Raw genomic sequence first — 72,089 nt, forward strand, 5'->3', positions numbered from 1 at the left:
ATGGTTGAAAATGTATCCAATTGTAATGTGGGCACCCTCCGTTCTGATCGAGGGGGGGAGTACATGTCTAAAGAGTTTGATGCATTTATGGCTAGTCGTGGGATAAAACACCAATGTACAGTGCCGTATACCCCTCAGCAAAATGGTGTTGCTGAGAGAAAAAATAGGTCACTTATGGAGATGGCATGATGTATGGTCAAGAGCCAAGCTTTGCCACATGCGTTTTGGCTTGAGGCTGTCATGTGTGCTACATATGTACTCAACAGGTGTCCCACTAAGGCCTTGCAGTCTACTACTCCATACGAAGCTTGGCATGACAGAAAGCCTTCTATTGGTCACTTGCGTGTCTTTGGTTGCTTGGCCTATGCTTTAGTGCCTGTGCAACAATGCAAAAAATTGGATGATAAGGTTGTCAAATGCATTTTTGTTGGTTATAGTGCTAAGAGCAAGGGTTACAGATTGTATCATCCGCAGTCAAAGCGTATCTTGATTAGTCGAGATGTTGTTTTTGTGGAAGATGCTGTGCAGCCTTTGTTATCATGTACCAAAGAGACAGGTGTGAGCTCACGGGATGTATTTGATACGTTGTTGCCTCTCTTTACAGGTGGGAATTCAAATGTAAGTCCTAATGAGGCAAATATTCAGCCTATGCAAATTTCAAACGACATCATAGATCAGCCTATTTCTGATGTAGATTTACAGGATGTAATTCATGAGGATAGGACTGAAAATGAGCAGGCTAGAGGTATGCCTAAATGGCTCGTGCAAACCCTGCGTGATAGTAAAATTGATGCACCTATATCTAGTCGTACTCGTTCAGGTTTTCAACATGCCTCTTATGCATCAGATTGTTATGCTTTGGCTGTGTCTAGTATGTGTGAAGAGGAAGAACCTCTTTCATTTGATGAGGCACAAAAATTAGAAAATTGGTTGGCTGCAATGCAAAGTGAATATGATGCTATCATGAAGAATGGTACATGGTCTTTGTGTGATTTGCCTATTGGTAAAAAGGCCATTGGATGTAAGTGGGTTTTTAAGTTGAAACGAAAGCCAGATGGGAGTGTTGATCGCTATAAGGCTAGACTTGTTGCAAAGGGTTATGCTCAAGAAAAGGGCATTGATTTTGATGAGACCTTTGCTCCCACTTGTCGTATGACTACCATTCGTAGCATTTGTGCATTGGCAGCTCATAATGGTTGGAATGTACATCAGTTGGACATAAAGACTGCGTTCTTGAATGGAGATTTGCATGAGGAGGTGTATGCATCGCAGCCTCGTGGTTTTATTCAAAGAGGGTAGGAAAACAAAGTGTGCAGGTTGAAAAAGGCTTTATATGGTTTAAAGCAAGCTCCACGAGCTTGGTATGAAAAGATACATGCATATTTGACTGCACATGGTTTTCAGAATAGTCCAGCAGAAAGCACTTTGTATGTTAAACATGTGGATGATGTACATCTAATCATTGCTCTCTATGTCGATGACATGCTGCTCACAGGACCAAATGAGAGTCATATTGCTAATTTTAAGGCTGATTTGAATGCCTCTTTTGAAATGTCAGATTTGGGGAATTTGCATCATTATTTGGGGATACAATTTAAGCAGTGTGATGGAGGTATTGCTTTGTGTTAGACAAAGTATATTGAGAAATTGTTGCGGAGATTTGGCCTTGAAGACAGCAAGCCTATTGCTACTCCAATGTAGATAGGTTTGAAGTTGAGTCTTCATGATGCTGGAGATCACTTTGATGTCACACTCTATCAGACAGCTGTTGGCTGCCTCATTTATGTATGCATTACGAGGTCGGACATTCAGTTTGCAGTCTCACAGGTGAGTAGGTTTATGCATAGCCCAGGGTCTCAGCATTGGAAGGCAGTTAGACGCATCTTTCGCTACTTGAGTGGCACCATACATTTTGGGTTGTTTTATCCCAAGGGGGGATCGTTGCCGCCAGATTTGCATGCTTTTTCAGACTCAGATTGGGCTGGTTGCTATGACACAAGAGTGTCCACAAGTGGTTTTTGTTTCATGCTCGGTAGCTCATGCATATCTTGATTGAGCAAGAAGCAACCTACTGTGGCCACTTCGAGTTGTGAAGCTGAGTACAGGGCAGCTTTCACAGCTACGGTTGAGTGTGTGTGGCTCAGACGGCTTATGGCTTGACTTGGGTGTTGGACAGGAGTCTGCCACCTCTATCTTCAGTGACAGTCGCATTGGCAGCTGCGAGAAACCCAATTTTTCATGCTCGCACAAAGCACATTGAAGTGCATTATCACTATGTCAGGGAGAGACTCTCAGCAAGAGAGATCAGATTGGCCTATGTGCCAACACAGGACAACCTCGCTGATCTTTTCACAAAGGTGCTTCCTCGTGAGAAGTTCAAAGCTTTCCGCAAAGCTTTGGGCTTGCTCCCCTTTGTGGATTGATCTACTTCGGGCATGGCACTCCCCTATACATGAGTGCCAGCTCTCATTCACACCATCACTCCCAGGGGGGATTTGTTGCCATATATATATATAGGCAGTGATGTGTGTGAACACACTTAGGACCGTCGGGGCACTTTTTCCCTCTTTAGGAGGTTTTTTTCCCCGGCTTGTATATGCGCCCATTCTTCTAGGGCTAACTTATCTTTTGTACATTGACACAATCTAATACACTTTGTGTTGTGTGCATTCTTGCTTCTTCTTCTCCAAGCTTTGTGTGCTTTCCTGCAACCCTAATTCCAATAGTTAAAAGAAAGGAGAGAAGATAGGGAGAGAAAGTGGGAAATAAGGAGAAGGAAAAGAGGAAAGAGGTAAGGGAGAGTTATAAATGAAGAGAAAGAGAGGAAGGAAGGAGACAAGAGCGACAAAGACAGTGGAGGGAAAGAGGGGAGAGAGCTCTTAGTAAAAAGAAGGGAGAAAGAGACAAATGTTGTTTAGCTAAAGAGAGAGGGGAGGCAAGGCAAGCGTTGGCTAAAGAGAGAGGGGAAAGAGGGGGAAGGCAAGTGGGGAGAGAGCACTTAGTAAGAGGGGGGAGAAAGAGACAAACGTGGTTTGGCTAAAGAGACGGGACAGAGAGAGGGGATGCAAGGCAAGTGTTGGCTAAAGAGAGAGATGAAAGAGGGAAGGCAAGGATTGCTTCTAGAAAAGAGAGGGGAGAGAGAGAGGAAGGTGAGGCAAGTGTTGCCTAAAGAGAGGGGAGGCAAGACTTGCTTCTAGAAAAGAGAGAGAGAGAGAGAGAGAGAGAGAGAGAGGCAAGGTAAGGGTTGCCTAAAGAGAGAGGGGAGAGAGGGGAGTTATAATTAAAATAATATATACGTGAGAGTGAGTTATGTATGCATTTAATACCAAATATTTTTATTAAAAATAAATTTAAGATTTTTATATTGATGACATCATTTATAATGATTAAAAAATATTTTTTCATTTTTAGTAATAATATAATATTTTATATATTAAAATATATTTTTACTTTTTTATTTATATATTTGATCTATTTGATAAAACCTAAATCCATTTTTTATTTTTCACTATGCATTTGTAAGTCGTGACCTTATAAACAAAGATCTCTTTACAAACACATTTTCTTTTCTTTGTATCTTGATTTGTATTTTTGTTTATTTACGACATGTAGTTCTTTACAAACACATATCTCTTTCTCTTCTTTCTTTTTTTGATTTGTGTTCTTGTTTATTAAGATGGAGAACACAACATTTCACATTTTTGTAGGGATTTAGAGTGTGATTCTATTGTTAGGACTGTGCAAGGGCATTTTTATATTTCTAAACCTGACGATTATGTTAAAATGTTATCTACTCAATAAGGGCTAAAGGTTTTTGCAATTAAACCAAAAGAGGATGGTATAGATCATCTTATACCAATCCAATTAGCGAGACTCATTGGACAAGCACCATATTATATCTTTGGTAAAGATATAACAATAGAATACCTTGTGGTTCTATTAATAGGGGAGTCAAGCAACAATATAATAAGTGTACCAAAGTAACTGATTATTGATCTCACAATAGAAGAATCTCCTACATTCTCTAAAGCACGTATAGACACACCCTATCAGAAGAGTGTGGTTAAATACTTACTATTCGCAAAATGATATTAGCATGCATGCTTATTAAAAAAAGTGGAAGAGATTCCACAAATTTACAATGGCAATGTGGCTTTTGAGTTACCTAAGGTACTTGATCCTTCATCCTCACAAATGGAAGGAATGGAGCAAGCACACGATGGGCATTGTTGTGGATAAAACCTAGAGAGTCATGTATAGTTTCCTGGAATAGTTTGAAAGAGTTGTTATGGAGGTTTGCTTAAGTGCACTTATGCCTTGTGTGTGGAAGCAGGCCTATGAATGGCACACCAAATAGAACATCATGGATTGGTAAGCTTTACCTTAGTTCAATTTCAATAAACATTGCCATGATAAGAGTATCTATTGGGACTTTATATTTTTATAAATAATAGGAAAGCTCACATAAAAGCTTTCCTTGTTTAGCTTAACATCGGATGGATATGGCTCTCTAGCTTGTTTCTACTATAAGTCCAAACTTGTATACAGCAGCATGTACGATGCTACAGTGTACTATTGTATGCCTAATGACTTGCATATGAGTAGACTGATGATACGTCAGGGGGAACATTTGCATGAGATGTAAAGAGGCACATCAAGGTGAGCATTGCAAAAGATAAGAACACTTGTGCAAGAGGAAGTGTCAAAGGTTGCTATAGTGGTCCAAGGAAGATTCAAATGGATATCATAAAACAACTTGTGTTGGATGTAGTTGTTAGAAATCATACTAAGGATGTATCAAATATTAGCAACATGGAGTTTTCATAATTATTGGAAGAACACATGTATCCCCCCTGGATTTAATATCAAAGATAAGTTTAACTCCATATACATTTTAATTGCATGATTGTGCTTCTCCAAATGATTTTAAATAAATTGTTAAGTTGTAAAATTCTATTGTAGATTTAGAAGGATGGTACATGCTCCAAGCCCATGAACCACTAGCAGCTTGGTGGGAGAAGCAATGTGACTGGCACACCAATGCATGTGCAGTCAAACTATATTGGTGAAAACATTATAGTTAATCGGTGCCAAAAACCAACAATTATAAAGCCTGAGGATGACAACTCATCACATCATCCCGAGTATGTCACACAAAACTAGCCACGTAAGAAAAAGGGTAGGAGGTTTCCACCCCCTATTCCTAAGCTACACAAGGTGGTCAGCATAATGAAGGAGGATTTGCAACTGAAAATGAAGTGCAAGAAATTGGAGAGAATGATATACATGACTCAACGTGGGCTATACGTTAAGCACCTCTAAATAACAAGGATGGTTAGGTGGCCAAGATGGCAAGTGTGAGAAGAGCATCAAAAACTATGGGTGAGGTGTTCTAGCTTCATCTTTCTATGGTATGAGAGAGTGGTCAGGAGGGTAGAGGCATTAGTTCATATGGTTTTGCAACAATAGCGTGGATCACAATTGGGGAGTATGTAATACTATCTTTCAATCACTTGCAAGACCCCCAATTATATGGCCATTTGGAAGAGGTATAAACCTTATTGTGGATGAGATCCAAGCATTGGAGGCCAGAGGATTTATGTTGCAAAAGGAATTACACCAAGAAGCAAATGATACACAAAGTATAGAAGTGGCATATCGAATATAACAACTAAGAGAATAGATTCGGCAATTTTAAATACAACTACTTTCTTCGAGCATTTGGTCATTAAGGTCAAACAAATGGAAATGTTTGTAATGGAGACCAAGGACTCACTACTATGTAGTGAAAAAAACATGGTGATTATGGGAAAGAATCTATTATGCACATGTCCAGATTTTCAAATTATGGTTAGGACTAGTGATCATATTGCGCATGATGCAAGCACTTATATTTACGCATTTTGGGTTAGATGTGAACCATAATATGTTTATACATCAACCCACTCTAAAAAAGGACCAAATCAGAATGTCCAATAGTAGGCAAACGATTTGAAAAGGAGCTCTAAGCTAATGACAATATTAATAAGAAGGCTATTTTTTTAGAATGTCCATTTTCTCACAAATTTACATGAGAAAGACCTACATAGCATTAAACTCACATAAAAGAATACAATGTCCTTGATATTGCTAGTATATAATGTCCTTGATATCATGTCACTATCAACTCTCTATGAAGGTATATACACTTTTTGTTTTTTAATATCTTTGTAGGACAATCAATATGGTTATATTACAATGCTTCAAATAGAAATGACAAATACATTTTTTTGGTTAATGTCAATGGTTGGAATATATTCATTTTATATATCAACTTTTTTAAAATATTGATGTCAAAATCTCCATTTCATACATTATCAATGATTAGAAGAGCTTTTCTTGAATATAGCATTTATCCATGCAATTACTTTTCCTAAATATAGCATTTATCCATGCAATTACTTTTCTAACTTTAGGAATTACCATGTAAATCACTTTTTGCTTTTAGCATGTTCTATCTATATATATGAACCCCTAGCTCTTACACTAACCCTCATCACTTCCATATCTTATTATCTCCCTCTCTCTCACTATTCTTCTCTCCCTCCCTATTTATCCTTCTTTTATTCTCTCCGTCTTCCTCTCTCACCATCATTCTCTACCCCACCCACTCTCATTCTCACCCTCTCCCTCATTCTTTATCTTTCTCTAACTCATCATGTCTTCATCCAAACACCCCAAACTCTACTCTCAAGGATACCTTGGAAGCTATTTGCAAGGTTTGTGCAAGAAGTCAGGTAGAGATGTGCAAGAGCATCTAAAAATTATAATAGAGGCCCGTAATCTTTGGGATAAGCTTCTAGCAGATGAGCCAGTTGACTCAAGATATCTATATATGTGGAACATGAAGATTGGCATTGTCATCAATACTTGGTGGAGTTACTGGCTACAAGGGTGAAGAAAAGGAGGAGTCCCTTTGAGAGGAGTCCCTCCCTTTGAGAGGAGTTAAAGAATAGAGTAATCCTTAAAAGCACTTAGGTCTAGGAACCCTTATGTTATGTATTTTTGTCTTGCTATCTTTAGAAAACAGTATGTAGTAAGGCTGATGTAACAACATTTTTGGAATAAAATCATCTTTTAACTATAATTATGATTATTATTCACCTTGTCAATTTTACATTATTAATTATTTTTAGGAAACAGTATGTAATTTCCATGTAATATCTTTTCTAGATTAAAAGTATCTACCCACAATTGTTTATATTATTAATCTTAACAATTTTACATTATTCGTTATTTTTTATGAAATATTATGCAAAGCTGATGTAATGCCTTTCCTAGAATGAAATTATCTTTTATGTATAATTGTGTATATTATACACCTTGTCAACTTTACTGGCATAAAATTAGATGAAGTCACATGCAAAGGCATGAAGTGACATGTAATCACATGTAATCACATGTAAAGGCATGGAAGTGACATGTAATCACATGTAAAGGCATGGAATAACATACAACACTATTCAAGTGCATGAAAAGGCATGCAACGACATGTCACATGCAAAGGCATGAAGTGACATGTAATCACATGTAAAGGCATGGAATAACATACAACACTATTCAAGTGCATGAAAAGGAATGCAACGACATGTCACATGCAACCCTATGCAAATGACATGCAACACTATTCAAGTACATGAAAAGGCATGCAACGACATGTCACATGCAACCCTATGCAAATGACATGCAACCCTATGCAAATGACATGCAACACTATGCAAAGGGCAAGTAGTACCATGCAATGTAATGCGATAACATGCTCATATAATAACATCCAAATGCAATGACATGCCATGCAGTGCAATGTAATGTAATGGCACATACATGCATTAACATGCAAAAGGATAATAAAGAGTAGGCAGTGTCATGAAAATGTAAAAAATGCAAGCACGTGCAAATCATAGGAATAGGATCAAGGACTCTTACACTAGGTACGAAACTAAAATTTATGCATATTTGGCTTCTCCTCTCCCTCTCTTGAAGTAGGTATGATAAATAAGCTCTCCCTCTCTTCTATTTCTATTTAAAAAGTGACGGCTTGAGAGTCCATAATAGCTTTTGGTCATAATAATCCACTTCCACCCCTTTCCTCCTTAATTTTTAGCTAATGTTTCTACATATACATGCAAAACACTCCTTTGACCATGCTTTTATTCTTTTCTTATATAAATAGCTAACGTGCATGACTCACATATCTTTATTTCTTTTTATATAAACGACTCCTCTTTTTAATTGAAGACCACATTTACCCTTCGAACCCTTAGTCTAAAGCTATGACGCCATTTAACCTCACAAATTCAAATGTGTAACCCTTAGATGTATGGTTTCACAATTTAATTGATTTGTGCACTTACACACATATGTGATACCCCCTATTATTTTTTACTCCAAATTTATTATTTTATTTGTTGTTGATATTCTTTATTTTTTCAAAGGCCATAATTTAACTTTATCTCACTAACCTATTTTTATAAAGGTAAGGATGTGCTAGGTGTACATGTGCACTTGTGCATATCCTAAAGGCTATCATGAAGGTTCTAATAAATTCAAATCGAAGGTTCTAATAAATTCAAATCGAAGGTTCTAAATTGCACATTCTCTTTGTATTTTTTGTTCTCCATAATATTTTACACATTTCTCAATATTCCTTGACCTTAGAATATTTTCTCTCCCCAAGTACACATCTTTTACACACGTTATCTCTCTACACACACATTCTCAAAAAATGATCCTTTTGTTGATAATTTGAGTCTTACTAAACACCGAGCAACCTTTTCTGAGCTATTTGAAAATCAGAGTGAAACTTGGCAACAAACCCCATAAAATTGGAAGTTACTCGATAAACTTTTACAATAGATCACATCAACCACCATTCAAAATTGATACGCCACTCCAACTATAATTTTTTGATTGCACGGAACAATACCCAACAATATTTGCAGAAGTAAACAAGACTAACCGAAACAAAATCGCCAATCATGGCTCATAAGCAAACGTAAAAACCATGTGTTACATTATCCACTACATACACTAAAACAAATCAAGTTGAGTCACACTGATCGTCTATAAAAACATGACGAGTGTGCGTCGATCTGCATGGTCCTTCTCAAAACGTGCATCTCCAGCCATGGTTCTTGCCATTACTTTGGCATACTCTGGTACACTTTAGATAGAAAATAAAGAATAAAAATTGTTTAATTTTTGCAAATTCACATGTTTAAGTATATGTGTGTATTGTAGATCAAACTTGAATATTCCTATCTTTAAACGTCCAAAAAAACAAACTAGGATCCTCAAGCATTGACCTAATGTAAAACACCGCTAAACTCACAACAAAATAGAGTGACAGTAGTCCCAAGTGCATCAAAAAACAAAGCCAAATAAATATTCATCAATGTAGCACTAAATAAGGTCTAGATGCTCACTAATCATATGGATTCTGTCCCACACGCTCATCAATATCATCATCCCAATCATGTGAACTACTAGCCTCCCCTTGGCCTCCTTGCCTCCTAGGTAGAAGCAATGGTTGTACGTATGAAGATAGAAGACCCTCGTTAGAGTCCATCAAAGCGCATAAACGACTTGACCTCAAACATGCCTAAAGAAGCAAAGCTGTGCCACAGAGACCAACTCAAGGCAAACACCACCAGGATGATAGAATAACTCCAAATACCCTGCAATGAAAGTAATGTTGTGCTCTAAAACACCACAGATCTCCACACCCCCGAGATCCCTAGCACGAGATCCATCTAGCAAATAATGGTATGCCACCAAATTCATAGGATGCATATGAAGCGCCTTGAAAAGAGGTGCACTCTTCAAGCAGTAACTCGTAGGAATCATACCTCGTCTGCGAATTGCAAAGAGCATAGAAGAGGTATACTACAATAGGATGACAATAGCCAAATGAGGCAAAAAAAACCATTTGTATCGAACAAATTTTCCTGGAACCACCACTAAACACATTACCTCTGTCCAGAAACCACCAGTCTCATAGTATCCATAGGGTGAGTGATGCATGACAATAACATGGCGCCAAATCTCCAAATCTGATACACGGCAATAGCACTCAACCCAACCCACTATCTCTCATATAAAACATAACATAACTTTTATCAACCAAATCGCAAGACAAAAGTAAATGCCTACAAGCTTCCAACACATGGAATATTACCTCCCATCAATGCCATAATCAACAACTAGCCAAAGTCACCAAGAGTCAATGCATCCAAACCAACTCCATATCGCACATGGTCCTCAGATATTGTATCCCACAAGGGCCTAGAGTCGGTGGCACCATGTATAACTCCACCAAAAGGGAGGTCCAAAAATATTAAATCAGTTTGCCCAAGAAAATGATCTCCCTTTCCTTGCATATTGTCTACCCTTGGGTGAGGTTTTTTGCATGTGCTCATGAACTATGGTGTAAGATGCATTCTTTGTGCCATTTATAAAACACTTGCCAATAGCAATATAATCCCCAACAATGGCCAAACAATTTTGACCATCCCCATATGACACATCCAAAACAAGCACATGTGGCTGGTAGACATATGTTATCATTCTTTTAGAAATTATCGAGGTTGTTTTGAAGGCCCTCATCTTGAAAACAATCCAAAGAAAGATTTAATGTCAAACAACTTTCCTTATTCATGCCATTGTCATTAGGATAGTCAAAAAGTCAAAATCCCAAGCTCAATCTTAGAGAGGCTGGAAAAGACTTACCATCATCATGAGCATCCTCAATATTCATGTCTATCTCTGCATCCAATAAGTCCACACTTGGCTGCTCTTCCACAACTTTGTCTTTGTCTTACACATGCAAAATAAAGCAACGAGAAACTCAAGGCAATGACCAATAGTTAGTAGATGCCTACATTGATAAAGAACCTGACTAACCTCTCCTTTGTGTAGGTCTCTTTTTCTCCACCACCGTCTCCATAATGAGAGGATGCCCAAGCTTGAAATGTTGATGGAGGTCTTTCTCCCGCTCCAAAACATGACCTTTCTCAAGGTCAATCCACCAAGGGCACATCTCCAGCTCCCAATTGGACAACTTATGCATACTTTGGGGGTACATACACAAAGCCTCATTATCCAGAGCCAACCATTTATTTGCTCTTAAGGCATGATAGCCAAATGACCCCTTTCTTTCAAATATGCAAAATATCTAAAAACATTGAAAAGCAACATATGGTTGAGAATGGTTTTTTGAGTTCAAAAAGAATGTAGCATTCTCTCAAGAATATTTTCAACATCGCTTGCAAAAAAAATCAACCTATAAATCAACCTCTGGGCAACCATCTAGACCATGTCAGACTTCTTTGTCCCCTTTTCAGCAGTCTTTTTTTCCCTTGTCTCTTGGCATGTCTCAAGAGGGAACAATTGCTTCCTCTTCTCAATCTTTATCTCCTTGTAATAATCATAGAGCAATCAATCATTGGGGACCACCATGCCATTAGGCTCATCCACAAAATCTTTAGGGATAGCATTTACTCCTTCTAAAATCATTTCAAAAGTGACCTCTTTACGAAGCCAGCTTCAAAGCAAAAAGAAATCACATCACAAAGGAAAGTATGCATATGACATATTTGCATATTTTGAAAATTGCAAACAACTAAACACAAATAGCTATAGAAAACCATGGCTTACTTTCTATAGACATGATCTCCGTGCACAAGGCCAAACATATTTTTGGTTGTATTACTTGCCTCCAATAAACCCAACCAAAAGATTTTGGACTCTATTGGTACATCACACAAAAGGCTAATAAATTCAGCTTCTCCAGTGTTGTTTGCGAAGCTATCCACATCCCACTTTAAGGACCACACTTTAGCCCACCATGCATCCCCATGCTTTGGATCAATATTATTGAGGATCTACACAAATGGATATCATTCTCAACACACCATGTCCAAAATAAAAATTTTCTTGAAATGCAAATAGAATCACACTATATTAATCTCAATAGAAATGCAATTCATCATTGCAAAACACACTACAAAATACCTTCCCTACACGATCACCATATCTCGTGGCCAATTCCTCTATCTCCTTGGCTTCAAATTTTTTGACCTCTTCTTCTCCCATGGTCAAGCGCACTTGCTCAAGCTTTTTATTCAAGGCTTGAGTAATTTGAACCTTCACATAACATTGAATCTCATCACATGACAATTTAAAGTGAAGCATAAGTATCATAACAAAGCTTAAGCTACCAAATACTCACATTATAAACAAGCTTGCCCAAGTATCTATGAGTAAGAGGGTACCAAGTCTCGGCTCCTTTTGTATTCTTCTTTCTAATCAAAGTAATCAACTTTATATCTCTCTCCGGCAAATCTTTCATGTAATCATCATGATTGGCAGCACTAATGTTGGCACAATTCACAATCTTGTCCCGCAAGGTTGTGATTACCAAAGCATGAGTATTCAAGTTTTAAACAACGGACACAAAAAATTTAAAATTTGCCCGAGCAAAACACCACATGATGAAGATTTCAAACATAAATTTATAAGAAACTTACTAATTCATCATTTGAAGGCTTGCCAAGAGAGTGATCTCTCTCACACATGTAGGATCAATGATCGTACACAATACACGATGGTGCTTTGCTCTTATTTAAGAAAGTTTTTCTTTGATAGACTATGTCCAAGTCATCGTACGATGGTTGCCCTCCCACACATAAAACATCCTACCCACAAGGATGTGCAACTCCGGTCTACTTCTTACCTCCTCCTCAAACTCCCTGTTAATGTCATGCCAAATAGCATCCCATCCACTAGTAACCCCATCATTCACATAGGTAGTCTCTTTTTCACATGTCCAAAGAGAAACTATAAATGCTCCCTTTTCTGACACATATCCCTCTTTGCCAAATGAAATCTTTAGAAAAGAAACATCTTCCCTTAAACCCCTAACACAGGCATATGGAATAAGTCTGCACAAAGGGATCATAGGACATTAAAAACAAAACTAAACAATCCAATTTTCTACATGATATCCTCACCTTTGTCAATGTAAATCTTATTCTCATCTTTATTTTCCTCCAATGGAAGCACCTCTGATCTCATTACATAAGGCACAATCTATAAGAAAGCTTCTTTGCCATTAGACTCATCCATAAGAGAGCTACCTGACAAAGAGATCTTCTTTGCCATTAGACTCATCCATAAGAGAGCTACCTGACAAAGAGTCAGTCTCACTGTCTGTCTGTCAACCTCCTCCTCCCTAACATCCTAAACACCCTCAATATTAGTCTCCACTACACGACTAATTTGATCCAAGCTAACTGTTGTCTGAGACTCCCCTTCCTTTTCAATTGCCTATGCCTTTTCTCTCTTGGTACGCTTTCCCTTGCCACTAGTGGTGGATCGCTTACACATAAAAAAAATACAGACACAACCATTAATCTTTCCAACCACAACCATTTATCCTTCAAAAAAATCACATGATCATTCATTTCACCAAAACACATAACCCCCAAGTTATTATGAGTTTGAACTGAAGCACAACATGATCTTATGTAAGAGAACAACCGAGAAAAGTATAGATACATGTCATATGTATTATCTTTGAGATATATGATTTTAATAACTGTTTCTGGGCATGTTTTAATCTTTGAGATGTCCTCTTTCAATTGATCAAAGCATAGATACATGTCATATGTATTATCTTTGAGATACATGCATACACGACATATACATGTCTTTGAGATACATGCATATTCTCAACAGTTCCCAAAAAACATAAAACCTTGAGAGAAGTGCTTTGAAAGATAGCGTAGAAGTTGGCATAGATACAAACAATGCTTTGTTTGGTCTGTACAAGCTCATATGCCAATTGGCTTATAATATCTGGAAATCAATTACTTTAGCTCTCAAACTATTAATCTCACGAATTTAAAGCATGCAAAAAGATTCAACTACACAAGAAAAAAATTCCAAAAATAGGCTGGTCACGTAGCCTATTTTTGGGCACATTTTTTATATGTGAGAAAATCTTCAACACATAAGGGCTTATATGTGTGAAGATCTTCCATTTGAAACTGCCACTAAGGTCTTTGAAGGGCTAATTACAAGATTTATATGTGAGAAGATCTTCAACACATAAGGGCTTATATGTGTGAAGATCTTCCATTTGTAATTGTATGATTTAATAAGTGCTAAAATCAAGCATGTTGGCATTTGATGCCTTCAACACATGAAAAAAATATCCCCAAAAACAGGTCGCGCCTTCGATAAAAGTTTTTTGCTTCTAAATATTGCTACGTGTCCTCCTTTGTTAATTTACCATTTGTAATTTTAATGATTTAATGTTCTATTCATTTATCATTTGTAATGTTCTAAATATTGCTACGTGTCCTCCATTGTTAATTGGTGTGTTGTTAAAGAATTGGTGTTTTTACTCAAAAATTATTTACTTGAAAAGCATACTATTAAAGGATTTTTTAGATATACAAGCCTAGATATACTTAAACACAAGCCTAGATATACTTAAATACAAGCCTAGATATACTTAAATACAAGCCTTGATATATTAAAATACAAGCCTAGATATACTTAAATACAAGCCTTCTAGTTCTCCTTTTTTGTCATGGGGTTTACCTTGGTGAGACCATTAGAATGGATCGATTGGCATTTTAATTTGTATTACTATGAGAAAGAAGTTGAAGACAACAATGAAAGTAGGCATTCAAATATCCATTAAAAGTTATAAGTTTTAAAAATGTATATAGTTAAAAATTCAGTTCAAGGGGAGAGGGGGGATCTTTAATATGTTGGCCACATTATGATATAAGTCACGTCTCCCAAGACATGACCCAATGCAAATACTGGGGCCTTGAAGAGCAAGAAAATGTACTAGCTAGCTAACTAGTACCTACTGACTCTACTCCCTTAGTGTTAAATGAGAAATAAATGGTCCCGATAAGCAAATATAAAGTGTCTTCAGAGCCATCATAATCATTACTAGTAACTACTTTGAAGGCACCACTATGTGTTCATAAATCAAAGAATATTTAAAGAGTACACTCTGGCAGCACAGGCCCAAAAATGTAGGACATGGATGACAGATTCATGACTACAAGTGAAAAATCAACTTTTGGCAAAAGACTCATTGATTTGGCTCACACAACTATGCAAGAGATGGCTATTAACTCTCCTGAGATGCAGCGTTGGCAAGAGAGTTCAGCAAAATGTGCACCAGAAGCGTCCACTTTGTGCACCAGAAGCGTCCACTTTATGCAGATCCAAGCGAGATCTTGGATGAAGTTAGTCATCGACTAGAATATGTGACTGTGATAGAAGATCGTCCCCAGGGTAGCACGCGGAATGCAGAGAGTGTGGAGACAAGTGCATGTGTGGAGACTAAAATGCCCAAAACACTGTGGTCAATTCACACAACTACTCTTGGTAGCAAAGTAACATGTTTTGGGTGATTTCTAGGACAAAATAGAAAATGTGGCTCTTAAATTATAGATGTGGGGTTGTATAGAAATAATGGAGTTCTGGCTCCATGTTTTTGGGGTCGCAGACAGCAGAAAGTATCCCAATGGAGTTGTTGGAGGATATGTGTGGTTCTGCAATTCGTCTTCGACAAACTCTTGGGATGTTGACAAGGACCATGTGATAGGCGCACCAAGACGGGTGCCCGGTGTTTGGCCTTTGGAAGAAGGTACCAATTTGGATTGTCATGAGGTGCAAATGCTTGAAAAAAATGTATTCGTTCTGCAAAAAAGGATTACTGTTCCGCAAAGCAAACAGAATGATACGGTGCGGAATGGTGCGGTGTCTAGTGCTTTTTGTCCACGGTTTCATGACGATAATAAAGTCACAATTGTCACACCTGTGGTGATAATCACCTCTAATCCTACACCATGTAAAAATGTATTCTTTATGTCTATTTGATGTAAAGACCATCTCTTAGCTGCCACAATAATGACTGTTCATCCTGATTTCCATGCTAGTAAAATCAGGCTAAAAGTCTCCTGATAGTCAATGCCATATGTTAACTCTTTTTCGTATACCCAAAATCTCCACCTCTAGCCTAAAATGTATTCACATTATATATAGGTCATGGGCCATTGATATATCAACAAAAGCTAGTGAGCCGCAAGCCTTGTAAATATAGGTAGAGATAAAAATTGGGCATCCACTTAAGTTGGGCAATTGGACAAAGCCCTTTTGTATATATATAACTTTTGATAATGTGGATGGGAAAACTCTATCATTTCTCAAGTGCAAAGCTTTCTTCTTCTCTTAATCTCTTACCTTCGTAATTATTTATTGCATATTACATGCTTGTATGTGTGGATGGAGTGTGTTGAGTGTGCATATGCTTGCTTACTTGAGTGTGAGTGTGAGTGAGCATGATTGGAGAAGAAGGTGGTTTTCAAGCTTCCTAGTTTAACCCATTTTGGAAGGATTACTTAGTTGAGTAGAGGAAAGGCTGAAACAAGAGGGATTGACACGTCTCTTGGCCTCTTTAGCCTCTCCAATAGGGACTTCTATGATCCAAGATAGTCATCTAACCACTAGCACTATGGTTCCTTGCTAGAGATTCTAAATCTTGACATGAAAAAGCGGTGCCACTAGGGATCAAACTACTCTTAGATGAGATAAGGAAGTAGATCTATTTTTCTACTCAAAAATCTTCTATTTTTCCTATTCTATCTTGCCGTTGGTGGATGTAAATCCTTGGTTAATTGTTGAGGAAATGTGTTCTAGAGTAGGATTGGAGTTACATTGTGTGATTGTGTATGTTATTGATGCGATTAGGAGTAGATTTATGTGATCAAAGTAGGTTTTTCTTCTAATCCTAACCTCTTATATATTTTATGTTGCTTAATTTGTTCAATTTTTTGTCTCATGCGAGTGGTGGAATGAAGAGCAAGCTCTCGGGTGTGACTGAGGTAAGTTATCTCTCCACTTGGCTGATTTCATCATTATTATGAGCATTAGCCTTAGATTAATGTCCATTAGCATTTTTGTATTTTTTACTAGGATTAGCTTAATCATGGACTATGAGCATTATCCTTAGATTAATTAGGACATTAGCAATTTTTATAATTTTTAAATTAAGATTAGCTTAATTAAGTATTAATCTTAAGAGTTATTATTTTTTGTTATATTAAGTTAAAAATCATGACATTTGAAGTGTTGCTAGAACCCAATCATGTCAAAAACCCTAAAAACATTAAGAAAAACCTTGAAAAATAAAAAATCTACAAAAAATGTGTATTTTGTTCTATGGAATTTTTAGGTCCCAAATTCTCTCGATCCAAATCATCGACATTGCATCCAGATCGTTGAACAAAGCCTAATGTGGTGTTGTTTTTTGTAAATGATATTCATTTTCCACACGCTTGAGCATAAAGAATAGAGGTTGTCAATGTATCAATCGAATATTCTTTTATAAGAGGGTATAAAGTGGAGTAAAGACCCATGTAGTGTCTGAAAAGTATGTAAAAATTGATGCCACATACCATCATAAATACACTTTTGGATCGCCAATCTAGAATCCAGATCACCAACCCAAACCACCTTGTCTGCTCAAGGGTCTTGATCATCGATCTTTTTCTCAAATTGTCCTAGAAAGTAGATTGTTGCTTGTTCAGATCACTTATAATTGCTTTCATGGATATTTTCTGATTGTCGATCTAGTCTCCATAGCGTTGACATTCAGACCACTATATTAAAATCGTCGATCCTATCTTGGGATCATCAAAATATTGAGATCGCTAGATTTGAAGATCGTGCTTGTTTAGATCATCGCTTCTTCAAATCTTTCAGCTTCCATCTATTATCCGGATTTCCAATCTATCTAGATTCTAAAGAGTGGAAAAAATAAGAAAAAGTAAAAAGAATTCATAATTACACTGTGCATATGCATTTTAAATGTCTTTTCCTTTTAAGTTTATTATTTTCTTGTTAAAAATCTTGAAAAATACAAAAACGTTATGAAAAGACCATAAAAATCCGTAAAACACTCAAAAACCGTGAAGTCATCATAAAAGAATTTCTACAAGTGATTCTGAAGTGCTTATGTATTTATGATCAGGTTGAATCATTGCCCAATCCTATTCTAATCCCGACCTTAGAATATGAGACTTTTGTCTCATGCGTCAACATTAGGGAGTGGTACTGAGCCATAAGTAGAAGTGACTTCCTTTATTGCCCTAGACACAAGCAGACTAAGAGTCCTTCAAAACGGAAGAGACTAGATAAGTACTTTGTGGTATAAACCCTGTAGAGAATCAAGTATTCATGGATGAATCATCAAGAAGGGGTAAGAGAGCTCAAGAGGCTTGTCCTACCAGCCTCTTGAGAATGTTAGGGAACAAGTTTGCACTCAAACTAAATGAATTATCAAGAAAGGCTAAGAGAGCTCAAGAGGCTCATCTCGTACGAGCCATCAGTGAGAATGCTAGGGAACAAGTTTGCATTCAAACTATAAATGAAACCTATGTACTACAGCGCTATAGTTATCATGAAACTATAAAGGTTCCCATCTACATTGACCATAATGGGGTGCTCTTGGTGCAATGGTCACTTTTGGAGTACTATAGTTGTCATGAAACCTTTATAGTTATCATGAAACTATAAAGGTTCCCATCTACATTGACCATAATGGGGTGCTCTTGGTACAATCGTCACTTTTGGCTATACCAAGGCATGAATTTTGTAGGAGGCTAACATGAACCCAATGAATTGATTGAAAAAATATTAAATACCAAGCACAAAAAGAATAAACAATTGCTCAAGACACAAGATTGGGTCCAATTTTCCCCCACACAAGAGTGAGCCTACGCTTCCTCTTGATGTACTTAAATATATTTCTTGAGATAGCTTGTGGGACTCAAAATAGTGTCCTTTTACAAATATGTCGACTTCTTCAAGAATAACTTACTTCAAAAGTAACTTGCTTTATTGAGCATGTAAGGTAATCTATTTCAAAAATAGATGTGAACCTAAAACCATATAAATGTGTACACATCTTGTAAAATCAAATATGCACAAGCGAGCTTTCACATGTCCCAAATAATATAAGTATGGATAGCGCCCAAAATGAATTAATGGCGCTTATAATCACAAAATCAAATAATATTTGTTGACACTCAAAATTTATTATCTCAAAATATTCATGACCACCACCAGCTCACCTACATTACCTAATTTAATGATTTACGCTTACATCAACTAAGCCAATCAATTAATGAATTAATTGATTAAAAATATAAATAACCATATGAAACTCATAACATCAAGATGATGCAACTAATACTCCCACACGTACAAATTCACCGGTGTACGCTTAAAGTAAGCTACAATTTCCCAAATTTTGAAAGGTGTCCCAATCTAAAGCCGTCTAGGAGATTCTTTTTTTTATGTAAGAATATATATTCCATGAATTAACTCTAACTAATAAATAATAAAAATATGAGAATATATATTCCATGAATTAACTCCTCATAACATAGCCTGGGGGGGTGACAAGCAATTGTCCTTAGTTGTCACAAAATCATAAATAATCATCATGGGCTAGTATGAACATAAGATGCAATCAAGGATGGATAGGCAACGAGGGCATGATTAGGTAGCCATTGAGAATCTTCCATAGGGTGGCCTTTATACATGTGATAAATATTATATTTTCTTGTTCTTTTTAAAATTTTAATAAAAATGGTTAATAATATAAAAATATATTGAACAAAGGAATGTCTAAGTATTATAAAGTAATTTGATGCTAGAGTAATATGTGAATAGAAAATTTGGGGCAAAAAGTTGTCACGTCCAAGTAGTGGGTGATGTGCTACAAAATTAAAGTGTGATTCTATAATCCTCAAAAGACATGTGTATGCATTGCGACAAATATATTTTTAGGGGGTAAGTGAGATTGAAGGAAATGTAAGCGAGATTGAAGGAAATGTAAGTGAGAAATAAAGTGTTCACAGGCTATGGTAGTGTCATCTCTTTGATTCTATACCCATGAATGCTTATGTGTTGCTCCATGAGTTGAAAATTTTTAATATTAGGTAGGAAATACATAAGTGTTGCCAATGGGGATCATGATAAAACATACTTCATGATCATTCGTCCAGATATTTGACCATTCTTCTTTGGGCTTGTCGTTTAAAGATGTGTAATAATGCCTCAAGTGTACGTTGTGTGTGGATATATTGGTGAGTCGCATACATTCTACCATGAGTTGTAGGAGTTTGAATGGTTGTCATGGATTTTGAGGGGATGGAAGAGTCATTGTGATGGGTACTAAATATTCTAGCAAAAAGAAATTGGCAAATATGTTAGTCTTAAAAAGAAATAATATTTATCATCCCACCAGTGATCAAATGATATATGCGGATGAGGAAGGTAATGTGTACATCCTCAGAGTGGCTAAGTGAGAAGGACAAAAAGATCTGGGTAGAGGGGAGTTATCCCATCCAACAAAGACCTAGAACATATGACTTCAAGGCCACGAGAAGTCAGGACCTCTCTAGAGGAAATGACCTCGAGACTAGGAAGTGTGGAGACAAGAGGATAATTTTATTTTTACTCCACAAGGGAAACAAATCGCATACTCAAAGCCAAGGTAAGGCTTTCCTCCACATTAGAACCAATCAGAGGGGAACATTCACCTTTCATAGGGATGAGAACCATTAGATGAGAGCCTTTCGAAAGAACCAGGTTGGTAACCCCATTTAAACCAGAAGTGCCAATGTTAGACAAGGAACTTGAAGGTACGAGCTCCTTCTAGGGTTGCATAGTACCTAGGCTATGATGGCTAAAAGGCTAAGGTAGCCATGATGTAGAGAGAGAGAGAGAGAGAGAGAGAGAGAGAGAGAGAGAGAGAGTGAGTGAGTGAGAGTGAAATAATTACTTAGAAACAACTCAAAAGTGATTGATTTGGGGTGAAAGCAAGGGTTGGTGGTACAAAAAAAGGGCCAATTTTTTTTCCACCTTTTTGGTACTTTGGGGGGGGGGAATTTGAGGGTAAAAGGTTTGTATTTAGGAACTATTTTTAAGATCTTTGAGAATCTTTTGTGTAGTACCACCCCGTGAGAGTAGTGGTGTCATGAGTGGTGGTAGTGGTTTCAATTTTTTATTGTTTTTGCTCATTTCTGTTTGAACTAAGCGGGCATCGTCTGGTCGCACCATCTCTCTTTCTCTCTCTCTCTCTATCCCCCCGCATTCGATTGTAGCAGAGCTGCTCTGCTCTAGAGCAGTCGTCTAGCCATGACGACCCCAAAGGCCAAGGGAGCTGCTGCCAGCAGAGCGTCACCTTCAACATGCAAACCGAAAGCGAAGGCAACTCCTGGCAGCAGCAACAAGAAGGGTGCTTCCACCACACCCCCCCAACAAACAAAGCCGGAGCACATAGCCAGTCCCAACACAAGGGCAAGTGCAAAACATTGCAAGGTCGACTCCGAACGGACCTCACTCCTCTTCGACGACGATGAATCAAAATCTACCAGCAAGTCAAGACGTGGTACGCTATGCATTGGCATATGCATGTACTAAGTAAATGGTGCATGTTCACTCCCTACACTGACATTTGAAGTTAAATGAACAGTACTATATTTGGGAGCGTCACCTTCAATATGCAAACCGAAAGCGAAGGCAAAGGAGAGCACCCCAAAGGATAGGAAGGATCTCCCTGGTCACAGTAAGTCAAATGCCACTTACATGTTTAATGAAGATCCTTACAAGTCAGTGCAGAAAATACTGCAAGACCTTGATGCCAACACAAGGGAAGGGAAAGGGGCTGAGCCTGCTATAGACTCAAGCATGGGGGAAGATCGACTAAAAGCGGAAGTGCAGGAGAGAGACAAAGACGAAAAGGGACCGGAGGAGAAAGAACAGGGGGGAAGTGATCTGATTGAGGAGGTTGCTGAGCAAGAGATTGACCAAGGCGAGAAGAACAATGAAGAGATGCCGGCTGTTGAGGAGGTGACAGTTGAAGTTCTCAGAGGCAGAGGTTTTGGCTACGACATCAACATCTGCAAAAGACAAGGCAGGTAGAAAGAGGAGGAAGAATGGAAATAGGGCAGCGGAAGCTACTCAAAGTGCACAGGAGGCTGCAGGTGCAGAGGAGCCCAAAGACACTGAGGAGGCTAAAAGCAATGAGGAGGCCAGAGCGGCGGGGGAAGCTTCTGAAAGTGCTAAGGAGGCTAAAGGTGCAGAGGGGGCTGAAGGTGTAGAGGAGGCTAAAAGCGCGAAGGAGGCCAAAGAGGCGGGGGAAGCTACTGAAAGTGCAGAGCAGGTTAAAGCTGTAGAGGAGGGTGAAGGTGTAGAGTTGCCTAAAGGCACAGAGGATACAAAAGGTGTGGGGAAGGACAGAGCTACGGAGGAGACACCTGATGCAACGCCCTTAGAAACAGGTGATAGCAATGATTCAGCCACCCTCTTCGAGCTCTTCGCTCTATGAAATGTAGAAAGCGCCCCGTTTTGGTGGTGGTCTCAAGCCGCAAGGCTGCAAAAATTAGCTGATGTTACAGCATTTTGTACTTGCTTCTGGACTAATTTGAAATACCAGCCCATTTTGCTTTTGTCGATGAGTTTTGTGTCATGCCGCTCTACTCTTGAAAGGTGTCAATGTGTTTGTAAAATGTCATGTCCTACTATCACTGTTTTGTAAGCTTTTATTGGTGCCCAATGTCTAACTTTGCTTTTGCAAAAAGGCTGTGTTCTTCTACTCATATAGTTTAGTGGTACTACAACAGGGGGACCATTGGTGGCTACATGAACAACCACCGGATACATCAATGCCGATACATGTAATGGCAAGCAATAGGCGCCTTGTTGTTTTGGATGTCAATGGAGTGCTACTGAAGGATTATGTTGAAGCACCCAAGGATTTGTGGCAGCTCCCATTCCCAGATGGAATTAGGCCCCGAGGTGTGCAAGTGTCTCAATACAAATATTGTGTCGTCAGACCTGATGCGGAGGACTTCATCATCAACTTGAGGAAGCGATGCGACGTGATGCTCTGGTCATGTAGCCAAAGGAAGAACTTGATGGCCATAATGAATGCTTGCTTCCCTCGGTTGATGAAGATGAAAGGCCTCTTTTTAGGTATTTATCCCTAAACTTTCACAACTGGTTTTATTGATTTTGATACTGTTTGGCTAGCTTTGCCACTGTTCTGTACACAATCTGGTACTATTTGGTAGTTTGGTACTTTTGGCACTCCTAACACAATTTGGTACTTTTTGGAACTTTGGTACTCTGGTGCTATGCTGCTTTGGACTATGTTTGTTCATGTGTACACAATTTGGCACTGTTTTGTACATAATTTGGTACTCTTTGGTTATCTTTGGTACTTTGGTACTCTGATGCTATGGTAGTTTGAAACTGTGTTTTTTACTTTGTACACAATTTGGTACTGTTTGGTGCTTTGATACTATGGTACTTGGTTCTGTGCTTGGTAACATTTGTGTACACAATTTTATAATGTTTGGTACTTTGGTTATTTGGTACTTTGGTACTGTGTTGTACCAAGTTTGGTACCTTTTCACTGTTATGTACTGTTTGTTAGCTTTGGTACTCTTATTTGTGCTGCTATTCTAATTGCTTGGTTTACCTGTTTTACAGATATTTTTGACCAGTCTCATTGTGAGAGGTGGGCTACCCAACTCAGAGATGTGCCAGTCCTTTTGTGAAGGAGTTCGGTAACAAGCCTATTTTTTTGAAGCTCCTAAGAAAAGTGTGGCGCAAGTATCCGCAATTCAATGAAACGAACACCCTCCTTGTGGACGACACGAGATACAAGTCCTTGAAGAATGATTACGACTCGTGCTGCTGCATCCGGTCATATGAACCTAAGTATTATGACCCCGACAAGCCGAAGTATCTTATGGATGTCATTTTCCCGTGGATCTCCGGGTGGCTAGCTGATAAGTTCCCCACTGCTTACAGCCACCGGAATCCCTTATTTGATGTTGAGGATGACATTTCCTCGTTTGTTGTCAACTACTTTATATCTATGGAGGGGTATTCGTACCGCTTTGACCCCCCTGATGTGTAAAAGATTCTGTATGCTTGTACATTGCCTTTGGCATTTAATGATACATGTACTTTTTTTGGCTACTGCTTTTGTACTTTTCTGTTACTACTTGGTGAAAACAAAAAGGAACAGTACTAAAATTTGGTACTGCAAAAACACAGCAGAGCTAAAAACAATAAAGCACAGTACCAAATTGATAACACAGCAATAGCATTAGACAGTACTGATCACAAGTAAGATTCTAATCAAGAGAATTAGACAGTACTAATCACAAACAAGATTCTATTCAAGAGAATTACAACTGTTGCCAGTGGTTAGAATTGTAGTTGGGGTAAACACTGTATGGCTTCCGTCCTGGTCACTTCCGTCTTCATATGGCATACTGTTGTAGATATTTTTATATATCTGTGAGGATAGTTTAAAGTGGTGATGGAGGCCACGGATAGCCTCCATGGGGAACCGTATGGCTCTAACAAGATGCGAGTAGATAATTACCGGTGGTGTCTGATCTAATAGGGTATAGGTATCAACTTTGCCCTCAACCTGGGCATAGTACAAGCCCTCAACTAGCAATCCACCTCTTACGATCTTGTTATGCCAAAGGTCCTTCAGTACTCTTGGTGCTACATAAACGGTTTTTGTGCACTTAAGAAGGTAGAAGTCCTCCTTCTCCTCGGCTGCGTTCACTGCAAAGTTATCCCCAACAATGGACAATAATTGGCTCAACACCTCAGGGTCTCCTTCATACATAGGCATGCTTAAATCCTCACTCACATGGGAGGAAAACAAATCATTGTAGTTCTCCTCATCATCGTCGTCCTCGTCACTATTTGTAGGTTGTACTGACTCTGTCAATGGCTCGATGGAGACATATTTCCATTCTTCAATGTGCTGTTTATTATTACATCTCCTCCACTTCCCATTCACACATGGATCACAGAAGCATGACAGCATACGAAAACGCACATCACATGGATTGTGCGTTGAGTAGCCGTCAACACAATGGAATGAGCGAGAGCCTGCAATTGGTTTACAGTCCCACAACGGAAAACGCAGCACATCATTCGGTGAAACCAACCAGAACACCCTCCTTGTGCTGGCACTTCCACCTTCCATTGTCGGCTGAAACCTCGCGTTCAAAAAATTGACCACATCAGCCGCACACTTCATGGGCCAGCCATCGGGTTTTAGCTCTTCGTGCGTCAGGGTTCTCTTGATAATAGCACCTGCACCATCATGCTCTCCTTTTCCATGCCCTAAAGAAGCAAAGAAGTTATGCATCATAAGCAATCCTATCAACTGATAATACCTGGCTACCAAATAGTGTGGTCTTCGTGCCTTGAACTGTGAAGCGGCACCATCTGACCATACCCAATGATAACGCAAACGGTGTCCTTGCTGTTTCATCCAGTTGTCATGCAGCATAAAACAATGCTGAACAAAGAGCGTGTCGTGGAGCTTATCATCTGATATGTAAAAATGCACAGTCTTCTCAATAGCTCCTACTGAATTTCTGATATAAGAGATGTGTACCAGTATTGTTACCTGTGTTGACCACCAATGCATGGACTGGATCTCATTTTGCACTTTAAAGCTGTAATTCTCTGCAAAATCAACAACAGATACCACAACATCTCTGGGAAACTTAAGCAAGCAGTCTTTGAATTGTTGGGCCTGCCACCTAAACATAAAGTTGTGCTTAACGAAGCTTTTCAGATGATCTGAAAAGAGATGAATGAAAGTTGCACTTTTCATCCTTTCCACGACCAAGTCCTTTCGCTTCTTCTCTTTTCCATCACCATTAAACTGTCCAGTGCCCACATCCTGGAATATCTTAACAGTCACCTCCTTGCTATCTGTTGCAATCTCGGCTGGGCAGAATGACAACTTTCGTACACCGCATTTGGGGCACTCTCCAAGCAAGCATCTCTTTGCATGATATTCACCCTCCTTAGGGCGAGGGCACAATATAAAATCCAACAAGTTACTTATGTGTTGAAAAACAGCCTGGTTTGCAGAACATTGGCCTGCCTCACTACGTGTACCACAAATGGAGCATGTACATGGATGTTCTTTGCCATGATGCCCAAACTTGTTCTGGCGCATTTGATTGAAAGCATCCTTGAAGTGTACCATCTGGATATGGTAAATACAGCAGCAAGTATAGCGCTCTTTCAATCTTTGGACAAAAAAAGGCTTGAGTGTCTCAAAGGACCTAAGTGACAACTTATCGTTTAAATTCTGGTTTTTTGGACTCTACAAAAACAGAGAACATGTGCCTGGTGGAGGATCGAATGCGGAAGATTGAAGCAAAATTGAGCCAAACCCCTTATACCCATGTTAGATTAGGTCATAACTAAGAGGCCTATCATGTCAATGGTGTAATGCCCTCTCCCCAGAACCCCTACAAGTAGGCGGCACTTTTTTTGCAAATTCTTGGACAGTTTTCATCATTTTCAATCATATTTGATCATTACAAGGTCTTTTCATGAGGTTGAAGTCACTTGGAGCTTAGAAAATACTTTTTTGGAGCTGACATTAACATTTGGGAAGCTTACTTGAAGGATTTGGAGCTCATTCAACTCAATAACCAGTCATTAGCAAAATTACAGAACTATGTTGCAGAAACAGAGCTTCACTAATGCAAGCATTAATCTCTACCTGTTGAGAATTGGACTAATTCCTTTGGTGCAAGCAAGGAGCAAGGAGTTGCTAAACTTTTGATTCAAAAAGTTTTGAATTTGGATCAGATTTGAAGGAGATAGAGCACTTTTAGTGAGAGGTGGTACCTGACAGATGCAGAAAAAGGCAAACCAGGGAGCTACAAGAATTGGTGGTTCTCATTAACCTTGAAGAATTTGATCAAACCCTTCTAGGATATGTTGGAGCAATGTGTTATGAAGCCAATGAATGCATAAACATCAAATTTGAACAAGATTTGAAGGAATTAGAGCAAGATCTTTGACTAGTTCTCTGGCGAGAAAAAAAAACCAGAAAATTTTTTGTGAAGAAGTATCATTTGGTTTCAACTTTGATCGAGTGTACATTGTTGATGAATCATTGTGGGATGTAAATGCACACAATTTGCAAGCATTTGATGTGATTTGGAGAGATTTGAAGCTTTACAGGTCCTGCATACAATTTGTCAAAGGGGTACATCTACTATATTTTTGCAACAATGGGAGATGGTCCGATATACAGATTGTTGGAGAGAAGCTTGACAGAACTAACTTTCAAGTGTGGAAGTTTCGAATGAAGAGTTTTTTGAAAGGCAAAGGTTTATGGAGTCTCGTCTCGGATGAAGACCCGGAGACATTTCTACCTCCTCAACCAAATAATGCTCAATTTCTGGCTCACAAGCAATGGGTAGAGCGGTCCTCGAAAGTATTGCATTATTTTTCAATATGTGTAACAGATGCCTTGCTTATTCACATCCAAGATGCAGATACACCGAAAGAAGCATGGGGTATATTGTGCCGAATGTATGAGACAAACACTGGTGCAAGGAAGATACAACTAAAGCAACAGATTCACAGTGTAACACGAAGGAATAGGAGTATACATGAGTATGTTCAGGAAATCAAGGGTTATGCAGATTCCTTGTCATCAATCCATGCCCCAATGGATGATGATGATTTGGTTGCTCTCACATTGCGTGGTTTAGGCAAAGAATACAAATCTTTTGACACTTCCATCTCAGTAAGGTTGGGAGGAATGCCAGACTTTAATGAGCTTGTGTCATTGCTCATTGTGGAAGAATTGAAGCTTGGACTTGGTGGTATGAATATTACAGGTGGTGCATCCTCATCCAGTAATGATGAGCATGCAAGGAATCAGGCTTTTTACTCATCTAGAGGCTTTCAAGGCAGGGGGAGATTTACCCCTCGAGGCCGTGAAGGACGTGGTTGGAATGACAAGTCTACTCAACCACAATCAAATCAGAATTTTCAGAATTCACAGTCATCATTTGGATCACGTGGAGGTCGTGGATTTCAATCCCATAGGGGGAGAGTTGGAACAGGTGCTGGTGGTAGAGGACGATGGCAAGGTCCTCAACAAAATTTGAATGGGATTGAATGTCACTATTGTGGCAAACTTGGACATATGGCAAAAGATTGTTACAAAAAGCAGAATGATGTCAGGAATGGAAGACCACAACATGGAAATTATGCATCTACTAGTAACAATGATGGGAGTTCAAATCATCTTTTTGCAATGAAGCACATTATGGGGACAATGGATTCTCAGAATGCTGGAGATGAGTCATGGTATATGGATTCAGGTGCCTCAAACCACATATGTCATGGTGAGTGGTTTGAGAAGATGCAACCATTGGATACAAATGGTTATGTGGTCACAGGAGATGATACTCAGCATCTTATAACACATGTTGGCAGTGTGCCTTTGAGGATGCATGATGGAAATGTGAAAAATATGTCAGAGATACTATATGTACCATCCATTACAAAGAATTTGGCATCAGTAGGCCAAATGGTTGAGCAGGGACTACAAGTAAGATTCAATGAGAATGGCTGTTTTGTGGAAGACTTTAAGCATGGCTATAGATTGATTGCCAAGCGCAAGAAGGAAGGAAGGTTGTTCAAATTGGATGCAGGCATACCAGAATTGAGTTCAGCCATGTTTTCAAAGAGCAATGGGATTGTGCAGGACATTGACATGTGGCACAAGAGGATTGGACATGTCAATATACAGAGATTAAAGAACATGCAAACAAGAGGCATTGTCAGTGGATTGCCTAGATTCAAATATGATGGACATATGCATGTTTGTGAAGCTTGTCAGTTTGGAAAGCAGGCAAGGTTGAGGTTTCCTAGAGAAGGAAATATGAGTAACAGGCCACTTGAGATAGTACACAGTGATGTATGGGGCCCTGCACAAAATCCATCTATCAAAGGCAGTCTATACTATGTGACATTTATAGATGATTTCAGCAAGATGACATGGATATACTTTCTGAGAGAGAAGAGTGAAGTGCTGGAAAAGTTCATGGATTTCAAAGCTCTTGTAGAAAAGCAATATGGCTGTTGGATTAAATGTTTGAGAACAGATGGAGGTGGTGAATACACCTCAAAAGCTTTTGAGCATTTCTTGAGGAAGCATGGGATAAGAAGACAGTTGACATGCAGGTATACACCTCAGTAGAATGGTGTGGCTGAGAGAAAGAATAGAGTCATATGTGAAGTGGCAAGGGCCATGCTCAATGAAAAGAGCATGCCAGATTACTATTGGGCAGAAGCATGTGCTATTGCAGTGTATATCCTGAACAAAACACCTACAGCAGCCATTCATGGAAGCACGCCAGAGATGCGGCTTACAGGTTACAGGCCAGACATTGGACATCTCAAAGTCTTTGGATGCGTAGCTTATGTCCATGTGCCTGACGAAAGAAGACGGAAGTTGTATCCTAAGGCAGAGAAATGTGTATTTGTTGGATATGCACAGGATCGAAAGGCCTACAAATGTTATAACCCTCAAACTAGACAAGTAGTCATCTCACGAGATGTGGTGTTTGATGAGCTTGCTAGTTGGTACAAAGCAAAAGATGAGGGAGTCATTGACTCACTTGAGGCAGATGTGCCTGTGAACTTGCCACAAGCATGTTCTAGTTCTACTACTATGTCTGGGCCAGCACAGCAGAAGCTGAGAGTAGCAGTATACGTCCATGGTTAGGACGTTTCAGGCATGAGAGTGTGAGCACTAGGAGTAGTGCTATGGATAAAGGCAAGAAGAAAGTCGAAGGAATTGGAATCACAGGTTATGAGTCATCTAGTTCTGAGAGTTTGGATGAGGAGCTCGGCATACCTGTTTTACGCACACCTAGTGCTAGGCAGGACAGATATGTGCCACCACATGCTAGAGTTACAGGTGTACAGAGTGACCCGCATGCATTGCGGAGATCCCAGAGAGTCAGATATCCAGTTGAAAGATTGACATATCGAGATTTTGCTATGCACTATGCATACATGACATCTATGGTAAAGCATGTGGAACCTACATGCTATACAGAGGCTATTGGAGAGCATGTATGGGAGAAAGCCATGGATGAAGAGGGGGATGCTTTGGACAAAAATGATACATGGGAATTGGCTGAGTTACCTCAAGGAAAGAATGCAATTGGTTGCAAATGGGTGTATAAGGTAAAGTGCAAGTCAGATGGCAGCCTAGAGAGACATAAGGCAAGGCTGGTCGCTAAAGGATATGCACAAACTTATGGTCTTGATTATGATGAAACTTTCAGCCCAGTGGCAAAGATGGCTACAGTGAGGTCTATCATTGCACTAGCAGCACAAAAAGGTTGGGCTTTACATCAAATGGATGTAAAAAATGCTTTCTTGAATGGTGAACTACAAGAAGAGGTGTACATGGAACAGCCAGAAGGATATGTACATCCAAAATATCCGACTTTTGTTTGCAGGTTAAAGAAAGCAATCTATGGTTTGAAGCAAGCACCTCGTGCTTGGAGTGACAAGATCAGCAGATATCTTGTCAGTATTGGATTTGTGGTTGGAAATGCAGACTCTTCACTTTATGTGAAGAAGACACATGATGGTATTGTGATGATAGTCATTTATGTTGATGATTTGATTATCACAGATGATTGTGGGAAAGGCATTGATAAGGTTAATGTTAAAAACCATCCTAAGGAGGATCAAACACTAGCTCCATTGCATAGTTGAATAGAAATGAAGAAGATGAAGTTAAGCTACTAATCAAGAAGTAATTAGCATAATGATGAGCATAATGACAACATAAGTGAGGGGCAATAAAATGTGTTGATTTCAATAGATGAGAGCCTCTTTATATAGGCTGAAGTACATGAGGATTAAGCTCAAGATTAGGTGTTAATCATCATCTAAATCATCTCCACCTTCCCTCCTAGATTCAAGCACCTAAAAGTGACCACCAACCCTAGAATCTTGCTAATCACACCAATGCTACCTAATCAAGGGATCACGACCCCTTTGGCTGATGTTGAGCTCCTAAATGACTCTTTTACATCATGGTAAGATTGCATAATAACCTTTGTATCCATTCGCCCATAATCTATGACTTTAGTGCATAGTGCTAGTTACAAGGTATGTGCCCTACACATCATTTTAGTGAAGGTGTTTGCCATATTTTTAACACCCCTCCTCAAACACTGAATCCACTCAATGATGCAGTTGGTCATGCTGACTCTCATGAGCCTAATTAACCACCCGATGCTCAGTGATAGCATGCATGAGCGTGGTCTGACTAGCAATGCCATACATAGGTTATGCCAATGTGAACTCAGAGGCTTTAGTCATGCGTACAAAAGAGGTATGGGACGACTTTAGAAGAGTGTGACAAGACGTGGCTACATGTATGAGTGAAGAGGACACCCATGTGTATAGGGCATGCCCTTGCTTTTAGCACTTTAGAATAAATGATTTGATCTAATCATAGATAGGGCCTCATGATGGTGGCCCTTGTCTTCATCTTTTTCTTCTTCTTGGTCTTCTTCCTGCTGCACTTCTTCCATGATGTAGACTCGTTGCATCTTCTTCTTGGCAAAACAATTCTTCTCTACATGGCCAGGTTTGTGACAAAAGTCACAAATGAGATTGTTGTTGTTGTAGCCCTTGTTGTAGTTGCCTTTGTTCTTGCCATATCTACTAGATCCTGCATAATAAGCATTTTCAGTAGACAAGGTTGATGACGATGGAGACTCCATTTGCTTGGTCTTTAGTTTTCTCTCCTCCTCAAGAAGAGATGCTTCAATGTCCACAAGCTTTGATATTGGCATATTGGTCAAGGTTGTCACCACATGGTCATATTCTTCAGGTAAAGATTTAAGTAATACACCAATGGAGATATCTTCATCCATCTTAAGACCTATTCCTGCAAGTTGTGTTAATAGGCCTTTCATGTAGTTCAAATGTGAGGCTAGGGATGTGCCAGACTTCATTTCTAGCTTAAAAAATAAAATGAGCAAACCAAACTTTGAACTTTTAGATCAAGCCCCAAATAGAGTTGTGAGTTGGTCCCAAACTTCCTTGGAAGTTTCGCATCCATCCACATGATGAATGTAAGTGTCATCAAGCTCCAATGTGATGATGGCACGAGCTTTGTCATCTCTTACTTCCCAACAAGGAACATCAGCAAGAGTCCTTGGCTTCTTCTCATTCCCATTTACTATGTTGAAGAGCCCCTTCTTCATGAGCATTAACTTGATGCGGGTTTGCCATGTGTGAAAACCATGACCTTTAAAGCGCATTGATGGAGAATCCTTGGTAGCCATTATGATATGGAATGAAGGGGGTCTTACCTCTGATGATTGAGGCAGTGTCTAACCTTTTACAAGAGAGATTAAGACCAAAGAATAGTGCTAAATCAAGTTATTTAGCATATGCTTTCCAAAAGATAAAACCAGAAAATATATTGATTTGTAGGAAGCAAGGGAGACACCTAATCAAGGGGCAAATTAAGTGTGAAGTAATAAGGGGATGTAGCAAGTCCCTAATGACATGTATGAACCACTTATTGCACCAAATGATAAGGATTATGATAGATTAATCATTGATTAGTGGAGTTGAATATTCTGCTCACTATGCAGAGAAATGAGCTCACTTGGAGTCAATATTTGAAGGAGTTGCACAAAGAATAAGCTAAAAATCTTCAAGGGCATTGAATAGCAGTAAGTCTAGATGATTTTAGAGCCCACAAACACTTGCTTAAGCAACTTAATCAATGAGTAATCTCAAATTTACCAAAGTACCTTTTCTGGCTATGGCAGTTCTGGACAGCACCCTGGTTTTTTGCTTGGTGTGTGAAGCACACTCAATCATTTGCAAAACCCTCTTAGGGGGAGTAAGTTTAGGTCCCAATGAAGCCACACCTAAGAGGAATTAGACCAATTTGATGTGTGTAAGCTGCAACAATACTTTTGGTGGTCGCCTATCAAAAACGTGCCTGTTTTGGGGAAAACGAAGTTGCCGGCGACGTGGAGCTATGAATGGTGCAATTGAGGTGCCATGCCCCTTAGCAATATTGCTGGTGAAGTGCCCACAAAAGGATTTTGGCAATGGTTACGTGGTTTGTGAGCACCAAGGCCTCCACTCAGCTGCTATTCTAGATCCTATTTTCTAGGAAACCCATAAAAGCTAATGAAACCCTAATTTTCACTAATCTCTTGCTAAGCAAATAAGATGGGGCTTGATTCTAGATGCATGGGCTAGTCCTAGCTCTGATACCATGTTAAAAACCATCCTAAGGAGGATCAAACACTAGCTCCATTGCATAGTTGAATAGAAATGAAGAAGATGAAGTTAAGCTACTAATCAAGAAGTAATTAGCATAATGATGAGCATAATGACAACATAAGTGAGGGGCAATAAAATGTGTTGATTTCAATAGATGAGAGCCTCTTTATATAGGCTGAAGTACATGAGGATTAAGCTCAAGATTAGGTGTTAATCATCATCTAAATCATCTCCACCTTCCCTCCTAGATTCAAGCACCTAAAAGTGACCACCAACCCTAGAATCTTGCTAATCACACCAATGCTACCTAATCAAGGGATCACGACCCCTTTGGCTGATGTTGAGCTCCTAAATGACTCTTTTACATCATGGTAAGATTGCATAATAACCTTTGTATCCATTTTCCCATAATCTATGACTTTAGTGCATAGTGCTAGTTACAAGGTATGTGCCCTACACATCATTTTAGTGAAGGTGTTTGCCATATTTTTAACAGTTAAGGCCTCTTTATGCAAAGAGTTTGATATGAAAGACCTTGGTGATTTAAGGTTCTTTCTTGGCATTGAGGTGATTAGAACAAGCAAGGGTATATGGTTGGTGCAAAGGCAATATGCACTTGACATGCTGGCAAAGTATGGTATGACAGCATGCAAACCAATGTTGACACCATTAGAGCAAAACATGAAGCTTAGGGCTGATTTGGGTGATGAGCTTGATGATATCACCATGTACAGGAAAATGGTTGGTAGCCTTATCTACATGACCATTACGAGGCCAAATCTCAGTTATGCAATTGGTTTGGTGAGTCAATTTATGCAGAGTCCTCGTAAACCTCACTTGGATGCTGTGAGACGTATTCTGAGATACGTCAAAACTACCGTGCATTATGGTCTTTTCTATGAGGCAGGAAAAGACATGCATGTCTATGGATATACAGATGCAGATTGGGTCGGTAGTGCATATGACAGGAGGTCTACCAGTGGCTATGTTTTCAGCCTTGGTAGTGGAGCTGTGAGTTGGAGCAGTAAAAAGCAACCTACAGTTGCTTTATCTACCACAGAGGCAGAGTATCGTGGAGCAGCCCCATAGCTGCATGTGAGGCTATGTGGTTGAAGAAGTTGCTAGATGATGTCAGGTTACATAGTGATATGAGAGTTGTCATTCATTGTGACAACATGAGTAGTATTCAGCTTACTAGCAACCCAGTTTATCATGCCAGGACCAAACATATTGAGGTCCACTATCATTTCATCAGAGATAAAGTGCTAGATGGGCATGTTGATTTGACATATGTACAGACAGATGAGCAGGTTGCAGATATCTTTACCAAAGCACTTGGTAACGAGTATTTCCGTACTAGATTGGGAGTCCTAGAGATGGACATGTCGAGCTTGAGGGGGAGTGTTGAAATGTCAAGCTCGTATACAGCTGGAGGATAGCACATGGGTGCTGACAGAGTGACAGTATGGTAGATGGATATCGTGTGGTGTGTTTATGACTGCGTCCAGCTGGTCATGTGTGGTGTGGACATTACATTAGGTTTACTTTTGTAGTGTGGACATAACACTATGTTGTGTTCTCCTTTGTATGTGTGAGAGAGATGATGACTATGGCTTCTCTCCTTCTTTATGATTGATGGATATGGATTAGGGTTTGCTTCTCTTGTGTGTGCTCCCTCCTGCTTCTGTTTTTTTATCACCAAATTTGATGCAGAAAAGCACCATATTAGGCTCTATTTATTGCCAGGCGGACCATAGTACCCAATTGGATACTTTTCTACATTAAGCATGGTACCAAATTAGATCATAGTAACAAATTGGGTGCTTTTGTGAATACAAAAAAGCACCAAATTTGGTTCTATGTACCAAGCTGGAACCATAGTACCCAATTTGGTACTGTTTTACATACTGCATATTACCAAAATGGATCCGTAGTGGCAAATTGGGTACTTTTTTGGATACAGAAAAGCTTTAAAATTGGTACTATCCATCCAGTTTGGTACTTTTCTGTATTCACTAAAAGCACCCAATCTGTTTCCAAAACCCAATTTGGTATAATACTACCAAGTGTGAGTGGTGCCCAAAAACACCAAATTGGATTTGTGGAACCCCTTAGGTACTATGTAGGCACACTTAAAGCACCCTACATAGTACCAAACTTGATCCATAGTACCAAATTGGCTATTTCTCTGTATACTTCACAGTACCATAATTGGAAGCTTAGTACAAAATTGGATACTTTTTTGGATACAAAGAGTGCCATAATTGGTACTATGCATCTAGTTTGGTACTTTTCAGTATCCTCTAAAAGCACCAAATCTGTTTCCAAAACCCATTTTGGTATTATACTACCAAGTGTAAGGGGTGCCCAAAAAAACCAAATTGGAGCTGTGGAACACCTTAGGTACTAACCAAGCACACTTAAGCACCCTGCATAGTACCGAACTTGATCCATAGTACCAAATTGGCTATTTCTCTGTATACTTTACAGTACCATAATTGGATGCTTAGTACAAAATTGGATACTTTTCTGGATATAAAACGCTCCAAAATTGGTACTATGCATCCATTTGGTACTTTGCAAGATACATTGAAAGCACCAAATCTGTCTCCAAAACCTAATTTGGTATTACACTACCAAGTGTGAGTGCTTCTCAAAAGTGCCAAATTGAGACTGTGCTTCCTTACTCTTGGACATTGCAACCAAAAGTTGTACCGTGAATCCTGTTGGGTACAATGCAAAATTCAGAGAAGTGCCAAATTTAATCCTATGGAGGTGAAATTGGTACCTACAATGATACTATTATGGAGCTGGGAATTCAAACAATGGTAAGTACTTGGATATGGGAATTGGTACCTACAATGATTGCAGTACCAAATTGGTACTTATGGCCTAGAGTGACTGGTAAAAAACTACCAGTTTGGTACTGAACAGCCAAGCTTTCAGTGCTGCCCAAAGACTACAAATTTTGAACTATTCCAACATAAATCAAGGCCACCATGGATTGCATTGTAGCAAAAACATATTACCTGAGAGTCATCTAGAAGATGAATTGGATGTTTGATGACACATTTTGCCTCGATCCTCTACTTACAAATATCCTTTTTGTTTGGTGAAACTCTCGTCTCAGATTTCCAAAAAGCGGTCACCAAATCTCTAGTTTCACTTGTGATACTTGTATACAAAGGCAATTGTCTGTGACAAGCACTAAGTGGCAACACTTCATTCTCATCTTTCGTTTCCAGTCGACTGCTTGCTGCCGCTATATTCCGTCGATGAACACCCAAGACAGCAGCAATTTTGGACTGGTTCACTGACATTGTTCTCTGATCACCATTGTTCAGTATCATCATCAAAGAGGCTCTATTTACAAACAGCTCACTTGCAGAGTGAGGTACTTTCAATTGAGTCAATGTGTTGTGAACGTTGGAAAGAAGACTCGATTGCACATCCGAACTCCTCAACTTGGAAAACGACTGATGATGCATGAGCTACTCTAGAATTTCCTGTTGTTCTACTGTTGTTAGTCCTTGGGTCTGTCGACGCCAACATCTAGCCATGGCTTTGCATATATTGTTCCTTGACCTGGTTCTTGAAAGGCTACCTTCCCTAGCAGGGTTGCGCTCCTTGCATCATTGCTCACGCTTCTTTTGCGCCCAATAGCCCCAGAGAAATTCTTGGTTGCCGACAGGTTTGTGAGTAGCTTGGGTTTCATTGATAGTATCCTCTGTAAATGCAGGTATCCCTGACTCAAGGTTAGTGAAGGGATCACACTCAACCTCCAGTATCGTCTCTATAAATATGGTGATGGCCTGAGTTGCCATGTTTATACAGAGAGAGAGAGGGCTATGGTGTTCCGCAGGGGATAGAGGATGTGCAGGAGAGAGGTCTAAGAGAGAGAGAGAGAGAGAGAGAGAGACAGAGAGGGGAGGTCTAAGAGAGAGAGAGAGGGAGAGAGAGAAATCTGCTTCCTTGCATTCCACCCGCGTCTGCACCCACGTCTCCACCCACGTCTATCTGTTATGGCACATTTCAAAAAAAAGACTAAAGTATAACACCTCAGGGAATTTTCACAGCTTAATATTTCTCCTTTATTTCCTTTTTGCCCTCTTTTTCTTTACTCTTGTTCTACCAAGCCTAGGTGGTGTCAAGGACAACCAATTTTGTACCACTATCCCTTGCTTAGTACCTTTGATTGATATGAAGAACACCAAGTACATGTTTTTATAGGTTGCAAACCTTATCTTTTGACTCACCTAAATCACATACACACATGAGGACATGACACATGTCACATGTCACACACTTTATCTTATCTAGACAATCCGTTCACACACATGTAAGCACACTTACACATATATGAGATGTTCACACCTATACAAACACATATAGATAGTTACACACACACTGAGATAGGTACACCGGGTGGACATACAAGACACAAGAGACTCCAAAGTACCCAACAAATTGCCCTTTGGAGAAAAGGTGGTGAGACCCTAATGCAAAGAAGATGCTACCACCTACCCCATCCACCCTTCATAAGATCTAAACTCAGCATCTGCACCTCCCATGCTAGAGTCTCTCATAATGTTGATGGGCTACGAAGGGCAAAGTGAATGTGATGAGAAAACTACGCGAAGCTGAGGATGATAAGCAAATACGTAGCAAAGAGGTAGATGATTGTAGCAAAGATGAGGCCATAGCCTGGGAAAGCAGGTGATGGAAACAATGGAAAGCCTTAGCTCTGATGTACCAAATGAAGGTACGAGCTCCTGCTAGGGTTGCACAAGACCTGAGCTATGGTGGGCTAAAAGGCTGAGGCAGCCATGAGAGAGAGAGAGAGAGAGAGAGAGAGAGAGAGAGAGAGAGAGAGAGAGAGAGAGAGAGAGAGAGAGAGAGAGAGAGAGAGAGAGAGAGGAAAGTACATGTAAAATAGTTATTTGCACGACTCAAAAGTGATCGATTTGATTGATATGTTCACCAACAAGTACATGCTTTTATAGGTTGTAAACCTTATCTTTTGAGTCACATAAATTATATACACATAGGGACATGACACATGGCACACACTTATCTTATCTAGATAAGAGGGTGTTCACACACATGTAGATACACTTACACATATATGAATTGTTCACTAAGTTGCATTAATTCAGTCGAATTATTTAAAAAAAATTGAAATGTAGAAAACAAGGAATTTTTACCACCAATTGTTTCAACCAAAATAATATTTTGACCGAAACATTTAGGTCTTTATATATAGGACCATATTCCGGTTAAAAGAACCCTATAGTGCCTTCAATGTCCTATTTTTCATTTCACATCTTGAGCTTTAGGTTTAAAAAATTATCCTTGCTTTTTACCTAATGTTTCATTTTGTGAAAATATTCTGATTCGTTAGTGTAAATATTTTAATAAAATAATATTTATTTATTTTATCAAGTGGTCAATGTCTTGTTTTTCATTTCACGTCTTGAGCTTTAGGTAAAAGTTTTTACCCTTATTTTTTACCTAGTGTTTCAGTTTGTGAAAACATTCTAATTCATTAGTGTAAACATTTTAATAAAATAATTATTAGAAAATCAATTTTAAATAATAATAATATTAAAATTAAATTAAAAACACATTTTGATATCATGTGGATCATTTTGTGTGCATATTTCACGTATTTATGATGTGATTTATGTTTATGTTTAACTTAAATTTAAAAAATTAAATCAAAAAACACATTTTGATCTAATGAGGATCATTTTGTGTACATATCGTGCATTCGTGTGATACATTTTATGTATTATATTAAAAAAATTATAGCACATTTTGATCTCTTGTAGATCATTTTGTGTGCACATATTGATATCTTGGGTATCAACTATTGGAATTAGGGTTAGCATTGCAACAATGCACACACACAAGATAGAGAAGCTTGAGAGCACACAAACTCACTAGATAGGAATGAATAAATGTGTGCCAACAAATACAAAAGATAAGTACACACCCCAAAATGAGGAGATAAGAGGGTGTACATACACACGAGGGAAAAAACCTCCTAGTAGTGAGGGAAAAAATGCCCCGGCGGTCCTAAGTGTGTTCACACACATCACTACCATATAATGCTATAAATCTCCCCTGAAGGCAGTAAGCCCAAAGCTTTACGAAAAGCTTTGAACTTTTCACGAGGAAGAGCCTTTGTGAATAAATCTGCCATGTTGTCATGTGTAGGCACATAGACCAAGCTGATCTCTATTTCAGAGAGTCTTTCCTTGACATAGTGGTAATGCACCTCAATGTGCTTAGTGTGAGCATGAAACACTGGGTTCCTCACAACTGCTAATGCGCTCTGGCTATTAGTGAAAATCATAGTGCTAGACAACTATCCAACACCCAAATTAACCATAAGACGTCTGAGCCACACACACTCAACTGTAGCTGTAAAAGTTGTCCCATGTACTTAGCTTCATAACTGGAAGTGGCCACTATAGGTTGTTTCTTGCTGAGCCATGATATACATGAATCACCAAGGCAAAAGCAAAACCCACTAGTGGACACTCATGTGTCATAACATCCAGCCTAATCTGATAAAAGCATGCAACTGTGACTCAATCCCTTTTGGATAAAACAATCCAAAATACTAAGTGCCCTATAAATAGCAAAAAACCCGTTTAACAGCCTGCCAATACTTCATACCTAGGCTATTCATAAATCTGCTCAACTGTGAGACCGCATACTGTATATCTAGCCTCATGTTGCATACATAAAGAAGGGATCCAATAGCCTGCTCATACAAACTAGCATCAAAAGAGTCTCTTGCATCTTGAAGACTAAGTCAAGTACCTGTCTCCATAGGTGTGGCCACAGGTTTACAATCTTCAAGATTAAACATCTTCAATAGCTTCTATATCTATTTAGACTACAACATAACAATGCCATCATTGCGTTGCATACACTGAATCCCCAAATAGTAATGCAACGGCCCCAAATCTGACATCTCAAACGATGACTACAAATCATCCTTAAAGGCTAAAATCTGATCTATATCGGGTCTTGTGAGAGTAACATGTCATCAATGTATAGAACGATGACCAAAACTGTGTCCTTACTCCTCTTCACATAGAGGGTACTCTCTGATGGACTGTTGCAAAAATCATTTGCAACCAAGTATGTATGAATCTTCTCATACTATGCTCTAGAAGCCTGCTTAAGTCCATAAAGAGCCTTTTTCAACCTGCATACTTTTGACTCTTCTTCTTTCACAACAAGACCAAGAGGCTGCGATACATACACCTCCTCATGTAAATCACCACTCAAGAATGCAGCCTTAATATCCAACTGATGCACATTCCACCCATGTTGTGCTACTAAAGCAATGAGACACCTAATGGTAGTCATACGAGATGTGGGTGCAAAGGTCTCATCATAATCAATACCCTTTTGCTGGGCATACCCCTTTACAACAAGTCTGGCCTTGTAGCGATCAATGCTACCATCTGCTTTGTGTTTTAACTTGTAGACCCACTTAGTACCAATGGCCTTCTTGCCATGAGGTAGATCTGTCAAATACCAGGTGTCATTCTTAAGTATAGAGTTATACTCATACTGCATAGCATGCATCCAATGATCATGATCATGTGCTTCCTCAAAGGAAACATGTTCCTCCTCATTACATAAAGTAGAAATGAGAACATGATCCACATGAGAATACTCTACTACATGATGAGAACCTACATGAGTTCTACAGGGAAAAGGAGCTACCAACTTGCTATCCCTCAATGTCTGCACAAGCCATTTTGGCATATGCCTAGATTCTTCTATGGCTTCTCTCTCCTCATCCACTACATCCTCAATAATTGCCTCATCAAAAGGCTGATTCGTAGGCTGATTTTGCACCTTCAAAGTCTGAATTTTATCACTTGGTTGAGCATTCAATTGCTTTACATATGGTTTCCCTCCATTAAACAAAGGTAGGAGCGAATCAAACATGTCCTATGAGCATACATTCTGCTGTTTTTGCATAAAAGCATGGGCTAAACTGAGTTTTTGACAAAAACAAAATCTCTACTTACCAAAATCCCTTTGAAGCCAGATGGTAGAGTCTATATCCCTTACTTTCTAAACTGTATCCCACAAATATGCATTTAACTTACCTTATCATCAAGCTTATTGCGTTGTTGCTCAGGCGCACAAGAGCATAAGCAAGATGACCAAAAACACGCAAATAAGCCACAAAAGGCTTCCTATCATGCCAAGCTTCATAAGGAGTTTGACTGTAAGGCCTTGGTAGGGCATTTGTTTAACATATAGTTTGCGCACATAGTTGCCTCCCTCTAACCAAAAACCATGAGGTAAATCTTGGGCTTTCACCATACATCGTGCCATCTCCATGAGAGACCTGTTCTTCCTCTCAACCACACCATTTTACTGAGGTGCGTATAGCACTGTACATTGATGCCTTATGCCTTTTTCAGCTATATATGATTGAAATTCCTTGGACATATACTCAACTGAACAAAGGGTGCAACTTTACATTCACATGCATTTTTAGCCATGGATACAAAGTGCCTAAAGCACATAAAAACCTCTAACTTCTGATTTAATCGATACACCCAGCTATATCTAGAGTAATCATCAATAAAAGTGACGAATTATAGATATCCCCCAATTGATGGTGTCCTCATAGGACCACATACATCACTATGTATAAGCTGTAATTTCTTAACAGCTCTCACAGATCCATCCTTTGGAAATGATGCTCGATGCACTTTACCAAGAATACACCCCTTACATACATGTCTAGTAGGGGTCTCAAGAGTTGGCAACTCGGACACCATATCATGCCTTTGAAGGCATAACAAACTACCATAATTCAGATGGCCAAATCGTGCATGCCATAATTCTACATCACTCATAGCACGAGTCATAGAGAGTGAGCAAGCATTATGCTGCAACTTCTCAAATACATCCATCTTGTATAGGCCATGAAACAAGGTACCTGAGGCAATGATAAAATAACCATCATAGCACGAGTCATAGAGAGTGAGCAAGCATTATGCTGCAACTTCTCAAATACATCCATCTTGTATAGGCCATGAAACAAGGTACCTGAGGCAATGATAAAATAACCATCATTTCTATCATGAACTGTACATCTGTCATCCACAAATTTCACCAACAAGGCTAAGGCTGAAACTGACAGCAATTTCTTCTCTTAATGCCTGGCACATATAAAACTTTAGAAAGAGTAAATGCACCCCCATTTACAGTAGTGAGCATAACTCTACCAACTCCTTTAACAGGATATGAGAAACCATTTGTACGTGACAGTTCCTACACTTGGGACAGATTTCTGAGAGATGAGAACAATTTTTTTTGTGAAGTAAGGTGCTTACTTGCACCACTGTCAAAGTACCAAGCATCCGATTCTGCCCCACTGACATGCATACAACATGAACAAAAGGGTCATAAATGCAATGTACAGTCCATGCCCAATCATCTTGAGCAAAACTTACAGATTCCTTCTTCTCTACACTTGGTGCAAATGCATCGTTCACAGCCATACCCGATTCTTTCTTTTTCTCCTTCTCTAGCCTTTTCTTGCACTCATTTATGTAGTGCCATGGTTTCCTGCAATAGTGACACTTGCCCTTCTTTTTAGGCTTATCACCTTCTTTCTCTGCATCCTTACCTGAGAATTCTCATTTTGGCTTATAGCCACCATGCGAAGAAGCTTTACCTTTACCTTTCTGATTGGCAATAAAAGCTTGGTCACCAACTCGCATAACAAATCTGTTTTGCCTAGACTGCTCTTCTTACAAGAGTACTGAAACCAGCTCATCAAATGTAAGGGCATTTGGATTTCCCTTCATCAATCATGAGTTTAAGGGTAGAGGCAAAACTCTGATAAGAATCCAGCAATGCATTGAAAACTATGGGCACCAATGTACTATCAGGATATATCTCATCCACACTAGCAAGTTGCTCCTTAAAATCTTTAATCTTGGTCAAGAAGCTGTCCATTGAGTCTCCCTCATTCATGTGCTCAGACTCCAACTGTTTGCGTAAATATGCAACACGTGCTTCATTGCACACCTGGTATAATGCAGCAAGTGCATCCCATGCTTGTTTTGAAGTTTTACATGACCAAATATGAGGAATAATGCTTCGCTTCACAGAAAGTGCAAGGAATGCATGTCCTTATGCATCTCTTCCATCCCATCTCGTTTGAGCAGTAGTGGGAGCTACTGGTGGTGCATGTGGAGGAGCCACATCTGTATCAGATTCTACTTCAGATGTACCTACAGCACCTGGTTGCATTGGTAATTGTGAAACAAGACAAGTTTCACTACCATTGACCACATTCCAAAGGCCTTTAGCAACTAATACAGGCCTCATCATATAGGACCACAATGGGTAGTTAGTCCCATCAAGTTTATCCTCAACAGACAATGTTGAATACATCACTACTGCTAGCCATGACTTTCTACCAAATGCAAAATCGTTCAACACACTATAAGTACTCAGAATACAACCTTGGATGGCTACCAACTGACTGATTCACCTCCAAAGTGTATGAAAAATAACATAGAGTAGAGAATAGAGTGTTACTGGTGGTGAAAGTATGATGGTTGGTGATGTTAAAGACACTCTAGATGCTGTTGCACACCAAATCTTTGCCGCTACACAGCCCAAGCACCCAAAATCGACAAAACCAATCCAAAAAAATGTCTCTCCATAACGTCTACAGAAACCTTGTGGTGTCCGAAACGGGCCGCGAACCCTGAAAATGTTGTATACTTCGTATACAGCACACTACAGTATATACCTTCTTCTCCTAAGAGTGTATCTCAATCAGAGACAAAAAAACAGGGTCGTGGAGGAGGGAGGTAGACTACTAGATCAAGTGTCAAGGAAGCTAGCTCTGATACCAATTGTTAGAATTAGGGTTAGGGTTGTAACATTGCACACACACAAGATATAGAAGCTTAAGAGCACACAAAGTCACTAGATAGGAATGAACAAATGTGTGCCAGATACAAAAGATAAGTACACCCCCCAAAATGAGTAGATAAGAGGGTGTACATACACACGGGGGGGAAAAACCTCCTAGTGAGGAAAAAAGTGCCCCGACGGTCCTAAGTGTGTTCATACACATCACTACCATATAATGCCACGTCAACTTGTGCTTACCCCAACTCCCAAGCTTGAAAACATTTAAAATTACATTTTATCTTCTTGTGAGATATTTGTATGTTTATTTTTGTATATTTGAGACCCTCAAATACAAGTTCTTTAGACTTAGACGTCATTGTCAAAAAATGATAATGTATACATTAGCTACTACATATCATAGAGTGTGATTTTTGAGGGAACTTGGTGGAGGGAGCTTTTGCTGGCAACTCTTCTCTCTTAAAAATGTGGACATTCTCTCTCCATTCCCTTCACCACTATCTCCTAACTACCTCCACCACCACCTCTCAGCCTAGCCCACTTTCTCCCCTCTAGCACAACTTAGCTCCTCCCTTCTCTCTCTCTCTCTCTCTCTCTCTCTCTCTCTCTCTCACCCACCCTCTTCTCTCTCTCTCTTCCTCTCTCTCCCCCTCTCTCCCTCTCCCTCTCCCACCCTCCCTATGAATAATCTCTCCTTCCCTCTCTCTCACTCTTTCTCCGTTTCCCACCCTCCCTCTCACTCTCTCCCTATCTCTCCCTCTTCCCTCTCTCTCTCTCTCTCTCTCTCTCTCTCTCACCCTCTCCCACCCTCCCTATGAATAATCTCTCCTTCCCTCTCACTCTCTCCCTATCTCTCCCTCTCTCTCTCTCTCTCTCTCTCACCCTCTTCCCTCTCTCTCTCTCTCTCTCTCTCTCTCTCTCCCACCCTCTTCCCTCTCTCCTTCATTGCCCTCTCCCTCTCCCACCCTCCCCATGCATAATCTATCCTTCCCTCTCTCCTTCATTGCCCTCTCCCTCTCCCACCCTCGCCATGCATAATCTATCCTTCCCTCTCTCTCACTCTTTCTCCCTTTCCCACCCTCCCTCTCACTCTCTCTGCTTCCCTCTCTCTCTCCCTAACTCTCCCTCTTCCCTCTCTCTTTGTCCCCCTCTCCCACCCTCTTCCCTTTCTCTCTCCCTCTCCATCTCTCTCTGCTTCCTTTCCCTCTCCCTCCCTCCCATCTTCCCTCCCTCCCTCTCACTCTCACACCCTCCCTCTCTCTCTCCCTCTCCCACCCCCCCCATGAATAGTCTCAAATTTCCCTCTCACTCATCTTCAACCCCTCTCTCTCTCTCTCTCTCTCTCTCTCTCTCTCTCTCTCTCTCTCTCTCTCTCTCTCTCTCTCTCTCTATATATATATATATATATATATATATATATATATATATATATATATATATAACCTCATCTTTGCATACGAGTGCATAGCATTGCATGTCGAGACTTACACCCTCTTACACTTGCCAAGTACCTTGGGTACTTTTTTGCACCTTGGGAGAAGCAAAGAAACTTGTGGGCTTTTTGAAGGAGAGGAGGGCCTCCAACACTCCTATTCAACCTCTTACACATCATCAAAGGTACTTTATGTCTACATCCAAAATGTGGCATTTACTTCAATCTATTTGTTTAGAATATAAATTTAAATGTGTTCTGTCAAACCTTTTCTATTCTTATTTGAATTTATGTCTCCGCGCACAAACTTTAAGAATAGAGATTGACACAATCAACCAAATCCCTCAATTGAGTCTTTTTTATACCAATGTATCCTAGAACTAGGTAAATAAATTTGGTTAGTATAAATGTGGATTTGTCCTCCTAACCCAGAGGTCAGGGTAGAGGCAAAACTCATGGATGGGTTTCATGAAATGAACCAAAAAAAAAATCAATTGAAGTCACAAAGATGGAAGGGAATCCCATGTCGAGAGAATGATGTATGATGCAATGTGATTCATTGAATCCTGTGGAGGTACCACATGGGCTATTATCCCACATGAGTTACACTCGAGAGGTGGCTCATGTGATGACGGTCAATCGGGACCTTGATGATCGAGCATGGATGAGCTTCTGGTATGTCTAGGGGTGGTCTCTGTAGTAGAAAAGGTAGGGAGTGTCATGAGGAATCTATCCTCCATGGCATCATGTTAGAGCAGGTGAATTCGGCCATATTTTATGTAATTAGGACAATTTATAATACTTATATGGATTGTTTTATTTATTCATACTTGGTATCGTTTGCATGAGTAAAGATTTTATTTTATGATGGTGTGTCTATTTTCTATTGCCTATTGAAGTGTTGGTGAGGGGGCTTGGGTGAGAAATCCCTTGTACCCGGGCACATCTACCCTTAATAAAATTGAATCGGATCCTATGACTATGTGGTTGGGTGGTGGCAACTCATGGATTGGATGGGGTCAACTTGGCCATTGGATCTAATGAATGTATTTTTAAAAAGGGGATTGAGGGATAAATCAGATTTATTAAGTTTAAGAATACTTTAGACCTTCCATCATTTACTAAAAAGTCATGAAGCATTGCTTCTCAATTTTTATGTCGATTACTTGCTTGTTTGTTCAAGCATGGTTGAACTCATGGTGGATCAAAGCAAATGAGAGACATGATTAAGCTTAGTGATTAAGACATAAGGTGAGATTAAACTAATAGAAGGATAATGACAACAATTAACAAAAAAACCCACATAAATCTCTTGCATTAGAGAATGATCCAAGTACATTATTATATAGCTCTTCATGGAGCCCCAATCCACCCTTGTGCCTTCCATGTGTCAATAAATGCTCACACTACATGTCCCTCCTTGCACTTTCCATGTGCTACCTTTTTAACCTTTGATTTTACCTTTTACAAATGACCATACAAATCAACCTTTGACATTGGACCATTAGTCTATTCCTTTTCTAATATGTATGCTCCTCCCCTTTTCTACACATGTTGCACCCTCACACATTGCATTTCTCAATACCTCCCCTTAATGTGATGAGGGTCTAACACCTAACACGCATTAACCTAACCTACACTCTATACTCATATGGTTGGAGTGGTTTGTCTAGGTTGCTCTGACACTTTACACACTGGGAGAGTGGGATTACAACCAGGGGCTAGGATCCATGCTCCTCCTATCATCTAGAAAAGATGCTCGGTGTTTCCTTCATCCTAGAAGGCTTCCTTCTTTTACTTCTTTGGTGCTTTTTTTATGTCAAAAATCCTTTGCCATGTGACCAATTTTGCCACAGTAATGGCAGGTCATCTTTGTCCTTGGTCCTTCTCTAGTTCTCAATCTCAGTCCTCTCTTGAGAAGAGTCCTTTCTCCTCACTTGATATAGCTTGGGCTGTCTTCCATCGAATCTATTTTTCCTCTTCTATGAGTGTTGCTTCCACTACTGCAATGGTTTGATCTGGGAGGTCCTTCAAGGTAGTGGGCTATACTCCTTAAGTGTTATGCTTTTTAAAAATACGGCTATGGCATCCTCTTCTTCTACTAATATCCTAATGCCAACCAATTTTAGTGTTGTAATCTTTATTTTGTTGAGGTGTGCTGAAAAAGAGTCACTATCTTTAATGTCCAAGCCAAAGAATTATATTTTTAACCTTATTTTTAAATTTTTTGGCTTTGCCCCAAACAATTTCTCTAGCTCATCCCAAACATGCCAATGAAGAGATTGTTTACCCCACTAGAGTTTCAAGGTGAACAGGCACAAGATTCACATTAGCAAAGGTATATATGGTACCATGTACATGCCCCCCTTGTAGATTATTCTTCATTTCATGTGGTGTAGAAGATTTGTTGGAATTGCACATAAGCATTGTGTTGGTTAGGACACTATGATGTGCCATGATTTTCTAAACACATACAATAAGCACAATATTGGAGAGGCCCTAGCGGTGTAAGCATTTGGTACTCAAATCATTTTGCCAATACACTACACACAAGACCATAGCTTACCGTGGATACATGTGAGGATTACCTTGCAGTTTATGACCCTATCTCACTTTCCATTGTTAGAGAGATCTATACTAATAGAGAAATGCGTAGCTCTTCTACTAGTAACTATTAGCATGCCCTCTTCCTTTATAGCCTACCCTTCTGTGGAGGATTCATGTGAAACCTTTAATAGAGTACTTGTCATGGCTTTAAGTGAAGTTAACTCCTTCATATGTTGTCATCTAGGCTAATAGTAAGTTTATAACATTAATCAATAGATGTTAAATCCTTGGCGATTAATAATCATATAATCGTGTACCTCTCAATCCTAAGATGAAAAGAACCTACATTTGCTCATCACTTTGATTTTCCCATTCCTTGCATCGTGAATTGAGATATTTCATCAAGTAATGAAATCTTGCAATGACTCCTCTACATTCTACTTAATAACATGAAGATGCAAGTTATGCTCTACTTCAAGGTCCCAAGTCTATTGGTAATAACAAGTCTATTGGTAATAACATCAATGATAAAACCCCAAAATCACAAAGAGCTCAAAGCTCAAAACCATTTCCTTGACTCTCTATACCTTATCTTTCAAGGCATGCTTTAATCTATCTACTAACTCATCCACATCCACTTCTAGGGATGATTGCATATCCACGAAGATACTTGCCTTTATATTATCTAAAATCTACACAACATCCTCTCTTGCGGCACCATATGCACAGGCATTGACACACTTATTTTCTGGCAAATCAGAGATCGCAAAGATCGGCACTATGGCTTGTATACCTTCACAGAGTCCTTTTTTGGATTGCATCACAGTAGGTTATGTTTCCGAGAAGGTGTTATGCTCCAAACCTGTAACCGCATCCACTTTAGTTGTAACTTTAATTCTAAAATTTTGCAAGAAGATGCTGTGGGAGACTATGTTTCTTTAAGAATATTTTCATGCAGTTCTTCAGCTTCTTCTTCTTAGTTGGTGTTGCTTGTGGTTTTGGCCAGTTTGGGGTCTTCTTTGACCACGTTTGAACCTATTCCTTGCCCAACTTCTCTAGAAACTCCTGTGTCCTCAAGGACTACAACTAGCTCTTGCATCAGCCCTTCTTCTGCTTCCAGGTCCCATGCCTCTTCTTCTACCTCTATTAGTGGTTCTCTAGGCAAGGGAATTTCACTTACATGGATGATTAGCTTAGTGAGGGGGTAGGAATTGACCAATCTATTTTGATGGGCCTAAAGATAGTTTGTACATGTAATATGCCTAGTCAATAATCTTGCTTCTCGAGATGTACTTTTCCCACCATGTTATACCTGTCTAGAGGCTTGGCCTGCATGATCATAGATAAGGCCCTGCATGCCTTTTTTTCCACAAGATCCTTTATGTTTTCATATTTTGTACCATTTATGTTGAACTTTGTATCCTTTAACATATCCTCGAATGGCAGGTCTTTCTTCTCGACCCGATGTGTCCATGTGGGTGGTGATAGGGCCCCTCTAATATCATTTTTAATCAGCCAATCAAATGAGTTAGTTCACTTGTTTCTGTCCCCTAGTCATAGGCCTCGAGGAGCTATGCACACAAGCATGGGTTGATGTATTTGGGCGAGGTTGGGCATACCTATCCAACTCCATAAATTTTAACTTTTCTTTGACATCTGGGTCTAGAAACAACATGCACTCTTAGGAGTGGTATTGAAAGTGCACTTCTATACAATGCCACTTGGTGCATGTATGGACCCAAGTAAGTCTTTTTTTTAGACATGGATGTGTATTTCTTCTACTTCCTTATCCTTGGCTTGTATGGGGTTTTTACCTATTCCTTCTAGGTGAGTGGTGGGGACTCATGCTGTAATTTTGTCTATGCTTTCTTAGGACCCATTCTATGCAGACATAAAGAAACTAATCAGCCTGTAAACATTAGGCTAGTAGGAATATGGCCTTTCTTCTTCCTTCTCCTTGGCTTGTATGGGGTTGTTACCTCCTCCAAGGAAGGGGACTCATACTCTGATTTAATCTCTACTTTCTTAGTACTCGTTTTGTGTAGACATAGAAACTAATCAGCCAGAAGCAAAAGAGAAGGTGTTTATTTACCCATTGCTTCTTGAGAGGGTTGAGGCTTCGATTTAGAAGGGGCTATTTGCCTTTCGTGGATTTCTCCTCTATTAAGCCACTTAGCAGTGGTTCTGCTTGCACTTTTTGATCAACTTAGGGACCAAGGAGAAGTAGCAATGCTTGGAATGACTTGTAGCATGGCTTTGATGGGTCTCCAAAGTGGCAGCAATGTGATTGTCACTACCCACCTTAAGTTGAGCCATCTTGCTTGCCCCAGCAATATTCTTTCATAGTTCCTACCTATAGACATCACATACACCTTTCTAGCCATAGGATTATTTGTTGAAATATATTTATCCTTCCATAGGCATGCATAAGAAGCATTGGAATTTCTGTTAGGCATGTCATCTCACCTGCTCACTCTTCAGATTTGAATTGGAAAGAAATTCCATTAAAGGGGCACAAGGGTCTGACTGTAGATAATATGGATAAAGAAGGCCTTGTTTGTCTTTCAAGGCAAGCAGTCTAAACCAGTGCAAGGACTAAGATTGTGTTTGAATGTGCAAATGAGAGTTGCTCTTAAGGATCCCTGGCCAAAACTAATGGCTGAAGATTTATAGACTTTTCAAGTGGAAAAAAAATGGGAGACTGTACTAGTAATCTCACAAATGAATCAACTGCTACCGAGAAACTGAGAGAGCTCAAGAAAAACAAATCGTAACTCATATCCTCAGAGATCGTGAGGTGATAGTGTATTCTGGACCTTGTTGAACTACAAGCTAGTATCCACTCGTTTTGCCATGTGTTTTGTTAGTTTTCCGGGAGGCTTCTTGATAAAAAGCTTTAAGTATTTCTTTTCCTATTAATAGTACTCTAAAGTTTTTGACAGAAAACTCTTATGAACTTTAGACATTTGGCTGGATAATGTAGTGATTTGCAATGCTTGAATTTCAACCCGATGTGGCCTTGAAGTAGTGGGTGGGCAAGGAAACGGACACAAGGTATAAACCCATCTGAAGGTTCGACAAGGATTTTCCATCACTTGAAGAGCTGCTAGTGAGAAACACCCAAGTAATACCCTATAACCTTGCCACCAAAGCTTTCACCCTTGCACAAACATTACCAATAGGACTAATGTTCAGATTCCACCATACGAAACAGTAAATGAAGGATTCACAGCTTTGAGCGAATCGGGTGATCCTGGGAGGAGATTGGACAGTATTTCTCAGGAAAAGTCTAGCAATCATTATGGTTAACTTAAATACTTAACTCCTCTATGCAGCTCTCCATACTTTTGTTTTTCTAGGCAGGGTCAGAAACGAGCACGCTTGTTCTAAGACTCGAACAGAGGAACACTTTTGTCATTGGCTTCGTCGACTGTCTTATAGACGGTTTCGCTACTTCCTTAAGGCATGACCCCAGAAGACCAAGGAACTTAGCTAGTATGCAGCTTTACATACTAGAAGCACAAGTAAACATGAGCTATTTGAGTTTCAACTGGGTGAATAAAATCATCAATCAAGGCTTATAATCTAGGTCTAGAGGTCAATATATCTCTAGTTCAAGGTAAAAACAGAATTGTCATGATTAGCATTTAATATGCATCTAAAAGGCAATACTCACTTGTAACGTATGCATGCAAGCAGTCAAACAATGAGTGAGCAGCACTCATGACTGTCATAAATGAAATTTTTACTTGTCATGTGTCACCGCCAGGGTTCCAACAAGGGTTTACTTTGAGCTCTGGTCAATCAAGATAAGAGGGGGCCATAGGACAATTACAAGCGCAAGATATAATGCATGCACTTCTAAGAGGAATAAAGGAAATGTAGCCATTTACTCTACAATGACTATCCCATGGGAATGACCACCACATGTCAAACATAAACACAAACTTGCTGTCAGCTTTTAACCTTTCAAGCAAAACTGTGGGCAGCAGTCCTGATTAGAGGCCTTCTAAAAGAAGGCAAAAGCAATATAAAACACAGGTGTAGGCCCAGGTACAAGACCTGTAAATGCTGTAAAGTGATGTTCATTGCTGAAAACTGAGCACGAGGGAAGCCCATAGGTGCTGTACAATGATAAGAAGCAGAAGCAGATGCTAATGACCTCAAGAGGATGCTGAAAAATGAGATAAAATGAAGGGAAAGGGGGACAACCCTTATATACTCCTCATGAAAGCAGGCCGACAGCAACATAATAACATAAAACTGCTATAGAAGGCATAAAAAAAGGGAAAAATGCCTAAATAAATATGCATATGCAGGGCCTCATAAATGGCCACTACAAGCATGAAAATGATGATGTAGACCATGTGCAGATGATAAATTCCAACACCTTCCATTCAAGAGGGATGGAGTAACTAGAAGAGCCTCTTATAGGCAGAGGCTGCTAATTGCCAAAGAGACCTATTAGGAATTTTGCAATCCAAGAAGTATATGCATCAAATCTGGGGCATGAAACACTCCAGCATTGGGGAGACAAGATAACATCAGCCTCAGACCTTGGGCCCGAAAAACAATGCAGCACATGCTGAAAGGGAGTAACACATTGACATGAGAAGCTCTAAGTTTCGGTATCAACCAGTTATGCCAACGCACCTGATTTGATGTCAGACTGGTAGAACAGGGTAGCAGATTTAATATTCTCGATGGTCATGTTTATCAAGACCACTCAGGTTTTCAGTAGAAAACAATCGGTTCACAAACCATCCTTTCACTCCATCAAAATAAAAATGATACAGGGATCTAAACACATACGTAAAACTCTGAAAATCCAAAACCTCTCTTTCCAAAATTTAGCTTGCTCTAATGTTCAAGTACACAAATGACCAACTAAAAACTCAGATTAAAAATAGAAAAGCCTGAGTAAGACTGCAAACAACTCAAGCCATTACAGCCTGTGCTCTGCAGTAATACGGTCCAAAACAAGCTGGCTGTAGTTTTGCCTTCTACAACCCCCAGGGCAGGATTTAGTTTGCTATCCAGATACAGACTTGTTGAACCTAATTCCTTCTCCCGCCTTGAAAACCTCCTGCCATTGGGGGCTTCCCATAACTCGCTCCGGCAGCTGGAGCCTCCTGTATACAAAGCAAAGGGAATAGAATGTTAAGACTGCAAATTCCAAAGTCACTAACTTTTAACAGCTTAGCTTAGACTACTTCAGTGAAGCGCATCCAGAATGGTTACCTGCTTGACCACGCCAGGCAACTGACCCATGTTTAGTGCTTGTAATAAATCCATGGTTTCCTTGTCAACCTGAAGGAGCAAACAAAACCTCATGAGAACCAAACTCACTAAAGAACACTTAAGACACAAAAAAAGCCCGAACAGAAGTACTCATGCATGAGCTCAACTTTGTACACATTAATATCCAAGCTTAGAAAAAAAAACAAGATTAACAAACTCATGACACCGAGGGAGGAGATAACAAGTTATACCTCAATTGTGTCAGTCTTAATCGCAGATTCCTCAGGAACGAAGTCCATGCGCCTTTCGCGTTCCTCCTCCTGCAGCTTCAGAGAGATACCTCGTACAGGGCCTCGCTGAATTCGCTTCATCAAATGCTGCAAACACCAAAACCATCAGCTAAGCAGATCATCCATGGTGCCAAAGCAAAAACTTCAAAAACTTTTTACTGTGGAAGATTGGTCCTCACAGTAGAAAGAAAAACAAAGATCGTTTTTCACCTTTGAAACTACCAATAAAAGTGTCTTTCAAAGGATAGCAGAGTAGCAAACCTTGCAGATGACCTTGAAGGACTATAATCAAGTGAAAACCCCTACCTATGCACCATCAGTCTCTGATGAACAAACCTTTCTAGTGTGGAAACAAGTTCCCAGAGAAAACCTCACATGCTAAAGATACAGACCCAGAAATCCAGCATCAAGTAGTTTAATGCGGCAGTGAAGCCTTTCTCAAAGGGGTAAAACTCCGGCATTAGTTACAACTGTCTTCACATGGCTGTAAAACAAGCTCGTTGCCTAGATTTTCTTTCATAGTGGCGTTTCTAGCAGCCAAATCAGAGATACACCCATCGATTAACTTAGACCACACAAAAGTGGAAACTGTAAGAACATGCCATTCCTTCTCCTGTGAATCACTTTTTTCTGAGAGTCCATCGCGGTTAGGTAAGACTTACAAATAGAGGAAACCCTAGATCTTCCTCAAAAATGCCGTTTTGGCAAAAAAAATTGATGTATACGAGCACTTTACCGTCGCGAACCCTGCGATTTTGTTCCGCAAGCGCTTGGAAGGGATGATGGCCACTTCTTCAGCTATCTTCTTGTTGGTCTGGAAATCCAGAGTCATCCGAGAGTAGTACCTCTCGATCATCAGCCTAGAAGCCTTCTTCACTGTCTTGGTTCTAACGCGCCCCTGTTATTGCAAGCGACGAGGCCATGTCTGTGAACACAACAACACAGAAACGGAATGAAAAAGCACCACGGGAAGATACCAAACGTACCATATTCGCAAGCTGGTCTGCAGATGCGAGCAAACAGACGAAGACAGCGCGGCCTCCTCCCCTAATAGCAGAAGCAGCAGCACGAAAGAACTTCGGCTTGCCCTCTTCGCTCTATTTGATCTAGGGTTTTTTGGAGTTTGAGGCCGCTTGCACACTGGCAGCCCAGCGTCCCCGCCCAGCCAAATTGTTAGTTTTCAGAAAATCAAAGAGAAAATGAAAATTCACCTATTTTTTGGCTAACAATTGACATCGCCACCATCATGTGGATGGATTTTTTGTGTGTGTGTCTTTCAAAATGTTGTATGCGAGAAAATGAAAATTCACCTATTTTTTGGCTAACAATTGACATCGCCACCATCATGTGGATGGATGTGTGTCTTTCAAAATGTTGTATGCCTTTTGAAGGGAGGTAATCTGCTCACGTGCATGTCATGCACCTCTTGCTTTTTATTCTTTTTGTTTTTCTACTGTTGCTACAAAAGTTACAGTGCTCTCACAACTTGAACATAAACTGCAACAATGTTGTTGGAAAAGACATTGGAGAATGGGCATCTAATATTAGTGGCTTGGGCTGAGAGAGCAAATAGCGAAAACGTAATGGTGTTTAAGATGCAAGAAATCAGTTTATGAATGCAATGCATACATTGAACGTGTTAATCAATTGTCTTAAGAGATGTCGGGGATTTAGTGCAGCTCAAAAGACTAGGTAGGTTTGTAATCCATGGAAGGAGGGGCATATGTACTTGAAGACGTTGATGCCTTATTTTGTAATGTGATTGGAGATGTATCTTGTTTTGTAGATTATTAAAGGGTTGGGTATCCTCCTCCAAGTTTTGGGGGCATTCAGGCAAAAGAAGTGGAAATCTAGGCAAAAGAAGGGGTTGTTATGTGATATGTTGAGTGTTTATTAATTGTTATGCAATTGATATGTATTAGATTGTGATCAATTGATATGTATTAGATTGTGATCAATTGTGATCTTACTCTAGCTTGTGATATATGTAATGTACAGTTGATGTTGTGATTTTGTCTATGTGCATGTTGAGGTATCTCTCTTGTAGATGGCATTGTCAAAAAAACCAAGAGGTTCATGTTAGTCAAGAAGATAACATGGTAGGCTACATATAGCACACACAATGGTGATAGAGGGGCTACTTGCCTGCACAAGAGGTTACTAAAAGCTTGAAGTTGATGGCCATGTTTTATGATGACCTAGGGGAAGATTTCTCTCTAAGGAGGGGGAGTGTTTTTCAACACATTAATGGCCTTCGTGTTTTAGAGTCCCCAGGTCTGATGGATTTGTGGACGTGGGGTTCAAATGTTTCCCCCATGAAAGTAGGTGTGGGTCCCTCTCAAGATGGAGAGGCATGTGGCCTTCTCTTCTCTAAAGGTGGTCTACTCTTTTTTAGGGTTTGAGTACTTTTGGGAGGATTTATTGTATTGTGTTCTCCATGGGCAAGCCTTACTAGAGGAATAGGTCCTTTTTTCTCTTCTCTAGAGGAGGTGGTCCGCTCTTTTTTAGGGTTTGAGTACTCTTGGGAGCATTTATTGTATTGTGTTCTCCATGGATGAGCCTCAGTAGAGGAGACAAGTGTAATAGGTCCTTTTTTATTCTCTCTCTATATAGATTATGTTACCCAACCAAAAAACAAAACAAAAGCAACCCCCAAAAAAAAAAAAAAAAGAGAAAGCAAGGAGGAGATGGAGAGGGTCTCAAGGGTCTTGGGAGATTTTGAGGATGATCAAATGAGGGATAAGAGAGTGCAACCTTCTTTAGAAGGGAAGTAGAATGGGAAGAGTGTGATATTGTTTGTGGAGTCACTTGGGGTGGATGTTATAGTTAGTAAAGTAACACATTGAGTGGTCCAAATCAAGGCTGCATAAAACTCTCAAGTAAAGAAGCAAATGCATATAAAAAACAATGTACATTCAAGTGGTGGGCAATAAGATGTCCATATTGTAGTGTTACATGTTACGTATACTCTCTCTCTCTCTATGATGCATTGGGTATGCCCAGTGTCTCTGTCAGGATCTTTAAGACTCTCGAGAAGGAATTCTAATTCTCAAGCACAAAAATTAGAGCATAACATAGAATTACACAAATTAGAAGCATACAATAGACAAGAGATATGTAAAAGAGTGTGATTTTTTAGGGAGCTTGGTGGAGGGAGATTTTCTTGGCTATCCTCTCTCTCTACTTGAACAATCTCTCTCTAACTATTGCCACCACCATCTCCGCCCACCACCACCCAGCCCAGCGCCCACACCACCCTCTCTCTCCTTCTCCCACCCTCTTCCCTCCCCCTCCCCCTCTTCCCTCCCTTTCACTCTCCCTCTCTCACCCTCTCTATCCTTGTCTCTTTGCTAACTCTTTATATCCTTCCCTTGTCACTCTCTCTATCCTTCTCTTTTCTCACTCTCTGTGGCCTCCCTATCTCAATCTCTCTATCCTTCTCTTTTCTCACTCTCTGTGTCCTCCCTATCTCAATCTCTCTATCCTTCTCTTTCCTAACTCTCTCTATCCTTCACTCTCTTCGGTATCTCTCTGTATCCTCCCCCCTCTCTCTCTCCTTCAATTCCCTCTCCCTCCCTCCCTTGCACTCTACCCTCCCTCTCTCTCCGCTCCACCCTCTCTCTCTCTCTCTCTCCTTGTCCCACCACCGCCCAGCCCACACTACCCTCTCTGTCCTTCTCCCACCCTCTTCCTGGCCCCTCTCTCTTCCCTCCCTTTCACTCTCCCACCCTCCCTCACTCTCCTTCTCTCACCCTCCCTCTCTCTCCCCTCCCTCCCTTCCTTCTCCCACCCTCCCTCTCTTTCATTCTCCCACCCTCCCTCTCTCTCTCTCCTCTCCAACCTCTTCCCTCTCTCTCAAAGTAAATCAAGAGTAAGCAAGGTGTCAAAGGTTAATCAAGGTTTATAAGTGGCCTAAGTCAAGGAAAATAACCAAGCTTAATAAATAAACACATGACCACACTGTGTCTACTCTAAGAACAAGTTAATACCACAAGCCTAGGGAAACAAGAAACATCAGAGTTACAGGAGCCTTTTGCCTCTTTTTTTTTTTTTTTAAATGCACGTGACAATTTTTACACACAATGGCGACCTTCCTAAGGCAAAACTAACATCGATCCTGGTACCATGTTTAACACAAGGCATTATCCAGGAATCTATTAGCTCACTTTAGGCAAGGCTACCCCCTACCAACCAAGGCATCGGTCTGGAGTAGAATACTTCTCGCCTACCAAGTATCAATAAGGCGATAGGCCAACATTAAAGCACATTAAGACTTGTATTGCCATTTATTGTAGGCTTTTAAAAAAAAAAAAATCTATTTCTTTTGATCTTTGCTCCTGAACTATTATTTGTCTTGCATCCTTTCGACAAAGGGGTAATAGCTATGTCCTAGAGGTCAACACACACATGGCCAGGTGTCAAACATTAAGATGGTTTGACCCTAGACCTAAGACAATCGTATTCCCAGGTTAACTAAAGACATCATGCTGCCTAGGAATATTTCCAATAAAGTTAAGCTCATTAATGATTTACACTAGCATGCAAGCAACTTTAAAAACTAAGTAGTACATTGACAATTTCCATGTGGTCATGCATTATAGTTTATGTAATTGATTGAACAGTAAAAACGAAAGAGAGTGGGTATGGAAGAATTACACCTGTAATTGGAGATCTCCTTGATTTGACGAGACAGCTTGCAATTTGATGTAGATATATTTTGATGAACGTTGCAGCAGTCTCTGGACTTGGAAGCGAACCCACCTCAAACTTTTCAACCTGTACAATCAACTAACAAGCACTATACCTCGAGAGGCACATCAGTGTGAAAATTTCAAGACTTGTTTAAGGAATCTAAACTAGAAAAAACTTGAAAACGCTAACCTACCTACCAGTCACCACACTACTACTGAGGATACGGTAAGAGGATGTTGTAGAGTCCTGGCTCTAGCCCTAAGGCTAAGCCTCTATCCGCATCATCCAAACAAATAAAGTCAACCTCAGTAGTGCCATGAGTTTCATCCGTCCATTCATCATTGTCAGATATTTCCTTTTCATTTTCCCATCCACATAAACTCATCAAAAATGTAACCATGCGAGGATAGTCATCTTGTGGAAAAGGAAAGTATTGGGCTATCGGGGATATGTCCTCTACGGAGTAGGGGTCAGTCATGGTCAATAGGCGAATTAGCCATTCTAATTCCTCAATATTTTCCTCTCTGGCTAGTACATCTATATGATCCCATTCAGTTTCAATTACAGGATAGCACATGTGGAATATCTGAGAAAGGTACAGATGATACCTCTCACCCAAGGTAGGAGTGGATGAAGTGTATGATGATCGGGCATCTGCCATATCTGCAAACACAGATATAGCATCAGTAGGTTTATGACAGGTCAATCTAGTTCTTGATTGTATACGGATATTTCGCTTGTTTTTGTGCTCTTGCTCTTTTTACTATTTTTTGTTTTTCTTTTCTTTGTTTTTTTTTAAAAAAATAATAATAATAAAAATAAAATGTATGAAGCTATATATATACATCCCCTTGAATTTGGCAATTACATGGTCAGGAGAGAAGGTTAAGGAGGAAGCATTAGAATGTCGAGCGTGAGTACATGCTCCCCCTTTCCTTGGGTAGATCATATTATTTGCAATGATGTTGCAGCCTCTTGGAACCAATTTGTCCAGCGGGTCATAGGTTGTGATGTGGGCAGATAGCTTTTTATAACCCTTGTGGCCACATCCAATTGCAGAGATGGTAATGTACGCTCCCATTGACGAATGGAGGAAATGGTTTCCGATGATACTATTACAAGGGGAGACGTAGACTCATCGGTTTTTTGTTGGGTGTTGACAAGAGTAGGTGTAGAGCATGTAGAAACTTCTATATCAGCGTGTGCCTGGCATGAGGAGCTAGAAGCTTCATGTGGCTCCCCCCTTCCTGAGCTAGGTGGTAATGATCGATATTGTTTGGGAATCCAAACTAACTCTGGAAGAAGTGGTGTGGAGCACTCTGTTACCTTTCCCTTACCACGATCTTGAATTATCGTTGGGGTGGCAACAATTGGTTTGCAAGGTTTTACAGGTGATGTAGAGGGATTCAGCTTATGTTTAGGGACCCAAATCTGGTCATTTCCCTCGTAGTACCCTTGGGCTACTAATAATTTTTTAGGGATCCATCGTGATGTTACCTTGCCCTTTTTCGGGTGGGTAGCTGCTTTCCTTTTACGAGGCTTCTTGGTGGCTGAACGAGATTGAGCAGGGGAAGTAGCTGTTAACAAAGCTTTGGGGACCCATTTGTATGTACTCTTTGGCATAGTAAGCAAAGCTTTAGGGACCACCTTGCCTGTTTCCACTCTTGGCGTTGAAGCGTTAGAGGGGTGGCCAACAATCAAAGATGGTTCTGCCACTGGACTTTGTGATTTTTCGTTATCTAATATTTGAGTGGATGACTTAGGTGCGGGATTTTGAGCGGTCAGCAGACCTAGTGTTGGTTCTTGCGTTGTGACTTGTCTGGTTGCCCAATCGATATTGCACTTGGTGGCCATCAAACATTTGCGCCCTAAGATTACAGTCCCTTCCATGGTACCAGCAGGCATAACCAAAAAGCTTTGAATTATGGTTCCCTTGTCATAAGCAATCGGAGTGTGCAAAATTCCTGAGACAGGGGTTTTCTTCTTGTTGATTCCTTGGACTTGGATAGAACTCTTGTTTAAAGGTGGTTTTCCCAGTTGACACCACACGCCATATGATAGCAAATTGTGTTGAGCTCCTGTATCCAATAATGCATTATACAGTACCTCCCCGTAAGGACTCTGTAACTCAATTGGGTATCTTAGAGGTGGGTCAGATTCCAGTGCATCCTCCTCTGCTTCCTCGAAAAATACTTGCGTAATTCCCAAGTTGGCTTCTCGTTGTCTCCTAGCACGCTGTTGACGTTCTTTGGCTTCGACTCTCGCTTGTATCTTTTTCAGCTCAGATTGTTCTTTAGCTGCCTTCTTTTGATGGATTGCATGTAACTCCTCTTGGCTCAGGGGGTCATAGTATCGTTTGAATTTACTCCCATTAAGGAATCCAATGGTTTCAACTCCGTCGAGAGTCTCCACTCTGATGGTACCTTGCGGGGTAATTTCACATACTCTATATGGTCCCTTGCCAGCATATTTGAGCTTCTTCTTTTCGTTTCGCACTCCATACATTAGGACTTTATCCCCAACCTTGATGTCCTTGTCCTTTAGATGGCGATCAAATCATTTTTTCCTTCTATCCTTCTCCACAAGGGCATTGTATACAGCCATTTGTCTTTCTTCGTTTAGCCGCTCAAGGATATACAGACGTTCTGCTAAGGGATTACCATCCCAACCCTCTTGAGTAGCAACACGAAGACTTGGAATGACAAATTCCCACGGCATGACTGCTTCTTGGCCATATACCATTTTGAATGGTGTGCAATTAATAGCCACTTTGTACGTAGTACGATAGGCCCATAAAGCTGTCGTAAGCTTTAGATCCCAATCCGTGCGATGAGCTTCAACTGTCTTTGTCAAAATAGAGATTAAAGTCTTGTTGGTACTCTCGGCTTGGCCATTCGCTTGCGGATAGTAAGGAGTAGATTTATGATGGGATATCATGAAATTTGTTGTGAGCTCCTTAATCACTTCATTTATAAAATGCGTACCATTGTCGCTCACAAGTTCAAAAGGACAACCGAATCGTGTGATTATATTTTCAAAGAGGAACTTGGCTGTTGTCCTTGCATCTGCCTTACGTGTCGCTTTCGCTTCAGCCCATTTGGTCATATAGTCAGTGGCCACAATAATATAGCGAGATTGTGTGTTTCGGGCCGCTGGACTAATTGGACCTACAAAGTCTAAACCCCACTTTTCAAATGGTTGGTTTACTTTGATTGGATGTAGGGGCATCTGATCTTTCCTCTGGGGTTTCTTATATCGTTGGCATTCATCGCAACCCTTCACAAAGAGTGATGCGTCTTGGAACATAGTGGGCCACCAATACCCTGATTGTAAGATCTTTCGCGCAGTTAAGTCTCCTGAGAAGTGACCACCGGCGGCTACGCCCATATGTGCCTCTTGCAAAATGTATAGATACTCATCCTCTCGGGCACAACGCCTAAGAACGTCATCCTTTCCTCTTTTATAAAGAGTCCCGGCTATCAGGCAATAGGGTTCGCATTCTTTGATCAGCTTTCGAGCTAGATCTTTACGAAGCTCCTTGGGTGGAAAGCCATTAACCAAAAAGTTAACAATCTTCTCACTCCATTCAGGCATTGTCTCCACCATGAACAGGGAAGTGTTAGGTAAGTCATCATCGACCCCTGTAGGAGCCTCACCATTGGGTATGCGAGACAAATGATCAGCCATAACATGTTTCTTGCCAGGTCTCACAACAACCGTGAAATCAAACTCAAGAAGAATCAATAGCCATCGTGTGATTCTTCATGTGGAGCATGGTTTGTTTACCAGATACAACAATGCTTGATGATCCACATAGAAAACAAACTTGGTGGCAAGGAGGTAATAACGAAATTTCCTTACTGCATATATCATTGCCAACCCTTCTCGCTCCGTAGTGGTGTAGTTCATCTCAGCATCGTTCAACTGGCGACTGGTAAAGGTAATGGGGTAGTCTAGCTTGTGTTCTCCAGGTTGAGTTAACACACACCCAATAGCAAAGTTTGATGCATCAATATGCACATGGAAGAGTAAATCCCAGTTAGGCATTCTCAAGATTGGAGCACTCGCCAAGGCCTTCTTTAATAGCTCATAGGCACGGTCACATTCTTCGGTCCAAATAAACTCGATGAGAAGCTTATACAATGGTCGAGCTATCTCGGCGAAGAAGAGAATAAACCTTCGATAATAACCAACGTGGCCCATAAAGCGTTGGACTCCCTTGTAGTTGGTGGGTGGGGGTAATTCCAGAATGACCTTGATTTTACTCTCGTCAGTGGAAATCCCATTTTTGGACACTATATGTCCTAAGATAACTCCGTGTTTAACCCAAAATTGGCATTTGAAAGGATTCAAGGAGATGCGATATAATCTACACCTTTCAAATATCTTTCGTAAACACATCAAGTGCTCGTCCCAAGAGAAATGAACACAAAGATCATCTAAGAAAGCTTCACAGAAGTCCCTTAGATATTCCTTAAAGGCCGTGTTTATCAATCGTTGGAATGTTGCAGGTGCATTGGTCAGGCCAAAAGCCATGACGCGAAAGGCAAACACTCCAAACTCCGTGATAAATGCTGTTTTAGCTTGGTCCTCGTCTGCAATTGTGATCTGATTGTAACCCGAGTACCCATCTAAAAAACTATATGCCTCCTTGCCTGCCACTCTTTCAAGCACATGTTCAGAATATGGCAAGGGGTAATGATCCCTTCTGGTGGCTGCATTAACCTTTTTGAGATCAACGCACACTCTGAGTTTCCCATTCTTCTTTGGCACGATGACTATCGGAGAAACCCATTCTGAGTGCTCAATTGGGTATATGAATCCACATTTTACCAGCTTTTCAATTTCCTCTTGTACAATCTTTGCGTACTTAGGATTCATTGGGTAGGGACGTTGCTGGACTGGTTTAGCAGTGCTAATCATTGGAATCGTGTGTTGCACCACCGAAGGTGGAACACCCTTCATATCATGATATGTCCAAGCAAATATGTCCTTGAATTCTTTAAGAAGCTTCGTAAGTGCAGCTTCTTCCGCCTTGGTGAGGTCTTGAGCAATAAAAACTGGTTTAGACTCCTCACCCGGATCTGCTAAGTCTATCTCCTTAACTACCGCAGGGCCATCGTAGACACCGCTACTCCCATTGGTAGGCGTTCGTTGGGCTTTTGTGTAGACTACTTTACGTTCCCCTGTGGTGAATGATTTGAAATGCTCGGGTGCGGGGTGTAAGTCTACTGGTTCTTGTTGTGCCAGGCTTTTTTCTTTCAATTCTGCTTCCTTTTGTTGTTGAGCCAACTCTTGGTTTTGCCGCCTTCTTGTAGTACGACTTAGTTTCGGCTTCTCTTTGATTTCTAATTGGGCGACGTCATGAGGTTGCGGAATACACCACATGACACTTTGGAGGTATTGTCCCCAATTATCCGCTATCTTCCGATGAGCATCAATGGCTCCTACATAACTAAGCCATTCTGCAGTGGATCTCTCCTTATTTATTGCAGTTCGTACATTAGCTCGATCGCGTTGGCGCTTATGTCTCGTTTTCTTCTTACCAAGTTTTTGATTTTTGTTTCTATCCGATTCGGACTCACTTGGTCGATCTTCACTTTCGGATGAACTGCAGGAGGCCACTGTCCTAGGCCTTGAGCACCTTGATTCCACATTTGGGTGAATATTTGATTCATTTTCCCCATCAGGCTCAGGGTCAGTTTCTTCTTGAGATTCATACTCAGAGTTGCATTGGTCAGAGTCTTCGCTACTTTTAGTGTCGGTGGAGTTTGCCACGTTCTCGCCATCAGGAGTCAAGTGCATAACACCTATCATGTTTATTGGCACTAACGGTGGCATATCTTGCCCCTCAGGTGTTACCCAACTTGTGCCTCTATTTTCCCATGTGTCTATGGTTGCCGCTAGGTGTACCCAATCCACGTTATCCGACTCAGTCATACCCGGTAGGACATCAATGTAAGGAGAATCTTTTCCATCATCAGTCTCTTTTTTGCATGTATAGCAATACCTTAATGGGGCGGAGTGAATAGTGGTATCCGATCGATCATCAATGATAACCTTGCTTCCTAAGGGATGCGCACGACCATTCTCAAGATCAACTCGAATGACAGAGTCCTGGAATTGTAGATAGACATGGTTTTTCGACCAGTCATGCACCATTTGTGCTTCCCTCATGAAAGGACGTCCTAAGATCATTTGATATGACATAGGATGCTTGGAGAAATCCATTACAATGAAGGTATGTCGTACCTTGTATCCCAGAACCTTGATCTTAAGGTCCCTTAACATTCCAATAGGTTTAGCTATGGTTCCGTTTGCCATCTTAACCACTATGTTTGTGACTTCGAGGTGAGGCCTTCCCATAGATTCCCAACAGTTTTTAGTCACAATGCTCACTCCAGCACCACCATCAAGGATTCCCTTTAGAGTTAATCCCTTGGTAGTAATGGGGAGGGTGGCATTAGATTCGTCACCTTCAAAGTACTGTCCCAACTTGTTCACAGGTATTTCCACGACCGAATCTTCATCAAAGTTAGGTTGTAGATCCCAATGCTCCCCTTCATCTTGAAGCGTGTCGGGTCTATCCATATTTGCAAATTGTGGTAGCCCCGCCTTTAGTTCTCCATTGAGAAATGCCCGAAGAGCTAAGAATAGCTCAGGATCTCCGTATAATTTGGATATGATCGTGGTTTTGATCTCAGAGGACATGAAATCCATTAGCTTAGACACATTCAACGGTACTTTTCGAGACATCGCCCCTTGACTAGGGACTGGTGAAGATGGAATCACTTCCTCTTCAATGGGGTCAGGCATTGACCTCAACCAAATTCAATGGCGTAATCTTGGGTGCATTAGGATTATGTGGACATTGAGCGATCAAATGATCTATGCCACAACGATTACATGTAAGTACCGGCATTCCCGATGTGCTCCCTTGATTTGGTTGCATTTGAGTAGTGATCTTCTGTAGCCTATTAGGGCACTCCGCTACACGATGCGGTCCACCACACTCATAGCATTGAAGAGGTGGTCTCCTCGCCAAGGTATTAAGGTTTTGCCCTCTTGTGGCGAGAGCAGCCGCTTGATATACAGGCTTAACTTGCCCGAAATGATCCTCCATGTAGTACTGGGGAATCATTTCAAACGTATCAATCCCGTATGGAGCAGTAGGGTCTATCTCCTCTTCATAATCCCCACATGCACTATGTGACTCACAACCCATCTGGTTTATTGGGGTAATCCTTGGATGTGGAGGTTGTGGTCCTAGCACTGGCGGTGGTAACGGCACAGATTGGACTACATTTGGATTCCTTGGAACTATGTGCTGTGACGGTTGCTCGATAGGTTGTGCAGGCATTAGCGCGGGTACTTGAGGTGTGTTTGACCAAGCTAGTGGTGCCTGGTTTGCCAACATTCGCTTAAGTGTTAGGCAATCTTTAGATTGATGGCCATACTTACCACATGCATTGCAATTCCCATTGAATTTGACTCTAAATGTGGGACATTCACTCGTGCTATGTGGTCCTAAGCACACCGAACACCATTGTTGCTCTCTTCTTGGGTACATATGGCTATTCTGAGGAGCTCGATTACCCCTAAAGTATTCTTGGAGAGACTTAGTAAGGTCGGTCACAGACATTTCAGATATCTTGGGCTCCTTGGCAATTGGTTTTACCGTCATTGGCTCGTGCCCAGATACTTGCGAACTAATGGATTTTGTTTCTGAAGACACCTTTTTACCTGCAATCATCAAGTTGTCTTCTAACTGGATTGCATTGGCAGTGACTGCTTCCCACGTTGTAAGACCTCTAATGACTAGGCCATTGTAAATGTCCTCGTGGCGCAATCCTCGGATGAATCTATCGAGGAGTTGGTTGTTATTGAAGCGTTCATCGGGAGTGCAGCGAGAATTTAGATGCTTCAATCGACTTATAAAGTCTCTCACTGACTCCCCTTCCTCGCGTTCAGCTTTTTGGAGTTGAGATGCTACCCCCCAAAGCACACCCTCGCGTATGTATTCTTTCAAGAACAATCTCTTGAGAGTGGGGTAGTGAGTGCGCTCTTCAACCCTTAAGGTTCGATACCAATCTCCGGCCTTCCCACTCAAGGTTAAGCCTAAGGCTTTACACTTGTGCAGCTCATTGTGCTCTTCCAAGGAATCACACACGTGTTCAAAGACTTCAATGTGCTTCCTAACATCCTCGTTACCACTGAAGTTTTGAGTGAGCTTAGCCACTTGTACTGCCTTGCTTCTAGGTTCTCTCTCAGGCATACCCCGCATGTTTTCTGCAATGGATCGTCCGATCATCTGAGCAAATGCTGCGAGATCACCTAAGTGAGCAGGCATAGTTGGTGGAGGCACTTCTGGGATAGCCTGGCTGATAGGAGTTGGCATTGGTCTGAGTAAGTTGGCAAATGACGTAGGATATGATGTGTGACTAGGCCTAGCTCCCCTTGGATAATGGTTATGATAAGGCGGTCATGGAGCATATGCCATTGGCATACTAAGAGGCGTAGGAGCTACCTGAGCATGAGTAGCGATAGGTACATAGGGCCGATACGCACTACCACGCACTGTTGTAGGTACTGTTCCACTAGGTAGTGGTGTCGTACTAACTACAGTGGTAACAGGTGCGCTTTCTGTCATGCTCATCATTGGGGTAGGCATTGTGGAGTCCTTAATGGAAAGTTGAGCCAAGGTTGGAAAGCTAAAGTTACTACTCGTGGGCTCAACCTACATTGAGACTCCAGGCGAAACAACATACGAAGGGTCTATGGGACTCACCGAGGGAGTCTCCAATTGTGATAGGGTTGGTTGTTTGGCCTTGCCCGTATCCAAAAACCTCATAGGGCCAGTGGAAACTAGGTTCACTCCCCTATTTTGCCTCTCAATTTGGATAATCCTATGAATAACCTCACATATCATTTGCTATTGCTCTTCTAGATTAGTGGCGCTAGATGTAGATCGTAGGACTTCTAACCAACCCACATGGTATGTGTAACCCGTGTATAGGTCCGTTAGAGTCTCTGTGTGTAGATCATATTCCCAATTTTCATTGAGAAATATCCCATCTAGACTTGGTGTGCCAAATGGTTCTCTTGAAGTGGACGCAATGTCACTTCTTATGGATTGGCTTCTAGGGACCTCTACTTTAGGAAGAGCATCGGAATGTGGTAGCTCAGTAGGGCCCTCATTAAACGAAGTGGGTAGAATATCCACATGGACACTCTTTGGGAGGGTAGGGTCCACATAAGATGTGAATGGCGAATCTACTACCCCTCCTTCCTCATTTACTTCGCTTGTCGCATGTTCAGAGCGTGTAGCTCTACTAAAGGTCTCTATTAAACGACTAAACATGCTAGATCCGGGTTGTGGGGCCCACACTGGCATGTTTTGGCTTGTCTCCTCAGGGTTCTTGGTAGGGTGCCCTTCCATGGCTTCTGAGTCAGAGGATGAGTCACTATCCACTATTCGTAGATCTTGGGTTGCACTCCCTTGGGTTCCAGCCGAAGGCCAAGATGCCAACGTGGAGGGATGGTGTGAGCCTGCGTAGACTGAAACGCTTTCTAGTGGTTCAGGCTCTAGCACCCGACCAGAGCGTAGATGCATGTGACGTGGGTACCCTACGTGCGTTGGTAACTACCCTTGAAACTCACACAAGTGGTTTCTTAGGTGTTTCGCACCCCGTTTTTACTTGTTTTTGGATTGTTTTTAGATCGTTTTTAACTCGTTTTTGACCCCCTTACTTACGGTCGAACTTGGACTAGGGCGTGTGATAGCTCGAAACGAGCGTATCGTTCAAAGGGTCCTAGTGTGCTTTACAGCACCGTGTTCGCCTATCTAGAGCTCCCGTGGTCCTCAAAAGAGTCCGTTTCCCTTGGGGGGAAGGGGCAAAAGCCTATTTGCTTGTGGAGGAAAGGGTGAGGGCTTTATCCCACATGCTCACTTTACTCCTTGGGGAGTGGGCTACATATAGGGCACGACTTCCCATAAGCTCTCACTTGAAAGAAAGCTATGGAGGCTCACTCTCCTATACATATATATCAAAAGACCGAGGCCGGGGTCGTGGGTCGTGGGTCGTGGGTCAATTGGGGTCCTTTCTTTTCAAAATTTTTTTCTCCAATTAGAAAAGCTTTCCTCTCCACATGTTTGGTTCTTTCTTTAAAATAAAATTTAATTTTTTATTTTTTATATTATTATTTTTTCGTTTTTTTTTTGTTTGGGATAAGTTTTCTGGAGTTTCTATCTAGGGTTCAGCCTTAGCCGCGGCGCAGTTCGCACACAGCACAGGTCTGCTGGGGATTCAGAAATCCCCCCTCACACGCAGAAAACCAGGTAACAGGCTGCACGCCCACACGCGGAGCGGGAAAATAACAAAAGAAACAGAAATGCAGAAGACAAATTGCAGAAACAGAGATTGCAAACCACAAAAACACCTCAACAACAAACACACAGTCGCTTTCCTACAGTGCAGATTAAACTTCATGCAGCAGCCAAGCTGCAAACTGGAGCTTGGTGCAGGGCAACTCCCCGGCAGCGGCGCCAAAAATGTGCGCTTTTGCCGCACAGGTCGTAGCTGGGGACTTGCCGGGCACCGTATGCGAGCCACGAATGGCTGCAAGCATACAACCAGGGAAGGAAGCTCAAAACAGAATGCAAAAGGTGTGTCACTCACCGCTTAACTGCCGCCTTGAAGGATTCCCGCGTCGCAGCCGTGAAGGAGGAGTTGCCGTCGCGCCGCTCTACCGCCTCTCCGCCACCGTGCCGCTACACAGTGCTCGATCGCTCTCTCACTCTCTCTCTCTCTCTCACACACACACACGCAGGAGAAGGAAACCAAAGAGATAAGGCAAGAGCACTCTTGTATTCACAACACATGAGAATGAGGATTTTAGGGTTACATTTGACTCTTATAGGTGACTTGGCCGTTCACACTTGGGCGCCCATACATGGCCGGCCGACCCTAACCCTTATCCTACTGATATCCAAGGTGCGCCTCTCATCGGCGATCACCCAATCCCTTCATCCTTAACATATGGTGCCGACAAGCCCGGCCCATGACTCAGAATATTTAAATTAATGACGTAAAATATAGTACGTCGCAATGTCCGCCATGGGTTAACACCTTGAACCCACGGATGCACAAGTACGCAGTGTACACTTGATAACTATGAAAGTTGAGGGATTTTTAAGTGTTAACATTTCCATCAGAAATAATTCCTTGGTTGGGAAAGTGTTTGTCATGCATGCACGTTCCATGGAAGAGAAAATGATTCTAGGACAATCCTGGTTCTGTGCTAGCAAATAGCAAATGTAATATCCTATGGGAGAAGAGCATAGCGCTGTGTTGAACAAGGGCGACAAGGTCATGTCTATACCCTTATGGAGCCTGACAAACAAAGGGAAACATATCATGATTAATGAAAAAATGACACCGAATACAGTAACATCAACTTATAAAACAAAATAGGCATTAGTCCCACAAAGCCTACATAAACAATACCCAAAGTCGCAGGTACACTGAAGTGGGTGCCCAAGGTTCAACTCAAAAACCAACCCCACAAGAAGGAGAAGAAGAATAATATGGGGATAGTAAGAAAAATTCACAAAGGAATCAAAAGTCAAACTTGGCCTACATAAACAAATTGGCAGGACTCCAAACATACCAATATCCCACAAGGCTTTCATAAGCAATGGGTCTGAAAAGATTTACTATGAGCACAATGATACTACCAAGGCAATACGGCAGTGTGGGTACCCAAACCCCCCACCTTGGCCACCACACAAGCAATTCCAGTAACAAACGAAAGAGTAGGAAAAGCATACAGCATCAACTCCCAACAACCAATGCTGAAATTGCACCATTGGTGTGGAGGAAGAAGATAACTCAACAAGATGGGTTGGGAATTGCCAAAGCAATGTCAGTAACCACTTCGATCACTTCGATCACATAACATAACTCAACAAGATGGGTTGGGAATTGCCAAAGCAATGTCAGTTAACCACTTCGATCACATAACATAACAACTGAACAAGGATCCTAAAGGTAGAAACAAAGAAGTTCAGCAAAGGGACATGGATAAAAGCCCCCAACCATAGGACCCAGTAATAACATTGTTTAGTTGGGCAGAAGGAAGAATCAAAAACTCCCACACGGAACTAAAATGCCTGCAGCAACACTTACCCCATAAGTGCCAAGGTGTTACCTTGGTTTTCATGACAATAAAAGATGAAGGTATCCATTTGTTGCACAATGGATACAAGGTAAACTAGGTATCATTCACTCATTTAATGCATGTTTGAATGACTGAGCATGAAGGAAAAAATAGAAGGTATCAATCTTGCACATTCATAATCCAAAAAAATTCGCGCCGTGAACTGATCCAAAAATGTTCACGCCATGAACTGGTTCAAAACGGTTCACATCGTGAGCCAACCCTAAAAAGTTCATGCCGTAAAACGGTCATTTCTCATGGGCCAATCAAAAGCGCCATATGGCTTTCTTCATTAAGGCAGCCACGCCCTGCGTTATAAAATAAAAAATTCTACCTTTCTCGTCATTTCGCATTGTGTGTCCATTGCTACTCGCTTAGAGCTCCCATTTCCAATCATCGTGCATCGTCTTCCTCGGATTTTTCAACCATAATCGACGGTCATCGACGATTAAGGTGGGAGCTTGGTCCATTTCTCGTTTCCTTTTCGTATTCTTTTTTCTTTTTTATTTTGATTTTGATATTTATGTTCAATCAATATCTACTGGTTAACAATCTTGTACATTAGTATCACTTGATTCGGTGGTTATTCTAAATAATTCCTCGTGGTATCATCACTTGCACGCATCACACCTTTTGATAACAAAAACATGAAAAACGATACAATAACACAAACCTGTGATTTCATGAAACAACTATAGTCTCACAGAACTTGATTTCACGAAACCACTATAGTCTCACGGAACCTCATGTCACGAAACCATATCTCACGGGATTTCATTTCACGGAACTCCCTTTCACGTAACCACCTTTCATGGGACTACACAAACCTGCAATTTCACAAAACCACATCTCACGTGATTCCGTTTCACAAAACTCCCTTTCATAGAACTCCCTTTCACAGAACCACCTTTCACGGAACTCCCTTTCACGGAACTTCAGTTCACAAAACCACCATTCACGGAACTCCTTTTCACAAAACCACACCTTTCACATAACTTCAGTTCACAAAACCACTTCTCATGGGGTCAAGAAAGCGAAGCAACATCCAGGCATGCCCAAGAGGAAGCAACCCAGAGATTCGAGGAATTGGATGCTCCAAGGATGGTTTGTGAAACTACAATATCAAACCTCCTCAGCAATAATGACTCGTCTACAAGAGTTAGAATGCCAGTTGGCGATACAAGACCGAAGTCAACAGCTAGAGCCTACAGATGACCTACACCTACTCCTTGAGCGTGCCTCGGCGGAGTTGGGTCAGTTGCCCCAGTAACTCCTCAGGCCCCTCCTTAAACTCTCACTTTGTTTTTGTCTACACTAACCCTCTCTTTACTTCAATATGCTATAAATATATATGAAGACCCAGGTGAACTAACCCTCATTAAGTAGAATACTGAACGCGATGCTGACCCTACAATAATAATGGGAATTTTACAAGG

The 72,089-nt window shown here is 40.6% G+C and overlaps 1 protein-coding gene and 1 pseudogene across 1 annotated transcript; one reads left to right on the plus strand and one right to left on the minus strand.

The window, feature by feature from the left end:
• Positions 1-21,828: 21,828 nt before the first annotated feature.
• On the plus strand, positions 21,829-24,067 carry LOC147628024 (uncharacterized; annotated as a pseudogene).
• Positions 24,068-53,036: 28,969 nt separating this feature from the next.
• On the minus strand, positions 53,037-54,868 carry LOC147628025 (small ribosomal subunit protein eS17-like). The gene is made up of 5 exons (XM_086814995.1): positions 54,729-54,868; positions 54,479-54,640; positions 53,704-53,829; positions 53,453-53,521; positions 53,037-53,343 (listed from the first exon to the last, which is right to left on the minus strand). The coding sequence occupies exons 1-5, from the start codon at positions 54,729-54,731 to the stop codon at positions 53,269-53,271; spliced, it is 435 nt and encodes a 144-aa protein (XP_086671121.1). The 5' UTR covers positions 54,732-54,868; the 3' UTR covers positions 53,037-53,268.
• Between the last annotated feature and the right edge of the window lie 17,221 nt (positions 54,869-72,089).

Source organism: Cibotium barometz, chromosome 20 (assembly GCF_041138505.1).
Source record: "Cibotium barometz isolate CiBa-2024 chromosome 20, ASM4113850v1, whole genome shotgun sequence".
NCBI lineage: Eukaryota > Viridiplantae > Streptophyta > Polypodiopsida > Cyatheales > Cibotiaceae > Cibotium > Cibotium barometz.

Coding starts and splice junctions, on each gene's coding strand:
- LOC147628025 (XM_086814995.1), bottom strand. Junction 53,830..54,478: donor AAATCGCAGGGTTCGCGACG/GTAAAGTGCTCG, acceptor TGGTGTTTGCAG/CATTTGATGAAGCGAATTCA. Junction 53,344..53,452: donor TGCCTGGCGTGGTCAAGCAG/GTAACCATTCTG, acceptor CTTTGTATACAG/GAGGCTCCAGCTGCCGGAGC.